At 42.1% G+C, this 72,089-nt stretch overlaps 1 pseudogene; it reads right to left on the reverse strand.

The window, feature by feature from the left end:
- Positions 1–16,344: 16,344 nt before the first annotated feature.
- LOC136571104 (SWI/SNF-related matrix-associated actin-dependent regulator of chromatin subfamily A member 5-like) lies at positions 16,345–31,279 on the reverse strand (annotated as a pseudogene).
- Between the last annotated feature and the right edge of the window lie 40,810 nt (positions 31,280–72,089).

The following is a 72,089-nucleotide window of genomic DNA, read 5'->3' on the forward strand; positions in this document are numbered from 1 at the left end:
GGAGGAGAAGTTGGGGAGAAATCGGGGTGTGCAGGACAGCAGGGGACGGGGCTGGGGGAAAGGAAGGGTGGAGGAAGGAGCAGGATTGAGGGCGGGTGGGGAGCGACTGGTGGGGGGGAAGGGGAGCAGGGAGAGGGGGCAGGGGGGAGTCCGGCTGGGGAGGGAGGCCGAGGATGGGAAAGCAGGGTAGGGTATGTAGGGTAGAGAACGAGAGAGGGGCGGCCGTAGGGGGGGAGGGAGGGGAGGGCTAGGGGGGAGAGGGAGGGGGGGGGTTTGGGGGGGGGAGGGTGTAGGGGGTGGGGGAGGGGTGGAAAGGAGAAGTACACAGAAATACAACACAACAGAAACGCAGAAGAAAAGAAACGCAGAGAAAAAGAGATATAGGGCCCCGGCCGGCAGCAACCTCCCTCACCCAACGCCCAGGAGCAAATGGCTCCGCCGTGCCCTCCCCGCGCCTTAAATCCCCCAAGGCCCCGCCCCGCGCAGCCGCACTGGGGTACCTCACACCTGTGCAGGCCCCGCCCCTCGCACCTGTGCCGGCCCCGCCCTCGGGGCCCCACCTTCCCCCCGCCCCCCGCCCGCCCATAAATCCCGGCCGATCGGCGCCTGTCCCGTTTTCTGCGGGGGATGCTCATCTTGGCTTGCGGCGGGAGCGGCGGTCGGAGCGCTGTGCGGAGATCCGGATCGGGGGCTGCTGCTGGTGCTGCGCGGGATCCAAGGCGCTCGGGTGGGACTGGGATCGGGATCTAGGCCTGGGGATTAGCATCCTAGTCCTGCTGGTATTTCCCATGGGAGCTGGGCCGAGCCGCTTCTTCCTCGGCGGGCAGGGTATGAGTGCCAGGGCCGGAGGATCGAGGTGGGATTGGGGCTGGGATCGGGACCACCACCGCCGCGCTGGGGAAAAGCCGCTCCGGGACAGGCGCTGCCGCTCCGGCTACGGCCAGCGCGGGGCTGGGTCCCGCCGGGGCTCCAGGCACGCTCCGGCTGCGGCAGCAGGGAGCCGGTGCTGTGCCGCTGCCGTGCTCGCCAGGAGGACGACGCTTCCCCGGAGCAGCCTCTGGATCGCGGCTGGCAGCGGGAAGGACACCGAGACCGCCCGTACCGGCCCCGGGACCCCATGGGCATCGCCGCTCGCTCAGCGCCGCCGCCCGCCCCGCGGGGCGCCCCCTGGCGGACACGGCGCCGCCCCGCAGCCCCCCGGCCCGGTAACGCCTCGAGCGCCGCGCTCCCCTACGAGCCACAGCGCCCGCAGCCCCTGCTCCGTGCCCGCAGCCCCTGCTGGGGGCTGCAGCTTCCCAGCCAGGAGCAGCCGCTCTGGGACGGCCGCTGGGGCCGAGGCGTTGATGCTCCCGCTCCCGTTGTGCCTGGGGTGCGACTGGAGCCCCAGGGAAACGCTAGGAAAAACCCCATGGGTTAAAAAACCAGTGGTAACTCTTTGTTCTTTATTTCCAGAGCCGTGAGAATCATCAAGTCAAATGCTGAGAAGTGACCGGCCCAGCTGTGCATCAAACCCAGAATTTTGGCCTTCTCAGCACCCTGCTCCAAACACCTGAGCCAATCCCAGGGCTGTTCCAAAGGCCCTGTGTGGGATGGGAATGACTGCTGCCACTAAGAGAACTCCTCTACAAATGCAGCTCCTTCCCTTCTGCTACTGCTGCTTTACACAGCAGCCCCTGCAATAGCTGTGGGGCAGAACTGGCTGGCACTCAACATGTCAGCACCAAACTCTTCCCCATAGCCCTGATTGTTCTGCCCTTGCCAGGATTTCCCCAGCAGCTGTAAATGTGCTCCCACAATGTCCCTTTGTTTTGCCAGGAAGAAGCGAACAAGACAAGCCCTGAGGGTTACCTTGCTCCGTGGCCAAAGCTCTTCTGGAGAGTGCTGGGGGGCGTTGCCTGCAGGTGAGTGCTGCCAGCTCCAAACGATGCTGGCTGCTGAGGCCAGGGCTGTTTTTCTGGCCCAGGGGCCTCGGTGTCTCCTGCTGGCTGCCAGCCATGCTCCTTGGTGTTCCCTGGCTGTGTCCCAGCTGGCTGGGAGCGCAGGGCAGGAGGAGGCCAGGAGCTCCTGAAAGGCAGCAGCCCCTCGTGTCTTTGGCATCTGCAGGGGAGGAACTGTGCCTGCACCGTGGCTCCTGGGCCAGGGGCTGCTCTGAGCAGGCCCCTGGAAATGCTTCAGCCTGGACAAAGCCACACCAGCAGCCCAGCAGGACCCCAAGGAGCAGCTGGCATTGCTGGGAATGGAGGCACGGGCCCTTTGCAGAGGGGCTCATGCAGCAACTCTGGGGTCAGAGCTCCCACACAGCTGCCAGCTGTGGCCCAGCCACCCCAAATCCCTTCCCTCCTCCCCAGCCTGAGGCCATCGGCCATCAGCAGCATCAAAGCCAAGGCCATCTTCCCCCACAGATGTTCAATCCCAGGCAGCAGCCCTCAGAGGTACCTGAAAATCAGTGGGATGGAGTTTGGAGTTTTCCAGGGATCCAGCTGGAAGTGCAGAAGTGATGGAAAGCTTTCCCAGGTAGGTGCCACTGGAGGTGTGCTGAAGACAAAGCTGTGCATCCCTTTCCTGAGAGAAAAGAATTTGTAGAGGCCCCTGCTGAGGCTCTGAAAGGAGCTGAACTTCTGCAGGGAGAGATGTCCCCCCCTGGGCACAGGGGCTGCCTCAGCTCAGGCTGGGAGCACATCTGGCCACTGCCTTCTCCTGCTCTAAACCATCCACTGGATGTTCTCCGTCCTGGAGCTCAGGGGGGTGAAATGGGCTCCATTCCAGGCAGCTCTGGCCAGTGAGCCCAGGGACACCATTGGGCTGAGGGTTCCCAACAGCCACTTCTATGGAATAGAACCCTGGCCTTGTCCCTGTGCTGCTGAGCTTCCTTGGAAGCTCTGCTGGCTCCTGACACAGCTGCTGTCCAAGGCAGCAGCTCTGCATGGGAATGCCCACACTCCATGGGGCACTGGGAGGTTACTGCAGCGGGAATGGAGCAGGGAATTTGGGGCTATGGGTATAACTCATCAGAACTGGCACAGCTGACAGGGAACCCCAAATCTGGGCACCACACAGAGAACAATCTTTGTCCTGCCCTGTCAGCTCCAACTCCTGGGCTGAGAAGTTTTGGAAATTAAATGGATGGAATGATACAAACCACAGCAAGTGGCATCACCCAGAGGGACAATCCAGGTCCCAGACAATTGCTCCACAATCCACTATGGGGGAAAACACCCTGTGCCTGCCAGGAGCTCTGACTCTGCTTCTCTACCAGCTCCTGAGCAGTGTCAGAGCCACCATGAGGGCTTTAAAATCCAAACAAACCCCATATCCCACACAGTGAATAATCCAAATAAAGAAATGCATTCTTGTCATCAAAGCTCAAAACTGTGTCAGGAGCTCTGCCAACAAGTTAATGGGATTCCCAGGAATCTCATTAATGCTCTTGGTTTCATTTTCATGTATTTTTAATCCCTCAGTGGGCAGCCTGTACAACTTATCCTGGGATTTAGAGGCTGAGCAGGGCTGGCTTTGGATTGACCTCCACCTCTGGCCCCAGCCTGTGCAAACACACCTTGTGCCAGGCTGGGTGAACTCATCACCTCAGCGTTTCCCTCCTAAATATCCCCTCCTTATCTCTCTGGAGATTGACTGACATTTTGCCCAAACCATGCACTCCTCACCTCCATGTGGCCTCCAAGTGTCCATTCTGTTCCTCACAGGTGCCCTGGTGCCACCGTGTTGGTCCCTTTGCCTTTCTCCAGCCCGAGGCTGCTCCTCTGCTTGCTCTCTGCAGTCTCATCCCACAGGGATCCTCTTCTCCCTTCCCTGCTGGCTGCTGCCAAGGAAGGAGGACACAGGGACTCTCCAGTGCTGCCCCCTCAGCCCTGGAGAGTCCTGGCTGTGGGCCCGAGGGGCCTGGGATTTCCCAGGGAAATTGTCTGCTGGTCTCCCTTCAATGACCTCAGCAATTCCCTCCAAAATGCCACCTCACTGCCCCTGACATCCCCTCACATTCCATTGCCCTACACAAACAGTTCTTGGATCCCCTCTAGATCACACCAGGTTTTCAGCCACATGAATGGCATCACCTGTGCCCACTGCTTGTTATTGACCCAACCAAAATCAAGAGCAAATGTTGGTTGGGCTTTAATAACAACTTGAAATAACTTTACAGCAAAATAACTCACCTTTTTCTTCTGTGGGTTTTTTTCCCTTCAGCTGCTGGGCTTCCCTGTGAGGATGTGTGCTGAGCTCTGGGTGGAGGGGACTGTCAGGCTGAATGGCTGTGGGTTTGTGCTCTTCTCCCTGGGCATCAGCCATTGCCCCAATCCCTTTGTCCAGGCTGTTCCCTGTGCCTGTGCTCAGGCTGGGGCAGCACAGGCAGACGCAGCTCTCAGCACTCCCTACTCCAAACACAGCTCTGGTCTCCACTGCAATCTGGCTCTGCTGGGAGGTTTGCTCCTAGAGAAATCCAAGAATTGCTCATGGCAATGTGGAGAATCAATCTCCATAAAGGGAGGCAAGGAATAAAATCCTGCTCTGGGAGCCCTTGGGATCTGCAGGGCTGCTGAGGGAAGGGGACATTCCCTGCCTGCAGGGCACACAGCCCCACCTGCAGCAGCCAGCCCAGCCTGCCAGCTGGGCTCTGCCAGCCCCTCTCTGAGCCCCCTCCCTGTGCTGCTCCCTCTCGGTGCCTTTGGCAATCCCAGCCTGAGCCTGAGCAGCCCAAAGCTCTGGCTGGCAGCCTAGGGACAAAGGGACGCTCCCAGGGATGGGGCACATTCCCAGCAAACGCTCCCAGCAGGGCACAGAGGCACCCCTGGAGCTCCTGGCTGGGGCTGGCAGGAGGGCACAGCCCCCAGCTGGGCTGGCAGTGGCAGTGACAGCAGCAAAGTGCCACGCTCTGGTGGCACAGCACAGACACCCAGGCCAGCACTGCCCGTGGCAGGGGCACAATGAATTCTGCTCCCTGTGCTGCCCCATGCCAGCAGGAAAGCTCCAGGGGCATCGAAACTCCTGCCCCTTCCCCCCAGCCCAGATGAGCACTCCTCAGTTCCCAACACCCAGTTCTCACCTCCAGCCTGCTCCCGGGGCTGCTGCCACGTTCCTGACAAGGTGCCAAAGGCCCCTGGGCACAGGGCTCCCTCTGTGTCTCAGGGCTTGGGCACGGCAGGGACCAGGCTGCTCCAGCAAGGACAGCCTGGAACCAGAGCAGATGTCCCGGGGCTGGCAACGGGCTGGGGACAGCAGCTCTGAAACCCAGAGTGCTGAAAACAGCCCCCAAAGTGTTCTATGGTCACACCTTTAACATGGCTCCAAAGGGCAGCAGCTCTGGTGCCAGAGCAGCACCTGCACCATTCCCTGTGCCAGCCCCAGCTCACTGAAAAACAAAACAAATCAACCACACCCAGGCCTTGTTTGCACAATTCCTGATCCAAACCCTCACCTTTCCTGCCCAGCACTGAGGCAAATCTGACACAGCATTGAGAAGTGACCTTTGCTGAGAGCAGCCATCATCCCAGTCCTCCAGCCTTGGCAAGATTGTGCAGTGAATGGACCTCAGTTCTAATCCTAAACCTCAATTTCTGTCAGTTTTTGTTAGAAAGATACTGGACAGTAACTCATGCAGCAGAATTTGCAAATTGCACAAGGAATAACAAGGCCCAGAGCAAACGCAACCACCCCCATCACTGCTGCACCCCAATTCTGGGAGAAATGCTGATCTCATTTCTAAACACTGCACTTCCTCCCACTCAGTCCTTCCCTGCACATCCCTGCAGAGCATTGACTCCATCTTTTGCTGCCAACAGCACCTCTCCAGCCCAGAGCCCACTGCTCACAGACACAAACTGAGCAAGCCTAAGGCAATGTTCCCAGCAGCAGATGCAATTCCTGAACTCCCTTTTCCCTGGATTCTGAGCCCTTGCAGGAAACTCAGCTCAGCCCAGAGTCTGTTCTGCTTTCCCAGAGGGAAATACAGCCTGCTGGGCCCCAGCTCTGGCACCACATTGCCCTTGTTCCTGCTGCCCTGGAAAGGCACAGGCAAACCCAGTCCCTCAGAGCCCATCCCTGGGCCCCAGGAGAGCTGGAGCTGCTCCCAGATGCCAGGGCCCTGCAGGGCTGTGCTGACACCAGCACAGGCTGACCCCTGTGCCCAGCACCACCCCTCACTCTGCTCCCATGGCTCCCAAATGCTGCCAGCCCTGCCCCTGCCCCTGTGCCAGGGCCGTGCCTGCCCCCAGCCCCAGCAGAGGCTGTCACCCAGCCCTGCAGCGGCTGCCAGCCCTGGCAGAGCTGGGCATGCACTGAGAGCTCCCGAAGGAGGGCCCAGAGCAGCCCTGGGCTGCACAGACAGTGCCCAAGCTGCCCTCAGGGCATAGCCAGCACCACAGCTCCAGCATCCCCAGGGAACTCTGGCACTGCCTCTGCACCTCTGCCCTTCTCCAGCAGGCACAGCTGGGGCTGGGCTGGCAGCAATGGCATTGCCATGGCAGCTCATGCCAGCAGAGAGGAAAAGGGGAGCCCTGTGTCCCTCTGACTCACCCCACAGCGTGGGCAGGACCAGAGCCCTCCAGCGCAGAGCCCTGCTCCTGAGGCCTCTTGCCTTTGGCTGCTCCCACACCAAAGCTTCGGGCAAAGATGGGAGGAGTTGGATGATTTTTCCTGCCCTGAAAGAGAGGAGAAAAGAAAATTAAGTCCACTGTGGAAGTCCAAGGATCCCAGCTCTCATAGCTCTGCTCTGCTGGCTCACTATGGGGTTTTACCCATGAGAGGTGACACCAATTCAAACACAAACGTGTCCTTTGCCAGCACTTTTATTCCTGACTATTTCAGACAATGAAAGGATGCTCATTTTTCATCTTGCATTCTCTGCCTCATTTGAACAGAACCATTTTTATCCCAGAGCCCACGTGGCAGCCATTCCATCCTTTCCCATTGGACTTTGCACAAAGGAAGGGACACCCGGGATGCTGCACCACAAGAAATCCCAAAGAGAATCCCCTCCAAAACCTCCCAGGGAAAGGTTCTTTGCTTTTGGGACACAAGAAAGGCCTTGGGCCATTTGCACCCACATGGAAAGCCCACACTGAGCACTTGCTTTTAAAGATGTTGCACTTGAAGTTACAGACATGGAATTGCTTTGGGATTTGGCATTTCCTGCACCCACACAAACACATTCAAGGAATTAAGCGCAGAGTCCTGAAGTTTGGTTATTCCAATGCTGTTTTGGTAGTGCCACTTGACACACCAAAATCCACAGCAACACTTCAAAAAATGCCAAGCAACTTTCACCCCCACAGCCCCCTTCCTTTCCATTTTGCAGTTTTGGGCTCCTCTTAAGAACAGGTTAAAGAAAAGAAGAGAAAAGGCCAGGACCTGCTCCCAGCCAGTGCCCCAGCCACCTGTTTGCCAGAGATTCTCCTTACAGCTGATGGCTTTTCTAAGAAAGCTCCAGCTCAGCCTTATCACAATCCCCTGGCAGCCCTCACCATGAGCCCCAAAGGCCAGGGCACATCTGTGTGCTGCCTCAGGAAGCTCAGTGGCTCTCTGGGGGACAAAACCTAGTTTGGGCCCAGAGCTGACTCTGCTCCCTGCTGGCTGAACTGTGCAGCTGTGGGATGCAGCTGGGTGCTGCAGGGCAGAGTGTATCACCCTCTGTGCCAGCCAGGCTCCAAAGGCAGCCCTTGGTGCCCCAGCAGCACTGCTGGAAGCGCTGGCAGCGCTTGGCACAGATGGGATGGAGCCTTCCCACAGCTCTGTGCCCTGGCACCGAGGCTGGCACAGCAGAGAGGCTGATGGCAGCAGAACAAACGCTGGGTTTCCATGGGCACTGATGGGACTGAGAGCCCCAGGCCAGAGCTGCTCCCTGCCCAGCCCAGGAGCTCCCAGTGCTGCTGCAGGGCACGGGCTCTGAGGGAACCCTGCAGCTGGGCCAGGAACGCAGCAGCGACAATTCCCAGGCACAAAGAGATCCCCACCTGCTCCAGCAACTGAACCTCTGGGGCTCAGCCCCGCGGGCTGTCCCTGCTCCAGGCAGGAGGAGCCACACAGCCCCCGAGGCTGGGCTCACACCCTGCCCTGCCAGCAGGAAACAAGGGCTTCATGAAGCTTTGGGGACACCTTCTGTCCCCAGAGGGCTCTGACACAACATCCAGCAGTGTGGATCTTTAATAAAGACAGCTCGGACCTATCCTTGCCACAGACTCGCCTTTGTTATTGCCTCACAGTCTCTGCTTTAAAATATTTTGCTATTACAAGTGTTTAAACAAGACTGACCGTGAGCCCTGCACCCTTGCCGTGCTCCAAGCCCTAAGGCAGAGCTGGATATCCTCACACTCATCCAGCCTGAGGGAGCTGCTGCAGCATTTAAAACATTTACAAACCACCCCTGCCCTGAGGGTGTGCAGCCTTGCAGGTGCCTGGGTGCCAGCCCAGCATGAGAGATGGGACATCAGGAGAGCGAGCAGACAACGCCCACTGCAGCCTCTGCACTCTCGGCACTGCAGCTTCACGATCCTCACTGCTCAGCGACTCTCAGCTCTGATTCCAGGACTCCCGCCAGGAAACTGAGGGCCCTTTCCAGATGCAAATCCCCACAGAGCCACTGCTCTCCTCTCCACCCACCCTCCTGCTCCAGCTTTTACCCCTTTGGTAGCCACCACCCCGCCCAGGACACAGAGGAGGCTCTCGGGTGCCAACTGAGACCCAAATCGATCCAGGTGCCTCAGGAAATAAATACAAACAAACTCGTCCCTTCTAGGCTAACAAAATGTCCTGGTGCCCAGTTCCTGCTTCCTAAGGCAAAACCCACGGATCAGGGGAAAATGGCAAGTCCCAAACCCAACCAAACCCGGTTTGGCATCGGTTTCCATCAGGACTGTTCAGGTTTCCCAGTGCCCCTCAGCTGCAGCCACAGGAGCGGCTTCTCTCTGGGACCCAGGGGGGTGGGCACAGGGACAGCCATCCCGCTGCTTCCCGGCAAACAGAGCTCAGCCCAGCCCAGAATGAAACATAACAAATGCAGTTCTTGCCCTTGCCATTCATGTCTGAGCTCTGGCACGGTGTTATTGACCACAAAACTCCTGAGAGGGGACAGTCTGTAACTACTGCTCTGGATCAAGGATAATCTGTCAGTTCGTGTATGCACTGCACAGCTTTCATAAACAGCACTGTAACAGACACTAGTTTAGACTGCAGCATCATAGAGACTGTGAAATGTTCAAATGCTGTTACATGTAAGGAACTCAGAAAATGGTGTCAGATAATGAGGTGATTTCCCACAGTTGGGGACAATCTTATCTGAAACACAAGATAACAGAAACAGAAACCAGAGCACTGAAAAAAAAAGGAAAAATTTACTGACCCTCGTTATCAAATAACGAGGGAGTGAAAATAAAACAGGATGGCACCACAGGAAGAAATAAAGTATATTGGTGTAATCCACAAGATGGCACGAAGGTTCAAACCAAGCAAAAGAACATCTAAACTGAAAAGGACTCTTTGAATATGTATAAACTCTAATGAATATGCACACACCACTGCAATGGAACAGAATCTAGAGAACACGGTTTAAGGGAACCGGGTGCTCCTGGCAAACCGCCAAGCACCCCAGCGCTGCCTTTTATCCCTTAACAAACGTGTAAAAATTCTAGAGAGTGAACTCTGTTTCTCACCCAATAAAACGCTGTTCCCGCAGCTGGGACGAGCCCCAGCTTTATTCCACGGCACACGATCCCAGAGAGCCGCAAGGCCCGGGACAGAGCCGTGCCACCCGCAGCGGGTCCCACGCAGCAGCGCCCAAAGCAGCCCCGGCCCCCTGTGGGTGCCCCCGGCCCCGGTGCCCCCGGCCCAGCTCCCTCCCCTCCGGCCGCTCACCTGAGGGCACCGCCCGCTGCCTCCCGGCGCTGCTGCCGAGCCGAGGGCATTGTCCCCGCTCCTGGCCCAAAGGCCACGTTCTGCGCTGCAGGGCGCGCTCCGGGGGACGCGGGGGCGGGCAGGGACAGGGTGACCCGGGCTGAGGCGGCTGTCCCGGCGCTCTGTCCCCTCCCGGGGCTCAGGCCGGGGAGCGGAGCCCTGCCAGCGGCCGCCATTGCAGCGCGGAGCAGAGTCAGGCAGGGCCGAAGAGCCGAGTGTGGCCGAGTGGAGCCGACAACAGCCGAGTGTGGCCGAGTGTGGCCGACAACAGCCGAGTGTGGCCGAGTGGAGCCGACAACAGCCGAGTGTGGCCGACAACAGCCGAGTGTGGCCGAGTGGAGCCGACAACAGCCGAGTGGAGCCGATAACAGCCGAGCCTACCCGAACGGCCGACTCTGGCCGCGATTTGCCGAATCCATCCGACCTTAGCTGAGGTGAACTGAACGGAACGCGACGGAACCGCGTTCAGCCCAACCGAACTAGATAAGCCCGACCGAACTAGATAAGCCCGACCGAACTAGATAAGCCGAACCAACGCGAGATCAGCCGAACCCACCTGAACATTACAGGGTCGCTCACTCACCCATCTCTCAGTGTCGGCAGGCACCCTCAGCTCCAAGGAGCTGTGCAGAGCGAGCGCTTGGTCCCTTGGGAAGCACGGAGTGATCAGCCCCAGGGACAGGAAAGTACAGACAAATGCCATGGTCAGCCCTGAGGATTCAGGAGGATTCAGAGCCAGTGGCCCAGAACCTGACACAATTCTATCTACAATTGCAATGTAATTACGGTGGGACAGTGCAAGGCTGGAGTTCAGAGAGCTCAGCCGTTCCACCGGGGCTGGGGACATGACTGAGGGGGTTTTGTGTCAGTCTGATGGCCCTGAGCAGCATCAAGAACCAAAAGGAAATTTTACAGAAATGTTTTGAGACGAATTGCCCCAAACACTTGGGCTGCTTCTTTCAAAAGATTGAAAAAGATTTCTCTTGAATTCCTGTCAGAAAGTCCAGACCCACAGCTATGGAAGGGATGGATATGATGCACCACAGAAAGAGACAAAAGCAGAAAGGTTAAAAGGTCTATCTCCCATCCTTCCCCAAACACGCTCCAAGGAAAAAGTTTCAGACAATGAAATAACAAAGAACTGGTTCCTACCTCTGGAGTTCAGTCCTACATTTTGTCCAAGTGCTGAGTGGGATGAGTGGCAGTGCTGTGCAGCCCTCATCAGTGGAGACTCGCCCTTAAAAGCTGCCACACATCAGGTGCCAGCGGGCACATCTGCAGGAGCAAGGTCTGGCACAGAGCTGGTCTGGAAAAGGAATCACCCTGAGCAGAGGAGACAGGAGCTGCCTGAGCAGTCTGGCCGTGCCTGGGCTCCTGCCTCTGTGGGCACATCCATGGCCTTGTGCTGCAGAGGACTTGGATGGGTGCCATTGCAGACACTGGCTTAAATGGTGTCATGTGCTTATCCATATGGGGAACGGCATCTACATCCCTGGAATAAAAGCATTGGCATATAAATTCTGTTTTGTAGGAGGGTAACTATATACTGAAGTCATACAAACACGTAAAACTTACACTGCCCACAGAAAAAAAAGGAAGCACTGCCATTACTGTCAATAATACAGAACATGAGAATATGCACCTCACCTGTCAACATCTAAAGGTCAGAGCATTTCCATCCTGGAAGTGCTTCCCAGATGGATCCTTGGAAGATTTATAGAAGCATGCTGAAGCAAAATACAAGCTAAACATATTTGGGGTGAGAGGACAAAAGAAGGAACTAAGACAATTATTCCAGCTGAGCCTCATCTAGTGTCACTTCTGGGTCTTAGGTAGATCTGGAGGAGCCCCATTTCTGCTGCAATCCTCTTCCTGCACGGCCTGACGTGGTGTTCTGTGGCTGCCTGGAAACTCTGCTCCTTCTGGGCTTTGACTGAAACACTGCACAGTGTGCAAGGCAGCAGAGACTCATCCCGAGACGTCTGAGTTATTCCTGTTCAGCTGGAAGCTGACATTCCTCTGACAGGCAGCTCCTACCTGCTCTATGCTCACAGCTTTTCAGTTTCCCATCTTAGGGACACAGAGCAGAGCAATGCTCTTTTCTTTTTCCTGGCCTTTGCTCTTTGTTGATTTGTGAAAACATCTCTCGGGATAGTTGATAACTTCTGGCTTTGTATTGCAGGCACAGTTTTTCTCCTGGTATCAGCTCCTTCAAAGCCTGAAAGATTAACTTTTTTTTCCCTCACTTGATAACTTCATGGAGGTCACCCTTCCTGCTACTCAATTAGATTGCATTTCTGCCATGTTGGATAGACAGGAATAGAAAGGAAAGAAAGCAGAAAGAGCCCCCAAACATGCCACTGTTTCCCATTTTTGGCACTTCACATTGCAAAGAAATCAATCAATTCCCGTAACTCTCATCGTGGCAACACCAAAAATCTGAGGCTCATCTAAGCTCCACTGAATGAGAATTAGAAACAGGGAGTTTAATTTTAATGCAATTTTAGGATTGAGACATAGGTTGAACTTAGATGAATCTGATTGTTTTCAAGTTCCCTGATGCATGAGCCTTGACTTTTCACGTGACACGAAAAGCTGTGATTGATCTTTGCTTCTTTATTTTGCCCTTCAGCCAATTAGGTACTATGAGCTCCAAATTCCAGAACTGCAGCTTTTTGCCTTAATTTAGGGTCAACAAAATTATGCTGCAGCCTCTGACTGTTTAGTAGAGGTTACTACATGAAATGAATGACACAAGTGCACAGGCAGAGTGAGATAAAGGCAAATCAAAACATTTTATCTACAACTTCTCCCCTTTTACAAATCACCTTGGAAGAATGCAAATCACCCTGCACTGCAGCTCACTTGTCTCTCAGCTTCTGCCCCATTAAACAGCGTTGTGTCCCTTGAAGTCTCTTCCAGTTCCTTCCTTCCAGTTCCTTCCTTCCTTCCTTCCAGTTCCTTCCTTCCAGTTCCTTCCTTCCTTCCTTCCTTCCTTCCTTCCTTCCTTCCTTCCTTCCTTCCTTCCTTCCTTCCTTCCTTCCTTCCTTCCTTCCTTCCTTCCTTCCTTCCTTCCTTCCTTCCTTCCTTCCTTCCTTCCTTCCTTCCTTCCTTCCTTCCTTCCTTCCTTCCTTCCTTCCTTCCTTCCTTCCTTCCTTCCTTCCTTCCTTCCTTCCTTCCTTCCTTCCCCCTGTGTCTGCTAGAACACCACTCTCCTGCTCCATCACTCTCCCTGCCAGACTCCTGCCTGCAGCTTTGGCAGAGCTCTGCTTTTTGCTGTAGCTCCTGTGATCTGTTTTGGTGCCCAGGGTGTCAGCTTGTTCTTGACAGGACAGATCTGATGGAAGTGAAGATCTCTGCTCCCTGAATTCCTCATGTAAACAACTCAAACTCTGCCTGTGGAGGGACTGGGAACCAGACCTTTCTTTCCTTTTTCCTTCACTGTGCACGAAGGAATGTGGGTGCTGACTCCCAGAGATGGGGAGAGAGGGACAGGTTTATATCTGAGCAAAGAAAAGTAAGGTGGGAGGAGGAGACTTTTCCTGTCTGACCGTGGCTGGACCCTGTGAGAGTGCTTGCTATCAAAACATTTCCATCTCCGATGAGTCTGAAATTATTCAGCCCCTGTGAGTGGCACAGGAAAAGGTCACGGGGATTATGCAGAGTAAGAGATTTTCTGGGCCCAGGATCATCAGATGGTTCAGGCTCAGCCCCTGTACAACACATGGGCAGTGACCCCACCCTGTGGCCCTGGAGTCCCTCAGAAATGGGCAATCAGACACTGCCTTTAGAGTGGTGTTTTGGGGATAAAATGTGCATTGTTACCTCATGCTGAACCAATTCAGAAAGTTTTGAAGATCCCTTCGTCTGTCTTGAGACAGTGAAATACTCCAGGGAATATGCAGGAACAACTTGAGGTGTTTAGGCCTTACTGAAAAGGAAGAGCCCTGGGAACCAGGAATGCTGATTGTTAAAAGGAGCACCAGGACTCACTGCAGAATTGATTTGTCCTTCCTGAGATCAGTCTTCAAGTGGTGACCCATCATCCTCAGGAGGACATCCTGCCCAAAGAGAGGGAAAAGGAAAAGGGATTTTTCTGAATGGCTACTCTAAGTTTTAACAAAAGCATGATCATATAAAAGGAGAAATACCAAGAGAGTAGGGAACTTTCTGGGGGGAAAAGAGATTGAGCATTCCAGGCCAGACACTGTCAGAACAGACTTGGCCACCAAGTTCAGCTGCAACTGCAGCAGTTGAATTTGCTGGATAGAACACTTGTACACCGAGGCTCCTTGACTTGGATTATTCTCAGTTGCAGACTGGATGCAGAATAACTCACCTAAAAATGAAAATAGTTCTTGATCTCGGTTTGATTCTGGCCCAGGGCAGGTGCTCACAGCCACTGAACTCACTCACTGATGGGAACTGTAATCAGGGAAACTTCTGGTAATGGCAGTATTGGACCAGAAATAATTTGGTTTTAATTAGTCCCTCATTTATCAGTCTAAAACTCAGTTGTCCTGTCAAGAACTTTATTTTACTTGCTGTAATGTTAGCAGATTGGTAGTTGCATATGTATGGTTGTGGGGTGCCCTCTAGTGAAGAGGAGAACTTTGCTTAAAAAGAACTGCACTATAAGGGCAATAATTTAGGATGAATTGTAACAGAAAATGAGACTAAAACTGAGCCTAAAACCCATGATAAACCAGTAGTGATAGTCATGGAACACACTGTTTTCACATACAAAAATAAATACACCTAAAGTTAGGCAATTCCTCTCCTGAGAGTTTTTGATAACAGCTTGGTAACAACTTGATTTAGTAATTTTAGATTGACTGGCATAAGGTGAAGGGTGTTAATCTGCTTTACCAGGATCTGAGATCTGTGGGTGGATCCAGTTCAGAATCTCTGTGACTCCTTCAGCTGCAACACGGAGGTGTTCCTCTGCCCTGGGCAGTGCCTAAGTACAGTCAGACCACCAGGAATAGGGATGGATGTCTGTTTGTTTGCTTGACAATAACATCAAAATACAGGCAAATACTTATGAAAAGGCAGGTTTTTTTTTCCAGATGACACTCGGAAAACACTTAAATAACCTACAAGCCAAATATTTTCATTGTTTTCCTTACTTATTGAAAGCAAACACATTTTCTCTAACTTGTAGAACACCACTTGGGAGAGTAAAGTTTAGTTCCTTTCACTTCCTGCATGTGGAACTTGACAATCATTACAAATGAAGTGCTGCTTAACTACATAATAAATCTTTCCCTTCTGTTTGCTCCTAAAGTTTTTATTTAGACTAATTTAAAACAAATGCTCATGGTTTCTTTTGGAGTTTTTTTGATAGTATTTGGTTGGCGTTTTTTTGGTGAAAATGGATGCTTTTAAAGGAAGGCTTCAGCATTAAAGCATTTTTCTTTAGGGTATGCTAAGTGCAAGCAGGTAAACTGATTTCTTCAAGGGCTGCCAGGACAATTCAATGTGTGAGATGCTGTGGCCTGGCTGTTAACACTGCTACACGTTATCATGTTGTTGGACTATTTGAAGAGCAAGTGTGATTACTCATCCTGTTTGCAGCAGGTTTGCAAACCAGTCACAGACAAACAGAAACTCATGTCTCGTGCCAGTAAGAACTGTGCTGCATCTGGGACTCCTCAGCAAAACAGACTTTTCATAATTTCTGTTTACACAAAGCTGCTGCCTTTTAGATTTGGGTTCTTACCAGGCCAAAACTGAGCAGAGCTTATGAGCATTCGCTCCATTTTGGTTTGTTTGTTTTCTTAGTAGATTCCAAAATTATGCTACGTTAGATGATGGCATCTCAGTCAGCAGATGCCAGATACAGCATCAGGAAGGGACAATGTAGGGATCACTCATGCATGGCACTGTTTGACTGGCTCAGGGCAGAATGAGAGTTGCAAACTACAACTGTGCACAGCTGGAGTCAGCACCAGTTCCTTTCACTCCAGTCACAACCGTCACTGCACTTACCACAGCTGAGTGTGTGAGAGAAGGGGTTGTTTCCCACATTTTCCTTGTTCTGTCCTGGTGGTTGTTTGCCAACAGACCCAATTCTGCCATGCTTAGGCCATTCTAATGAAATGCAGACCTCAGCCTGACTCACCTACCTTTCTTCTGGCTCAGATGTTAAGCAAAAAGTGTTAACAGTTTTGTTCCAATCATTATTCTAAAAGTAAATAACCAGCCTTTCCACAAATTTCAAGGAACTGAATATATTGGTACCATAAGTTCAGTAAAGGTAAAGTCAGAGCCACAAAATTTCCAGAAATAGAGTTTGAGTGGCGGCTGGTACCAAGAAAACACCACTAAACAGTTCTGTTTATCATCATGTTCACAGCAACCCAAGATGAAACAAACTGGGGGATGACTAAATAACTATGCATTGAAGTGGAAACAGTAGTGAAAAAAAGGCCACAAGAAGCCTTATTAATAAATGAAGACAATTTATTACTTCAAGTGTTAATGGTAAAAAAAATTCAGCACAGCTGTTGCATTTAAAAAAGTGAAACTACAATTAAGTACTATGTTCTAGTTCAATAAACAGATGAACCCAATGTTCTTCAAAACAGTTAAGCATTATACAGTACATCTTATGAAGACCCGTAAATTAAAGAACTACTTCTTAAATTTAGAGATTAAAAAAATTCTGCATTCACAACTTTAGCTTCTTTTTTCTCCCACGCCCATCAGGAGTGCCATCCATTTTGCGCTTCTGTGCCTGCAAGGTAAGATTTTATACTAAGTTGTTGTCATACAGAAAGGCTGTGAGCAAGCAATGTGTTTCAAAACAAAGCAGATGGAGAAGATCAACACCCTGGCAGCTTTAAAATATGATCAATTGCAAATGTGGCATTTAGCAAATATGCACATCTTTTCTGTTGTTTTTCATGCTCCAAATCTGGAAGAAAGTGTATAAAAAACAAGTAAGGATGGTATAAAGCTTCCTATTATGAAAAGGTATTTCTAAATACCCATTTAAATATTCTGTGAACACGTCTAAGAAACTTAATATTCCATCACTATTAACCTTACTGATTTCTGCACATCTGTCAACTAAGTTGTGCTTCTAAGTTTTTGCTTCAACAGCTCTAGGCAACAACCTGAACAAATGGAGGTAGGAAAATACATAAAGGTGATATTTTATTTACAAAATAGGCCTATTTGCATATTAGGAATACTTTGAATTTAGTCAGCAAAGAGCGCTGTCAAGCATTTGTGCTATTTTCCCAAATCTAGCTCTACAGGCCCATTTGTAAATAGATCTGTGGATGATTTAGCAGATTCTATAAATCAAAATGCCAAATACATCCCTGATGTACTTACCAGGGTAAATCTATACAGTGTACCAACCCAGTGATCCAAAACCTAACAAGTTTATCTGCTCCAAAGCATGTGAGCTACACTTAAGAACCTTTTTTCTTCTATTTGACATCCTCAACTGGACTAGATGAACACTGACATGAACTTTAGGCAGCTTTTAACATTGCTCTCTAAGTTGCTGGTTTCAAATAACTTTAGATATCACTTGTCCTAGACACTTGGAAAAACGCTGTTTTCAAGTGAGCTTTTTCACAGAAATGCCTTTTTAAATCTTACTGAAGATGGTTTTGGTCCACGTTTCTTCTTTTCTGCCTTTTCCTTTTCTTCCAGTTCCATGTTTTCTCTTTCAATGAGTGTGATTAAAGTATTACACCTCCTTTGTAGCTCCTGCATTACACAACATATTCAATCAGTACCTTAGGCAGCCACTTAATGTAAAAATCCTCTTAGAATATTAAAAATGCTGGTGAGTAGGTAAGTAGTTTGCTGGATCTTGTCAGAATAACAAAGAAACAATTAAATGTTTCATGCTACTTACTTCCTGGCTGGCTTCACAGGGATGGATTTGATTGCAGATGTTTGCTTTGTAAAAGACATTTATATTTAACTCAAATTGGAAAAGCATACCTTAGAATTTTGAACTTCTCCTCCCATTTGCCACGGCTACATTTGACACCCGTACAGTTGTCAGAAAGTTATTAAGAGGTAAAACCTTGTTCCCATGCACCTACCTCAGTATTTCAGCAGCAATTTAATTAACTTAATTTAATATTGTGATAGGCATTCATGAACAAAAAGGAGCTATATATATATATATATATATATATGTAGATATATATATATATATATACACCATTGCAGTTCTGGACTTGAGAAACCAGTCAAATCTGAATTGCGGCGAGTTTCGGATACATTGTCTTAATTCATCATAGACATTTTCAAATCCTAGTTTGTGAAGCATACAGATTAGGAAGCGATCCTCCTCTTCGGTGTAATTCTTCCCTTTATTAGTACCATAGGATATTCTTAGTTGGTGGAAAGGGGCTTTATATCTCCCAATCTGAACAAAACAAGTAAGACCACATAAAGCTAAGAAATAGGTCAGAATTAGCATGGAAGTCTTTTGTATAAAAGCATTAAATCACATGAAGACAGAAAACTATAACTTTAAGCATCTCCCATGCTAAGTCTTCACAAGAAAATGACTTTAGGTTCAGAACAGTGCATTTATCAAAGCTATCTAAACAGGCAAATTCTGGTTTCGACAATAGACAGCTTTGTCATCTTCTGACTAATGGCAGGCTTTCACTACACTTAAAAACAGGCAAGACTGGTCAGGATTCAAGTGGCAACGATCCTTTTGGACAAAAATCTTCAGGAACCGGTAAAGTCAGAGTAAGAGTAAAAAGGTACATGACAGCTGGCACGTGGTTTGGCTGCCTTCTGGTTTATTGACTCTGACACTTCTTCCCTAGAAGACAACTAACTCAGCAAACCTGAAGTGGGGAGAAAATTGCGACAAAGTGTCTTAATTAACTATAAATCTCTTCACTACCAACTACTTGGTGAAACACAAAGAACAAAAGCTTCCTCTGTTGGATTAGTCTTTTTTAAGTGCTCTCTAATCTCATGTTTCTAACTCCCTCTGTCTTCTGCCATCTCTACCTGTTTCTACTTTACTCCAATTCTCTCCACCTGTTTTCCTATGTTTCTCTCTCCCCCACTGCTCTACCCACCTACCTCTCTCCCTTCTCTTCCTCCATTTCTCTCTCTCCATCCCTCTCCATTTTTCTCTCCATCCCTCTATCTCCCCCATTTCTCCCTCTCTCCATCCCCCTCTCTCCATTTCTCTCTCTCTCTCTTAATTTCAGTTCCATGTGTCCAGAAGGAACTGTGCTCCTCCCAAAGCCTGTACTATGTGGAGTTACACAGCACTCTGAACTGTGTGCTGTAATACAGAAGACTGTTACAAACACCAGGGTAGACCATAGCTAAGGGTGTCATCACAGCACTTCCGTGGGATGGAAAAGCCATAGGAAGAAATTGCTGAGTGTTAAGCAAAGAGGCCACTGTCATGCCCAAGATGTCTTCATACATCAGCAGCACTGGCCAGACAGGGGTCATGCATCTCCCCTCACTGGCACCAGGAAAAAAAAAAAGAAACTGAGCAAACCCACCTTTGTATCGAGAGCCTTTTTTATGCTGATTCGTCTCTGAATTCTAGCTTCTCCTCTTTCAATCTGAGCCATGATCTTCTCTATGTCTTGGAGTTCATTGCATCTTTCCCAGAACACAGCTAAGAAAAGAACAACTTCTTAGTATCTTATCATGCATTGTAAAAGTCAGAGGTTTAACCTTAAAAAAAGGATGTTAGCTGTTCCTTCCTTTTACCAGAGCTTACTGCTGTGTGACAACAGACACGCCTTGAGCTGGTAAGAAACCTTCCCTTCCAGCTACCATGTGCTGCAGTAGTAAAAATGCTGTTTTGAAGAGGGTAGATATAGGAATCTTCAGTTTAAGTGAGGTACAATACAGGCCAGTAAGACTTTTGTGTTTCAGTCTCCTCAAAGAAAACAAAGCTTCTTCAAATGAAAACGGATGTAACAGAATACAGTTTTATCAAGAGAAGCAAGAGGGCAACTGAGTGCCCAAAGACAAGCAAGTGCCTGAAAGACCATTAGGTGTTTAAATAAGGGGTTTTTGTACAAGATTTTTTCACATTTTCAACTTGCTCTATACCTCTAGAAATGTAGTGCCAGGACTTTGCAGCTGCACTACAGTGGAAAAAAAATCTCTTCTAATGCGAGGTTAAGACTCAGGTTACCAGTGGTGGCTGTAGGTTCAATCGTGATGTATCTACTGTGTTCTGCTCTCGAGGAGCAGGTAAAGGTTAACTTCTCATTAATGAATACAAGGAAAAGGGAAATCTCTTCAGCTAAGCAGTGTTTCTCAGCATTTCCCTTTGCAAAAATTAACAAGAACTGAAGACAGTGCTACCCAGTTAGATTCAGGATATAGTGAAATGGCTCAGCAGGAGTTTATGTGTGCATTTTAGTACAGCCTTAGTTGTGCAGGGGGTAATGATGGTAAAAAACAGAGCAGCAGATCCAAAATACATCAATATAATTCTACCCCAAAAATCTTAAAACAGCAGTGTAAGAAATTGTCAGCTGTAGGATGTTACCATGTTCTCAGGCAGTTCAAATGAGCCAAGCAGAGTTAGATACTCTCAGAGCTGAGTACAGAATTAAGTTACCTGAATACTCAATGACTTCCTCTGGGGTTTTTCCTTCGACTTCTCGTGCTATATTTTCAATGTCATCACAGCCCCATTTCTCATTGGCTTTGATGAACTGGTTGAAATCTCTCTTATTCCAGTTAGTGAAGCCCTATACAGCAATCAAGAGGAAACATTGCACAGAGGTTCAGGATTTGTCCATCTCCGAATTTGATTCAACTGGTTTCTTGAAATTGCCTGTAACACTTCCATCATTCCACAGTGTTAAACCTTTTCTTTCTCTGCAGTTTAATTTAGTAGAACTCTTTTTATGCTGCAGTCACTGTAGTCTCCCTATTTAAATACTGCAAAATGACTAGCACTACTTCTTTATTTACCTAGTAATTTCTGGTAAGTTTTCAGCTGAAAAATTAATCCCTCCTCCTAATAGTCTCTCTGTGGGATTACTTTCTAAGAAAAAAAAATTGCTCAAGTGAAAGTAGTGTAATGGCTTTTGTTTTGTCAAAAAGGCCCCCCAAGTGCCTCACAGACACCCTCAGCCATTGCATCATTGCAGTGACCACTGCATGGTCACTCTCCCTCAGAAGGACTAAAGCCATCTCGTGATGCTGATTTTCAGCAGAGACACAAGTAGCACTGCTGAAGTCATGAGCCAAAGTAGGTTCATTTCATATTACCAGTAGCTTTTACAAGTAGTGGGAAGTAGCAAGTTCTGCCAGCCATGTTGTGATTTAGCCACAGCTTACTGGACTGTATTGATTCCTGACCTCTGTGATTCTGGTGTCTCCACAGTGAGCTGTTCCAGCTCATTACTACGCAAGCAAGAAATCCTGTCCTGTAATTCCGATCCCCTGCCAAAATACAATGTGTAAATAAAATATCCAAATAAGGCATATCAAGCATTCACCTGGTTTTAAATTATTTAAATATACAGGCTTCCTAATTATATACCTATTCAGCTCACACCCTCTTTCAGTGAGGGGAACTATCCACTACCAGATGTGGTTTAGGAAAATTGACTGTTCAGACTCCAAGATTCACTTCCATATGGGTGTGAAAGTGAGGCAGAATATGTGCATTAAATAATGTGGAATGCAGCACACCCAGCTCTGCAGCCATTCTGCAAGGTCTCATGGAAAGACATCACAGTCTATAGTGAATGCCAGACTAGGATTCAGGAGAATCCTTGGTGCACATTCCTCAAAGATATCCTATGACATAGGCCTATGACAAACCTAATGCTAGAAACTCTTTTCAGTCAGAACCAAACTTTGCAGATGTGGTAACTACGGCACAGTGACCAAGAAATGTTCCCATAATGCTGTGAAACACAAAACAAGCTTTGGCTGATTTCAGTCTCACTGAAGACCCAACAATACCTGGGTTAGAAGTTTCTCTTTTTCTTCCAGTTCTTCATCATTAAGAGGTTCAGCCTCATCAATCTTAAGCTGCTCTTCCTTTTGTGCTTGGGCTGCATTTGGGAGATCAGGATTACGAGGTACCTGAAAGGTTTTGCACTTCGTAAAACTGAATTAATTTTTCACAGATAATTACTAATTGTCACCTTTCTGTTAATATAACCTAATAGCTTCTACAGCTGAACATGATTTTATTTCATTTAAATTACTGTGAAAGGCTGGAAAAGTACATATTCTCCTACTGTTGCATTAAACTGCTCCATTGCAAGAATTTAGGGAATAACACAGAAGGAACTGGACCTTAAAGATCACCTCTTTTCCAAGCCCCTGCTATGGGCAGGGCCACCTTCTGCTTAGACAAGGATGCTCAAAGGCTCATCCAACGTGGCCTTGAACACTTCCAAGCAAGTGGAATGTGGGTCATCCACAGCTTCTCTGGGCAAATTGTGCCAGTGCCTCACCACACTCACAGTGAAGAATTTCCTTCCAATATCCAACCTAAACTTGCCCTCTGTCAGTTTAAAGCTGCTCCCTTGTAAAAAGTCCCTTTTCAGCTTCCCTGCAAGCCCCCTCTAGGTACTGAAAGGCTGCAATCAGGTTGCTCCAGAGCCTTTGCTTCTCCAGACTGAACAATCCCAACTCTCAGCCTTTGCTCTTAAGAGAGGTGCTCCATCCCTCTGGTCAAGGAAATTCTTCAGTTACCTTGCAATTGTTTTCCTGTAGTAGAGAATCTCTTTTTCCAATAGTTCAACAGGCGAGGAGGAAAGAACTGGAAGTCCTGTACATTTGGCTGTTTTGGAGGCCGTGGAGCCTGAAACACAAAGTTTGCATTTGCTCCCTTTCACATACAGAATCTGCTTGCTTGTAAGAAGTAATTTAAGTTTATGAGCAAACAAAAAGCATTATTGTTACAAAAATGCACTGTCTTAACTTGGGGGGAAAAAAGTCACACCATGCAAGACACACCAACCACCACAAAGAATTCTAAAAGTAAAAGAGCAGTGAGAGAAGGGGAAGAGAGGTCTTTTGGGAGGAGGTGGCTGGTGAAAAAGTCACACGTGTTTAAAGCATTAATCTTGCACAGGAAAATTTACAGCTGCTTAAATAAGAACTAGAAAAAACTTGATCTTAGCCTCCCTAACGTCTTACAAGTTTCATACTGTTCTTATTTTTTCTCACAGAAGTTTGTCTCAAGTCTTTTGGAAATTTTTTCTAAATTTAGATAGTCCCTCCACTTTATAAAAGTGAACAGAGCAGTTTTTATGACTCAAGACCTATTTGTTGCTTAGAGCTTTAGCCATTTACCATACATATTGAAAAAATTTACTTCTTTTGATTAGTCAACTCACCTTGGGTGCTTTTGGTTCACTGACTCGAAGAGCCTCTCTGAAGTAAGCATCCACAGCATAATTGGCTTTTCTTTCTCTTTTAGGTGGTTCAATCCACTCTGTAAATGCCAACTATAAAAACAAAACCCATCACCCCCAAAACCAAAAATTAAGTCTTGCAAGATCATGAGACCAGCTACAAGTTTTATGTAAAATTAGATCTACATCTACTTCATTATAAGTGTTATAAGTGTTATTTAAACTATTTTCATAGATGACACTGTATTTTACCCAATACCTCTTAAATAAGTATGACTAAAACATGCAATTCAGTGCATTCCTCCAAAAGAAACTTAAAACATTACCTTCTGTTTTTCTCTGTAGTCTTCACCTTCAAAATTATACACGCTAGATTCAGTATCCATAGTAAAATTCCTAAGGGAGCTTTCACCCATCTTTGAAAGTTTTTCGTTCATTTCCGCAGTCTTGGACAGGGGATACAGAAAAGAATAGCAGCCATTTGGATGGTACTTCATTATTTAACATCTCATTCCCAGATAGAACGGGAGCCATTTTGGAAGGCACGTCATTATTAAACACCTCATTCCAGAAAGGAGCCACTCTGAAAGGTACTTCATTTTAAAACATCCCATTGCCAGAAAGAAGAGGAGCCATTCTAGAAGGTACTTGACTATAAAACATCTTATTGACAACATAGAAAAAACAGACACGATTGAGTAACACAAAAACCCTCTACAGCAAAAACCCCTTTTCTCTCCAGCTTGGAACCAAGTTATCATCCAGAGACTCACTATCTTGCCATCACATTTAAATCTACAGGTGAGCTTCCCCTTTTCAAACTTTCTCACCTTCTTTGCCCCTCTTTCCAAAATGTGATCAATATCTTCATCTGTAATCTCACTATCCTTTGAAGCAAACACGTGTGTTGCTCCATGTCTGATCATTTACAGCATTTCATCCTTTCCAAGTTTATTCAGGTTTTGATCCACCAATCTTCCTAAAGATAAAAATGCTTGAGGATAGCAACTCACTAAAGAGTTTATGTTATGGAAGGAGCAATACAGGATTTTCTCCCACTTATATTTCCACATACAAACTACATATTACTGATTCCAAGCAAGTCAACTAAGGTTACCTTACTTTTCTCTGTCTATTAGAAAAAGGAAAGGCATTCATTTAAATTTAAAGTGAAAGAAGAAACTGAGTGCTTTAAAAAGTCAAATCTGACTATATCCCACTAGGCAGGTAAGCAAAAAGTTAGTGAGGAAATGCCTACTCCTACAGTAAAACAAATTTCCAAGTGGATGAGGCCTTTGCACATGAACTCCCTTCAGAGCTCAGATGAGGCAAAAGCAACACTCCCACTGGTTCTTACTGGCTGATTGCACCATGATTTACAATGGGAGAAGAAGGGAATTTCATCCTAGATCCGAAGTGCCTTCCTATACTTGCCTTGCTGGATGACTATGGAATCCAGGCGCAGTTTCATTTCTGCACGCTCCACTATCCTTTCCTCCACGGTATTGTCTGTAATAAACCTGAACACACGGACAGTCTTGGTCTGCCCAATTCTGTGCGCTCGATCCTGCCCAAAACAGTAACAAAAAATTCAGCACTTGCCTTCCAGCATGACTACATAATGAGGTTTAAGATTTTCATTATTTACAGCACACAAATTTACAAAACACAACAGCACAGGTTACTTAAATGTTTACAGCCATCCATGGCTACCCAAGATATTACATTTTTATCTACATTGCAGGTTTGGGGTTTTTTTTTCAATAACACTGACAGTGAGTGTGTCTCTATGTGTCATAGCTAAAAACCAGCAGGATTTGGGGTTTTTCATTAAATCGCACAGAGGAGAAGATTTGGATGCTTCTGACCTTAAGCAACCTTCTGTAGAATCAAAGCATGAAGAAATCATCTCTCTGCTGACCAAAAGCTGCCTTTCTCAAAATCCTTCAGTAGTGCCATGAATAGTTCAAGAAAAATACAATACCCTGCCTCTCCTGACTAGTGAAACATGAACCACTGTGAGAATCAGTATTCTCAACACACACCTGTAGTGGTAGCTGGTACTGCCTCATTTGAGCTATTAGACACCAGTTCCATCATTCTTTTGAAGTGATTTTTGCTAGAGTCCTTGAGACCCACAGGTTAACTGAAATAATTTAAGACATTTCCAAGACTTGTCTCTGAAAGGCCTCATTTGTCAAAAAAAAAAAAAACCAACAAAAAAAACCCAACCAAAAATCCAAAAATCCACTGGCAGTTTTTAGACAGCTTTGCTTTCTTAGGTGGTCACTAATGTCCTTGACATGTATCCAGGATGGAGATGCATCCACATGTACTTAAAAAAACCCCTAAGGATAGTCGCTAAAATGAGATCCTTTCATTACCATCACCATAAAAGCAGTTTTTGAAAACTTTAATTCAACTTTTCTTTATCTCATTTTCAAGATCGCAGGAAAAACAGTGAAAACACATTCACCTCCACTCCCCACAACAGCTTTATAGTTTTGGGATTAACAACCTAGATTTAATTCATTTCTGCTTACTCAAGTAGGCTATTTGCATTAAACAATACTATGAGGTGTAGCACACACCCAGCATTTCCCACTACATAAAACACTGTATAACCCAAATGTGACTGAGGACTACTGGTTCCACACAGTGGAAGCTGCACTTGAACTGAAAATTAGTCTTACAAATCCTGCTCCTGTGCTAAAATGGGAAAATACCAATTTATTTTGGAAGTACACATTTCTAGCAAAGTACTGTGAGAAAAAGAAAAACAAAACCCCATAATTTCCATCTGGAATCTTACCATAGCCTGGAGATCTACTTGTGGATTCCAGTCTGAATCATAGAGAATTACAACATCAGCAGTAGCCAGATTGATTCCAAGACCTCCTGCTCGTGTACTCAACATGAACACAAATTTTGAGCTGTCAGGATCGTTGAATGCATTAATGGAAGCCTAAATAAATGAAAAGAATGTATCAGTTAAACAAAATGTTTTACAAGTAGTATTTTTACATAAATACAATCCCTGAATTTGTAAATACCTGTCGCTCATTGTGAGGAGTTTGTCCATCCAGTCTGCAATATTCGTAATTTCTCCACATACAGTAATCTTCCAAAATATCTAGAACTCTTGTCATCTGACTGAAGATTAGAACCCTTGAGCCTGTTTGGGTAAAAAGGTTTCTTATGCTTTCACCAAAATACAAGATTAAACAAACTCTCCAAGTCTGCACTACCAGAAAAGGAAGGAGGGCAATTCCATGTACTAAGAAGAAAAGTCGTTTGAATTTCAGACCCAAACTACAATGCAGGGCTGCAGCTGCTGCTGCCACAGCACATCCATGCCATAGGACACCTTTGTCTTACCCTGATATGTCACTGTCTAATTAATGGCTGGCTTCTCCTTTTCATTTTGTGTTGTACTCCTCAAGAAAAAGTTCCCAGACATGGCAGAGTAAGATGGTAACACAAACATAAAAACATCATCAAGTATAAATAATAAAATTTTGAAGTATTTGATTGTTTTGGATTTAAGATCTCTAGAAATAAAGTGAATTCTTCTTAAGTACTTGTCAGTTTACTTACCTGCCAAGAACAACTTAAATTTAAAAAAAAAGGTTCAGTACTTTATGCATATACACTCAACCATTTCCAGTCTACTGGAGAAATTTAAGTAAAACACAGGATATAACAAAGTTTCTACTTCCTTTTGTCCTTTGGACTCAAGGGTTAATACTGAACTCTCTTGTTTAAGATGCTAATTTGATTTGAGACCAGTCCAGTATTAATTACAACACCTCATCAATAAACCTGATATCAGGAAGAAACCAAGATCAAAAAAGCACAGTAACCACTGAATTGCTTGGGTTTTAGTCTTGAGTTATACAGTCACAGCTGCCTGGATGATACCTAGATAGAAAGTACAGTTTACTTCTATACTACAGAAGGTTGAGGTTTGGACGTGGTTTTGTTTTTCTGCAAAGTGTCCCCACTCACAAACCTGCATCCAACTTCTTCAGCAAAGTTACTACTGTAAGCATACTCAAAAAATAGTGAGCTAAAAATTTATTCCAGTGTCAAAAACTCTGTTGCAAGTGACCTTTACAGTAACCCATTTCAAAGCTCAAATAACTTTAAAACAACTCATGAGTTCCCCCATGTCTGAGTGTTTATAGAATACACAGAAAAACCTCAGGTACTGTTCAAAATCACATCCAGCAAGAAAGACCAACGTTTCACACAGGATTTGACTTGAACTATGTATGAGGACTCTGAATCTGAAATGGTCCTTCATGGCAAATCAAAGGTGTAGCTAAAATACTACATAATTATATTTCAGATAGCTAAGAAAACTATGAAAGAAAATCTAAAGCCCCAATCAAATGATGTTTTTATGGTGTGAACTTAGCTGGGATGAAAAAATGGGAAAAAAAAAGAAATCAAAACACTTCAGCACAAAAAGCCATAATGGACTATTGATCCAAGCTGGTATCATACTAGAAACCAACAGTAATCCTGGCTAAAGTCTGCTGGGTTTTGCTCAGAATACACAAAAACGTTACTGAACCAAAAAACTCTCAAAACCCCAGAAAGGAGATGCATACCTTGTTCTTTCAACTTAGGTAGCAATTTGTCTAGAACTACCATTTTGCCACTGTTAGTGACCAAATGCATGTCTGTTGTGTAAGGTGGGCCAGGCTCTGCTCCATCAAAGAGGTACGGGTGATTGCAGCATTTCCGCAGCTGCATCAGGATGTTCAGCAGTCTCATCTTGTCCAGCTTCCCAGCTGAGTTCAGGATATCTATATCCTTCATCAGGATTCGGGTATACCTACAGCAGGGAAAGAACAAAACCCTTCTGTTCACTCTCAAATGAAGTCTAAAAAGAAGCTGGGGGATGATTTACAAGCTGCATCTTTCGCTGGTGCAGGGGGAGGAGGAGGAAAGGTTTGAATACATGTAAGCCAGGAAAAGCCTGTGGGAGACAGAACCTGCCCTCAGCATCATGGCAGCCATGGGACATGGTTTGGGTGTCATTCTTCTGCCTCTGGGCAAGTCAGAAATGTAGCACAGACTCACAGAATTGATTGGGTTGGAAGAGAACTCTGAGATCATCAGTTCCAACCTTAGGCTAAACACCACCATCCACTGGGTGCCACGTCCAGCTGTTTCCTAAATACCTCCAGAGATGGTGAATCCACCACCTGTCTGAGCAGCCTATTCCAATGCTTGACAACCCTTTCCATTAAGAGATTCCTCCTGATGTTTGACCTGAACCTCCCTTGGTGTAGTTTGAGGCCATTTCTTCTTGTTCTGTTGCCTGGGAGAAGAGGCTGATGACCCCCTCGGCTGCACCCTCCCATCCAGGAGTTGTGCAGAGCAAAAAGGTTCCTCCTGAACCTCCTCTCCTTTGAGCAAGAAGTTAAGCAAGCTTTCCTAAGTCTTTAGGCTACAAATACTGTCTAAAGCTCACCCTACCCTTCATTTAATCAGGTAAATCTCCCTGACATGCATGGTTCTGTCATAGCAGTGTCAGAAAGAAACAGGTATAAACTGGGAGTATACCAGAGAGAATAAATTGAGTTCTACACAACCTCCAAGTCACAGACAGCACATTCCTTCTGAGCCTGAACCACAGCCCAGTCAAGCACATGCATTAATTACCATTCTCGCTGCATTTTGCTGAGGCCCACATAAATTTTAACTTCCTTCTTTGGAGGCAAGCTTTTCTCCACATCAGCCTTGATACGACGGAGAAGGAATGGTCGTAGCACCTGAAAGAGGTTCATCATTAAATGCATTTTGGAAACTGAAACACTGATCAGGTCAATAGATGAATCAAAGAGCAGATATTCTCTATCACAGATACATGATCTAGTGTTAGACAATCTGAAAAAAAAAAGCGCAACCTATATGGAGAAATTATTTGCTATACATAGGATATACATGTGCTTTATTTGAAAGACTCAAAGATTAGGTCAAAATGATCTTTGACATGGTTCTGTGTCCTTGGACTTAATTTTGCTTGACTGAAAAGTTGTGGAATAATCTCTCTCATCCTAATAGTCTATCATAGGAAGCATGAGAAGAACTGTTTGGGATTTAACTTAGGTAAATGTAACCCTTGTATTAAAGGCAAAAGGACTCACCATATGAAGGCGCTCCACCAGTTTTTGATCCCCTAGACAGTTGTTGGTATCAAACCACGAATCAAAAGCCTGTATCAACAAAATCATTGGTTTATAAGAGGCTTCCTTTCAAGGTACAATAGCATCACAATGGTGAACAAATACAACTCTCATATGGTCAGGAAGTAAAAGAACAAATTACCTTATTTGGCCTATTTTATGAAAAGCTTTATAACAAACATTTCCAACTCAATCTATCACTTATCAGTAACTGACACCACTAACTATACATATCCAGGTCTACTTTCAAATTGGGAAAACCAGCAAAATTAATTTGATTCAGAAACAAAAGACTTACTTCAGCTGAGTTAAAGACATCTGGCAAAAGGAAGTTGAGAAGTGCCCAGAGTTCATGTAAATTGTTCTGAAGTGGAGTTCCAGTTAATAGCAGTCGGTTGGTAGTCTTGAATTCCCTTACAATTTCTGATAACTGAAGGACAGTGAGACATGACCAAATATCACACACATATATATAAACATTACTAGTCCCTACACCACCACCTAAATAACCCACACAGATCTCTTGCTTAGTGTAAAATAAATTACCTTTGATTTTTCATTTTTAATCCTGTGGGCCTCATCTATAACAAGGTATCTCCAGTTGAACTTTTTGAATACTGACTTCTCTTTGATAAGCATTTCATATGATGTTACACAGACATCCCATTCTCCAGGCAGCAACACATCTCTCACAAAGGCAGCCTAGGTAACAAGGTGACAGCTGGTTACTGAGGCTTTGTCAAATTTAAAGGGAGTTAAGTTCCACTTTTTCCACAGGGAGAAGTCTAAGTACATGATATGATGTCCTCTGCCCTATGCAGGTCCATGATGCTCAATAAATAAGGGGAATTTCCTCAGTCAGAGACATAAAATCAGAGTGTTGCACCTATGCAAGGAGCAAATGATGTTTTGAAAAATGGGGCTCTTATACTGTATTATGTATAACACTTCTCCCCATCGCCGTTCATCCATCCAGATAAAATGGAACCTCTTTCCTCTTCAAATGTCAAATATGTAATAGATATTTGGAAATGGAAAGGATACCTTAGGGTACATGCTAATGTACTTCCTTCAATTAGGTTTTATGATTATGACCTTTATTCCAACAATAATTTAATATTTTAATTAAATTTGCAACCATTTTCATTGCTGCAAGATGTCCTTCATCTCCCTCTACTGTAATTTAATGGAGTGGTTTTCAATCACAATCAGCAATATCTAACAAGAAATTTTAATACCTCTTTTCAGGGATCTAAAATGGATCTTTCATGTTTTAAAACAAACTTCATACCAGTGCTATGGCAAGGAATAATTCCCACCTCTACTGTAAGCAAATAATACACATTTTCCATTTTGGCAACCAGATGTGAAATATTAAATGTTAGTTACAAAAAGAAAATGAAAAGACTTAAACTCCTTTAAGTAAGAATGAGGAAAGTTGAAAAAATTAAAAATTAAACTAATAATCGCACCTTGGTAAAGAATATCCATTGGTAATTACAATGTCTCTTGACTTATGACATGTTTCTGACTAAACATCAAAATCTGGATGCAGGTTACTGGGTTCAGGCTTCATATATCTTTAATATCTCTGATTTTCAAGAATCCACTTGCTCAGAAAATATCCATTACATTTGAAATAATAATCATATTTGAACACCTTTTGACAATATTGTGATCTGCCCAGCCACAGACATTCAAAGGAGTGACTTACACAAAGCAAAAGATTTCTGGAAATAGGTTACAGCAGAATATTACTTGTGCACTTACCAAAAATGCCAAAAATGTTGAAAATAGCATTTATTCTTTTGAAAACATCAGTCTAGCATTTATTCTTTGCAGCAATTTCTGCCCAAATCCAGTCTTCTTGTTTCTGTACAGATGATTTCTTTTCAACCAGGGTTATGTTGCCTACAATAACAGCAACAAGGATGTTCAGGAAAGGGGAAAAAACACCAGAAAAAATGTACAGAATATTTAATTTGCAAGAAGAAAATAAACTACTGCTTTGCATTCTTTATGTAACAGCAGCAACTCTGCACACATTTGCACAGAAGGGGGAAGCACAGCAGCAGAAACAGGAAAACAGTTAATATTAACACATCACCTTAGAAAAATAAAAAAATAGACAGTATTTTCCTCTTTCTTGCACATAGATTTAAAATTTCCTGGAAGGACATCCTAGACTTGCACCTCTTCTTTGGGTATTTTAACACAAATCAGGGAAATCTGAACTAGTTTCTAACTAGAAAAATGTATCACCTTGGAAACAAAAGGTAGCTGAAAGGGGAAAGCAGAACACCTAGATCTGAGGAAATTTTGACAGTGTCTGCTAACATGGATTACATGGATTTTAAATTCCAGTCACAATGCCAGACCTGAAGCCAAACCTGACAGCAGCTGCTTTCAGTTCCTGTCTCTATATCGGGCACAAGAAGAGATCTATCTAGTCTGGGGCTGTAGATGTGTGGAGGCTTGATGGTGGTCAAAACCACCTGAAAGTAGCTCAAGTACAGAACTGTAGCATTTTGCAGAAGTAGGATGAAAGAGGAAGGTTTTCTGAAGCAGGGCAGGGAACAGAAATGCCAAATGGAAATGAGAAGTTTCCACGGGAGGGAAGGTGTAAAGCAGGAAAGCAATGGTACATGTGGTGACAGGAGAAAATCTGGGCTGCAGTGAAAAGGAACAGAACAGAGTCAGAATCTCTATTCGGAAAAAGTCTGAGGAGATGCCAAGAAATATAACCTGGATTTTGAGAAAGCAGAATGAGCCCTGTAATGCTGTGAGCCCTATATAATGTCAGGTAATTTTTTCCCCTGCATTCTTCTAAACCTTCTGTAGAAGGAAGGAACCTTCTACCATGGATCTCTCATGTCTTTCTTTCTTGGAAGGTGGTGAGTAAATTTTATCAGTTGCATCAATGCAGCCTGAGTTTGCACAACAGTGATGTGGGATGTGAACCTCTGGTGGGATTTGATAAAAATTGCCCTGGCTGGGTAATGAGAAAGAGGGCTGGAAATGACTGAGTTTAGTTTTATCCTGACCAAAAGCACTCAGGAATTTACTGAAGCAGTCATTACTTGTGGAACGTTCTCTATTCACTGTGTGGTCACTGCTTTCAGTGCAATTATTATTTCCAGCCATTACCTGGGAATGAATGAAGAGGATTAATTGCTGTTGTCCTTTAAAAGTTTCAACTGTGCTCAAAATTCTTTCGTGACTCTTGGCAGACAGGGAATGTTTGGCTTTTCAATGGGTTTGAGATGCATCCATATCTGTTAGCAAATGATCATCACCCCTACTGCTTCTTGATTTTAAAATGCATACAGCTCTCAGCCTGAGACTCCTTTGGTTAAGAACAGGAGTGATTTACCAAGTGTCTACGGCTTGGACTGCTCATCTTGCCCAATGACATGAGATACATGTGCTGCTTTTGACAGAACAGCGTGACATTTTTCTGAACAAACTCAACCACTGCTTTGCCTGGCCATGTGCATATTTGGATTATTTTTGTGCCAACAATGGAAAATATTTTTGCCTTAATGACAGATTTTATTTTTTATTTCTGCTGCCTCTAGTTATGAAATTCTCCAGAGAACCATTTACATGAGGCAAAACTGATTCTCAGAAAATATATCAGAAATACCAAAGTAAGGAGAATGCATAATCTAGTGTATGAAAAAGATAAAATACCTTATCTACTTTGTGTCATATTCTGGCAATCAAATTATTGCACTTGCAGCATCCATCTCTGTCAGTAGGATGGGTCACTGGCTTCTGCATTAAAAGCTCAGTTTAGCAAAATCATCACTATTTCTCAAAAAAAAAAGTTATGATCTCATTGAAGTCATGTAGGACAAATGAAATCACTGTTTTTTCAGGGAATTATTTGTCTCTCCCTCTTGGTGTGATGTTGCCCCTTTTGAAGAAATGTATCTTAAATACAGTTTATTTTCTTTCTCTTTAAACTTGCTGTTATGGCATATGCTTGCATCCCAGACACTCTTCATTAAACATTCCTGTGCTGATGCACAAGCATCATTACTCCCAGAAGAGTGGAGAAGTTTTAACTACCTCAAACATCACAGCAATTAAGGAGATCCAGAAAAGCTTTTCATTTTGAACATCAAGTCTCATTATTCATATGCAATCAGCAAACCAGGTCATTGTTGCATTTATCCAACCAAGTTCTTGTCAAAGGGTGGGAAGGAAACTTGGAAAGGCTGAACTTGGGGCTCAGGAATCTGCTCCCAGCCTGCCTTCTGCTCCAAGTCAAGCTTGAACACCAGACAGTCACTGGTTACCCTTCAAAAGGAAGGTCAAGCTAATTAGTTGAGAAGATCTATAGAAGCATTTTATAACAACCAAATTAATACGAAATGAGTTCACAATGATTCATATTATTACTGAACAATTAAAAATGACAGGGCCATTATTTTAAGTCTTGGTCCAGTTTACAGCTACCTATCCCACACCAGGAGATGTTCTGCTGAGCTAAAAATACATTTCATCATTGGGAGCAAGGAATCTTGGGAGGAGTGGTATTTAAACCATCAGATATTTATGTGCAGCAAAAAGTGAAGCTCAATAAGTTTTCTGCCCTTTGTAGTTTTCTGCCCTTTCTAACAGATAAACTTGAAAATCCTAACCCCAGTCTCTTCTGTATAAGTCTCTTACAACTGAAATTTATTTATTGATTTTTGTTGTTTCTCACCAAACTGGGAATAGTAAAAATTTCATGGTTTGCATTTAAAGTCTGAATACATTGGACTTCAGCTCCTAGCCACTGAATCTGGTTTGATAACCAGAGATAATTAGTAGCTTACATATTTAAAACAGATTTAGTGAAATCAGCAATGTAAAAAACATTCAATAGAAATTTATCTATTTTTCAGACAATTTTTTTGTTTTCTTGGGTCTGCTTGTTCATTTGTTTGTTTGTTCCATAAGGGATAACAGATTTTGTAAGAAATTGAGAACCATATCATATATTTCTCTTCAATGCAACATAACTCAGTAATTCTAAGTTATATTCTATTCCATTGCTGGTTCAGACTTTGACAATTTTTTGCAGCTCTGAATAATAATTTTAAATACAATTCTGGTGTCTCTTTCTAAAGAACACCTTTATTCTTTCAGGCAGGTGGAAGGTTAGTGCAGCCTGCCTGAACAGCAGATGGCCAGCAGCAAAGCTTTTCCCCGCTGACATGATTATAAAGGGAGCACACTGCTATGAAAGTGAGTTTGCTACTGCTCATAATCATAATCTACTGATTGATTTATAAAGCTCCACCTGAACATTTGCAGAATTTTACATCAAAGACATTTTTTCTTTCATATAAAAATACAGGAATTATTCTGAAAAAAGCATGATCCTGCAACACAGACCTTCCAAAGCATCCAAAGTCAAATCTCAAATGTTCCTGGTTTCCATCAGTAAAAATTTTTATTTTTCAGTAATACCTATCATGAAGCTGCCATTAGTTTTACCAGTTCTGATACTGATTTTCACGGCATTTTAAATAAAACTGAAACATTGTCCTCTAATTTTGCTTCTCTCAAGTAGTAGGACTAAAAACCATATGATTGTACATGTGAAAAAATTATGTTCAACTCTCAGTCACCCATTGTCCTTTCTCAGGTTGCTGTTATGTGACGTGGTATTTTGTTACCATGGAATATCTCACATTGGAAGGGACACAGAAGGATCAAGTCCAGTTCTGTGCTCCTCACAGGAGCACCTAAAGTTAAGCAGCATGACTGGAGCATTGTCTGGATGCCTCCTGAATTCTGACAGGCTTGATGCCTATTATATTATAGAATATATATTTTAATGTAATTTGCATCAATGTATACTACAGGCCGATCTCTAAGTCTGACCTAATTGTCAAATATGGTATTAAGAATCTTCTGACCTATTATAAGAAACACTTTGCAGATGTTTCCCACAAAAATGTAAAGGCAATGTTAGAGATTCCAATAAAGCTTATTCATAGCAGCTATGGCTCATATTTAATTTCATATTCTTCTAAAGCACCAAGTGCCCTGGCCTATTCTGTTTTCTTAGGAGTCTGTGGAACACTACATTATTTATAAAATGTAATTAATTTTCGTTCAATCTATCCATTCATGGTGGCTTAAAAGAAAAAGCTATAATCCACCTTACTGCTTTTGTTGCATGCTCACTATTTACATTTTTGTGTAAAATCTCATTATTCAGACTGCTGATTGAATAACTTTGAAGTGTTTTGTGTCTCATTAGCAATGCTGCTCATTATGCAGGGTATGATGACTAATGGAAAGCCTTTGCCTCACAGCTCTAGGTGATGGAGATTTTTTTTTATCATAAGCTACTGTTCAGACATGAAATGATTATAGAAGTAATAATAAATAATTAAAAACTTAATTACAATTTCCTTTCAAGGACTGTCACCACTTTGCTGGTGTTTAGGTTTTGTTGTGATGCTGAATGCAGGTGTTCCCTTCTAAATGCACATAGTCTGGTATGACAAATATCAACTCCAAAAACGATACATTTATATCAGTGACACAAAGTAAACAAGGGGGAGAAACCTCTGACAAAGGTTTTGAAAATGCTACAGTCCCTAATCCTTTAGATCAACACAGGCCAATTGCCTCAAAGTGGGAATCCTAACCCTAATAATGTTTCCTTTAAACCAAATAATGCTCCAGATCGCCTCAAGATATGGAAAACTTGCATTCCTTACATTAAAAAACATAATATTATATTTTTTCTTTTTCTGCATGGAAAAATACATCCCAACAAGGTGATCTATGCAATAGTACTAATAAAGGGAAAACCTCAGCCCAAGCAGAAATAGATACAGTTACACATGCTCTTCATCAGAAGTCATGTGTATGATTTCTTCACACCAGATAAATAAGGAATCCAGTGGGGACATAATAAATGCTCTGGAAAAAAACATCATGATTTGCTTTTCCCAAAAGGTCAACCATGACTTCCTTATCCATCAAGTTTGTAATAGATTATGAAAATAAGAATTTCCAGTTGGGTTTCACGGCGTTTAGTGCATTATCCAGGGTTTCATCTCTGTGATAGAGAGCATTTAATTTTGCTAAAGTATCTCTAATTTCCATCATTAGGAACAGCTCCTTTTTAAGAAAAGAGGTGAATTCAATTTTGTTTTGCTTGTTTGTTACATATTGTAGTTTTTGATTAACAGCTACTTTACGCACAAAACATTCAGTGCTGTCCCTCTACAAAAATTGCATCATTAAATGTTAAAAATCATGGTCCCTGGAAGAATTTGTCCACTTGGATTTTATGAACTATTTCCTGAGTTAAAATGACAAACAGGGTTAAGCTGTCAAAGAAAAATGAAAGACGTCTTGAAAAGACACAGAACTAAAAGGAGCCTATTTTTAGTTTAAAGGAAGTACAAATGTACCACACTTGAATCATTATCCTCATCAGGATGACAGGTGATGCCAGGATAATAAATAAAGTCTCTGATTAGAAATGAAATTGCTATGACAGAATCCAAAGGCCACAAAGCCTTCAGATTCCCCTCTCTGTCCTCTGCATACATTCTTCCTCTTCCTCCACAATAAACTGTCTATTGATTCTAATTCGAGGAATACACGGCAGGGAAGAATCAGCAAAGATCAACATGAGAAAACAAAGCAAACAAAAATAAGACATACAGCTGTCAGTATAAAATTTTCTAGCCACAAAGTGAGCCTAAGGAGGAGACACCAACTGTACCAGTGAGAACACAGGAAAGCCTTTTGGCAACAGTTGGTTCTGGTTTACCAAAAGACCAAAGTGAGAAGATTGCCACTCTGTGCTACAGATCTCCACTCTAAATCAGGAAATGCAATAATAACTTCAAACACACACTGCAGATTCCCTTCTCAGTAAAGGAGAGCAGCCCTGCTGCTATGCTGCTACTACAGCCACAAAAGGAGCTACCCATGTAGGTCCCATTTTCAGGAAGCAAAATGCAATTGCAGGGATATTCCAATAGCAGCAAGCCCAAGCAAACGTGTCTCAAATTATTCTTCCTTGGCTGTGTTGTTTATGACTAAACTGCATCACAAGTAGCAGTAAGTGCACTTCGAACAATCATGTGACATTTAATTAATTAACAATAACCATTGTTTACATGTAAATCAGGTACTCATTAGAGAATTAGAAAATCATTTATTTTGAAGTGGGATTATTTTTATCCATTTGACTGATAAACTTAACTCTTCCTTATATTACTCTTTGCCATCTAAATTAGTATCAGTAGGATTTGATATGACCACAAAACACAGATTGCTGCAGAAGCTAAGAACAGAGATCACCTTCTTATTTAAACTGAAGTAAGTGAAAATACTTCTTCTGTTTCTCAGATTTTGCCTTCAGGAAACACAAATCTGCAAGTTCCAATGGGTTAGATGAGATTGAAAGTATATTGAGCATCTTTGACCTAAGGTGTGGGCTTTTCCACCTATACTGCAGGGTGGCTTTGCTTATTAATTGCATTTACAGCCCTTTGTAAATGTGTTTGAGGATTGCTCATTTCCACAGTCTAGGGCTGGAGAAATGAAATCACAATAAACTGATCTTTTGTGCCTCACCAATCAATAATGACAAACCACAGAAGTCCTTGTACTACTGGAATGCACCAAGGACAGTCCTGAGCACTCAGCCAGGCTGCAGCATGGTTTAAATGGCTGCCGTGGTAAGATCTTTGTGCGTTCCTTTATTTTCCTAATAGAGACTCCTACAATATCTGAAGCTAATTTGTCATAAAATACTTGTCTTCTGTCTCAGTGTGTCTTACAGTACCCTCTTCTCTCCTAAGTATTTACACAAGTAATGATTTGAGGGGCAGAAGGAGGCAGAGATTTTCCAATGCCTTTCTTCTCTGCCTGGGTTACAGTTTCAGCCAGCAAAGCAAGGCTTGTAACAAAGAAAATTCATATGAATTCAGTTCCATTGTACTCCACCTATCAAAGCTCAGGTCCCAAAAAAATTCAACCTAATTTTTAAATATTCTCTTCAAAGCTCACAAAGCTCAGGGTGCAACTTTCTTCATTCCTCAGTTCTCAGAGTAATAAAATTCAGTGATATTTATTGGCTCGCCTGGAGCTGCTCAACTTTTTCTGCTTTGGTTGCTGTGGGACTTGATATTTAAAAAGTTTTCATTGACTTGAGTGCAGAGTTGTTACCTTTACTGGCAATAGCAATCTACAGCCAAATTTATATAGCTATGATGGTAATTTCAATAGCTAGCCTGTTTTCTCAGTTTCATAATATTACGCTGTTATTAAACTTTTATAGCAGAAACTCTTAAATAAGTATCTCCAGCATTTCTACACACCTTAGAAAAATGGCTCTCATAACAGGATACTCAATACTGTCACCTATCAGAATGTGGCATTATTATTTCTGCTTGGTTCTGTTCTATTTTGCTCTTTCTTTGTACATTTACTTATTCTACAGCTACACAAAATATTATTATTACCACCCCTCCCAATGTTGTGAATCTAGGCATTCAGTCCAACACCACATCATGTTGCTCCTTTCATGACCTGCCCATTAGAATGTAATTTGCTGTGCAATGCTGGTAAGAACATTAAGAGTTAATAATTTGTCCAGCCCTCTTTAACAGCCTAAAAATATGGATGGTACAGATATGACTTCTGTGCACTTGTTGACTGCTGAAAAAAAAAATGAATTATTGTCCTTAACGCATAGGACTTACAAAGGAATTGGAATTAAGGGAGGAATCTGACTTGGACCTGAGGCCACTGCCCTTTGTGTTCAATGATTTGGTTTGATTTTGCACTGGATGTCTAAGAGTCAGGAGCCCAATGGTGGCAGCTGAGCCAGCGGCTTTTTTTTCAGCTGACTGGGTTAACAGCATGTGTATTTTTTTTTTATTTCAAAAAATGAGGCTAAAGCACTTCTATTTTGTAGCCAACCTGCAGAAGAAGACCATGTCCAGGAGCAGCAGAGATTCCCAGGCAGCAAACTGAGAGCCAGTGCCTTCCCACAAAGGTGTACTTGGCACACATGTGTCATTCTGTGCACTGCTGGCTGCGTTAATTTGCTGTGACTTTGCAGCCCCCTATTACAAAGACATTTTACTTTTCACACGACATCCACTTTAAATTAGTGGAGAGCAGGTCTCTGAAACTTGGAACGTTTCCCAGACAAAACACAATGCACAAAGCTGTAACTTGTTCAAGAAATGATAGCAGAAGTTAGAATATGCTCCTGATGAAGCTGTAAACTTCAGCTGGTAGACTTCTCAAAATAAGGCTCAATGCTCCTGCTTAGTGATGAGTGGGGTGAAAAGCACTTGCAGCTGTTGTATTGTGCAGAAATAACATCAACTTCAGAGAGGAAGCTCTTAACCTGTTTGCTTTTGCTGGAATGAAAATACCAATTCAGCAATTGATATTTTGGAAACAAGTCTCCAGTAATCATAATATTTTATTGGATGCCAGATGGCCTGGCCTGCTCTCCTAGTCTGTGCATCAGAATAACTAAACGCTTGTATTTCTTTACGTGTCCTTTTAGGGGTGAAAATGAATACATGAACTCATGAAAATCAGAAGCTCTGAGATGAAACCTCAGTCCTGCTGAACTCATGGACAATTCTGCCATTGATTCAGCACTGTTACATTTTCATCACTGCTACATCCCAGAGTTGAAAATACATCTGGTTTATTTTGACAATGGCATTTCCAGACAGATAGATTGTTTCCTCATATTATTGCTTCAACAGACAATCTTTAGGAACAGAGAGTGCTCTAAAAATCATTTTACGACAGTAGGCAAAGGCATGTCCAAAGTGGCAAAATCAATCTTTTTTGGACTATTATTTTGAGTGACATATTTTATAATGCTTTCTTTGTTAACCTGTCAACATACATACTGCATTCCTCCTATTTACAGGTCACTACCTATGCAATATACAATTGATAACCTGTAAACAACCAGGTGCTTTAAAAGCTTCCTGAAACAAAAGTTTCATTTCAAATGTTTCTCTTGACAATTTCTTGCAAATGAGCATCATAATCCACTCATCTGAAAAAAATGTAGTGTTTTGGAGGTGTTTAGAAATGTACCCAGATTTCACCTAAATTTTATGTTCCCTAAAGACTGGGGCAATGAAAATAAATGTGAGCATTTCATAGGCAGTCAGCAGAGTAAGAAATGTCTTTGAAAACTCCTTGCTGTCTGTTTACTGTAGAATACTCTGGAAATTCCTAGACTTTAGGAAAGAGAAAGTCAGCTACCTACATTAGTTAAAAAGGTTCTTTCTTCAGTACCTTCAGTAAACCAGTACATCTTTCTTCTTCTTTGAATTAATGTAGTGACAGTAACCACTAAATGGGTACCAATTTCTAGTGGTAAATTGCTGTTGGGTTTAATTTCAGCCAAGCCCACCTTTCCTCAGTGTAATTTCATTGGCCTGAATAGATGCACCTTTCCCTCACCTTGTATATGGCACAAAGACTGTGTGGAATTATTTCTAGATCAGAATGGTCTTACCCGTGGTTCCTGTCTGCCAGGACATGTTTGGACTCACAGCGTGTGACACGTGCCAAAACACAAAGACCTCCACCAGACCAGTGCTCCCAGTACAGCGCTAACCATTATCCAGGGTGTGCCTGTGAAAAGCAAATGCTCCTGACACTGCGCTCTTTCCAAACAACAAACATTTTAATGCTGATTCCAAAGGGACTGGAAACTGGACGAAGGAATTATGCAATGAACTGCTGTCATTTTTGCCTATTCTTTCAGCTAACAAGACAGTGCTAGAGAAGGATTGTGCACATTTTCTTGTCGTGCTGCACTGTTACCATCTGGGTTGTGGTGCTGATGTAGCACTGAAGATGAGCTGAAGAGTGACTGCTGGATATTTATAAAGAATTCTGCGGCTAACTTTGCTCTAAATTGGGCATGTAATGAATGCATTACTGCAAAGCAGGGAAATAACACCTATTAGAGGCTAGACATGAATGATCACAATGGAAAATCATTTTTTAAGCTGCAGTATTTTCTCTGTTATTGCTTTGCTTTAAATTTTAGTGAAAAGCAATTACTTTATTCTTTCTCTTTACTTTTATTGCTGGTGATTCTTATGCTAATTTTTCCTTCTATGTTTGATTTGATTTTGAAAAGGCTTTTAGAATTGAAGATTAAATTGAATTGGTGATACTGCCCTACCATCTTCACCTCCTACCTTTCTTATCCTCTACCCTCACTCTGGGATATCAAGAATTCTTAAGAAATCAGACTGAGCAAACCAAAGCTATCACATTTTAAAATGTTTATTGTTCTAAATAAAGTAGACAAATCAGCATCCTCTAGTCATCAAAATAATAAAAGTTGGGGGGGGTTATATTTAGCTTATTAATTATTTAGTAGTTTCAAGAAACAAAAGTTCCCTGCATTTGAAGTGTTACCTATTTGAATTTTTCCCCTCAAAGAATCACACATCTCCTGCAATTAAGTGAAATATATGTTCACTTGTGGTACCTTGTTTGTTCTATGCCAGTGACTTAGGTCTGTATAAAACATGTAAATCTTCCCCTTACAGTGAATTTAGTCAACAGAATGTGCTGTTTTTCAGAGGCATCAATAATTGCTTCAAGTAAACAAAAGAACCTGAAAATTAACAACTTACCTTTGTATCCACAAACCTAGAGGTAATTGTTTGATCATCCTTTTTTTCTTAGGCTACAGTATTTTAGAAAAAAAAGGATGCTTATTTATTATCACAAGTCACTGTCAAGACACAGAACTAGTGAAGATTCACTTTGTTGAACACTTAGAGCAGAAATTAAGCAAAGAGCTGTCCAAGGTCCCCTGTGATCAAATGGGAGACAAACTCTAAGTGCAAATCTAGAAAATCATCTGTATTTGTGATCTTTGCATTAGTTAGAGTTAGGTGAGATTAAACTTCAGCTTCCTTTTAACCAAGTGAATTCATCAGTAGCATTCCTGGAAGAAATCTGCATAGTGTGCCTACAATGACTGCAAGGGTGCTTTCAATTTCCTTACCTCAGGAAGATCAAATGATGCAGAACCAGAAATGGAAATTATTCTTTCCCTAATGCTGGATCAAACATAAAGGCAATATTTTTTAGAAACCATAAAATGTTACAAGCAAGTAATGAAATTCCTTCCTGCAGGCTTGGGGGCAATCTTTGATGTAAGCAAACCTGAAAATGCATGAAAAAAAAAAAAACTTTGAAAAAGGCTCCTTGTTTTTCTCCCCTTTCCTGAACTCTGCCCTAAGACACCATGTTCTATTTACAGCTGTAATGTCAGCAAACACTGGGCTTTCATTCAATTTATTTTGGAAAATTTAGAACAAAAACATATTCAGACTCCTTGCATAGGCCTCAGGCAATTGTGTCTATTTCATTATTTCAGAGCAGACATTGCAGGTTAGCTGGAAAATTGCACTAAAAATGATTGTCCCAGTCACAAAGGTGGCAGTACCATATCTTTTCTTTCTTTCCAAACAAACCCAGGTGATTTAAAAACATTTAAAAAATCCTTTAAAATTATTTACCTAACAAAGTCCAGGGACATAGGTAAGGCTTTAATTTTTTATGCCTCTGAAAGCTCAGAAAATACAGCAATACCCACACAACAGCCATGGGGAAAAAGAGAAATATGCACTTAACATTTCAAGAGCTTCTGTCGAGTAAAAATCAGACAGTATTTTTTTCATTTCTATTAACAGAAATTGCTTTAAATGCTCACTGCTAGTTTTAAGATCAAATAAAAGACATTGTGACTGCCGATGAGCCAGGAGATGAATGATTTAAAATAACTTGCTATTCTTACTACTGATATAATGAATTTCAGCATGTTACATGGAATAACTAATTCCCAGCTTGTCTGGCCTAACAAATGAGTCACAGTTTTAGAAAACAGGAGAGTCATTTAAAGCTGTGATTCTGACTTAATGTTTCTTAAACTGATTAAACCCTGAGCATTGAGCAGTGGTGCTCAATGCATTGTCACATGTATTGAATCCACACAGACCTACTGAAATCCTATGTTTAAAGTCACACTAAAGCAGGCATTGCAGCAGGTAAGGAGTTAATGTGCAAAACATTAAGAGCCCTACAATTCCTTTCTGTCAACAACACACAGGCTGTCCTTCTGAAACCTTCCAGTTGTAAATAGCAGGTGTGACAGGAAGGGGAATGCAGCCCAGGCATCTCGCACTGCCTCTTCTGTGGGCTTGAAGTCTTTGAAGGCTGGAGGCTGTACAGAGAACTGGCAGAGATTACAGGACAATTTTTCAAAGGCATGAAGAGTTCTGAGGGACCCAGCTCCTCTTCCAAATCCATGAGTGCTGGACACCTAATTAGCAAGGGTACTTTGAACAACTCCCCCTCCTTCTCTTTTATGCAAGTTCCTTGCTATAGAAACTGTACCGAAATAGAAATCTAATTGGGAAACATTGTGACCAGGAAACAGAGGTGAGGAAGTGGATTAACTGCACATATCAGTACAAAAACTTTTTCTCAGGGACGTTTATTGCGCTTTCTGGTTGAAATCACAATCAGCATCTTCACCAGTGCGCAAATCCTTTTATTTTTCTCCTTGAATTTCAAGATTTGGACTCTGAAGATACCTTGTGTGTTATTTTTCAGCAATATTACTTTGCTTACTGTTATGTTGATATCAGTGTTGTTTTCACGAAATAATACAAAGGCCCAGATCTGTGATTAGAGGGCAGGACATGTTCAGCTTGTCTGTGCTAGGCCTGATGAAATCCTTCTTTGATGGGCACAAGTCCTGCCTGATTTGACATTACAAGGTAGCAGCTACAAGCAGGTGGATGATCACTGCATTCCCACCACCCTCCCTTCTCTCCCAGGTTTGTACTAAGGTCAAGGAATGATTGGCCAACCACAAAATTGCATCTCCATTACCTTTCAAAACGTAAACTCAAGCGCCAGCTAAAAGCAGTGTGAACTGGGAGCTGGAAGCTGGCAATAGGAGAATGGAGAACCCAAAGATGGTTTGGTGAGACCTGTTGTGTGTGTGTCTGCATTATTGTGTTACCTGCAGTAATAAACCGATCCTCTCCAGAGTTTTACATACTGCTGGCCTTGGAACAGTCATTTTTTCATTTCCATTATTATTTTCCTAACCATTCTCCTGGGCTATTTCCTACATGACATTGCAGGTGATTACTCCAAAGCAATGCATGTTGTGTGCCATCTAAGTCAGCTAGGACCACTACAATAAATCATTTGAGTCTAACTTCTCAAAGTTTTCCTCATTTTCAGGTCAGGTACTCCATTACTGAGGCTCTGATTTCTGAAGTGACCTATATCCTTGGTGACAGTACATCTTTGTATAACCACTTAAAATTGCTGAAAATATTTTATTTCTATTATTTTGTGCTCTCCTGATAAATGAGGATCAGCAGGTCACCTGACAGTAAGGAGGCTTGCAAAGCATTACATCCTTTTATTGTCATATGCTTTGAGAAAGGACTCTATTTTCTCCCTTGGGGAGTGGAAATTGAATAGAAGTGAAAACAGATCAGGCACATGGACTACAGAATGGTTATTAGGAGTTTAGAAATGGTTATGCACAAGTAGAATATTTCAGAAAAGAACCAGGAATGGTCATTCTCATGGAAACGATTAGAGGATTAAGGCTGTTTTGATGAGAAGGACAGAGGCCACAGCGGCACGTATGACTCCACAGCAGAAGAAGCTGTTACAGCCGCACCAGACGTGCTGGTAGCTGAGAGCAGAGATGGGCCTTCACATCTCCTTGGCAATAGGTATTTCTCTTGCCAGAAATCATTTTGATCCTTCATCCAAGAGAAACTTTACTTCTTTCCCTTAAACATAATTCTGCTTTTTGTCATTCTGCCAGCTGATTCAAAGTCTCTGGCTTAGTGCCTCAATATGACACATTTTCAACTTGCCAAAAAGAAAACTCCTCTATAGATCCATTTTGGCAAATAGTTACCGTCATGAAGCAGGAAAATCAAGATTTGACATATGTAACTGATTTTAATCAATGTATTAGACTCTAATATTGATAAATTGGCCAGGAATGGCTCCAACAGTGACTCCTGCCACACTGCCTGTGTAACAATTAGCTTAATGACACGAATTACTGTGATTCAGCATGCCAATTTCCCCTTTGTCTTGGCAAAAAGAAAACGAAGTAGGCAATATCTAAACCTTTGTTAAATAACTTTAAAACTTCTGAAATGCTTTAAAATACTTTTTGTTTACATTCCATACAATTCTTCCTCTCATCACTTAAATATTGTACAACAATTAATTAGGACATCTTTCATAAGGGGAGTCATCCTGAAATTATTCCTTTCATCCAGCTAAGTTTTCCTTGCTTTACATCATTGTTTTCTCACAGAAACATTTGAAGATATAGAAATGTCAGTAGCATAATCCAGCATGGATTTATTAATTTCTTTCACTTGGAATCTATTTTCACACCATGAGTTATGGTTCTGATGGCAATCTTGCATCTTTCAATGCATGCAACTAATTGTACCCTATGAAACAGGTAAGTATGTCAAAGTCATCTTACCTTTTAGATTATTTTTTAAAAGAATAATTGAAATTAAAAGGGTACTGGCTTGCCAAAAAGGCTTTTATCTTTAACAGAAGGATTGAATATGTGAAATCTGGAGGGAAATGCTTGCAGATGCCAGTATTTCCAACACAAGCATAATTCTGATATGTGTAACTCTCACACTTAGGAAGGTCCCTACTACTGAGTGTAATATCTCACCAATGCATTATCAGCACAAAGCCTTCAGGGCAGGCTTCAACAGCTCCTTTGCCTTACACAGGCAGCAGAATTTTGATCAGCGAATTCCATTAGGAATTACTTGTCATGGTGATATGCAGCTAGATTTCATTTACCATCATTTTATTACAGCCTCCTGCAGCTCAGATCCTTTTGTTTTAGTTCTGTATGCTGCTACATTTTGCCTTGTAAGCTGGAGGGTAGCCGAGTGTACTCCCCACAATCCATTAATGTAGTGAAACTTCTGTTTCTCCCACTCCACATTAGTGAGGGAAAAAACGCCTGGCACGTGCACTCTCCGCAATACAATAGATGTTAATGGGTCTAATTTAAGAATACTTCTTGCCAGGAGGAAGAAAAAGGAAAAAAACTGAACTGCTTTGTATAAGTTTGGTTTCTTACAAAAATTCTGTTCAAGAACTGAACCAGTAAAACAGCAAACACATGGAAAGTAGATCCAAAGGAACAGGGGCTCAGATCTGGATCCATTTTTACTTACACCAAGTGTTTATGCAGCCAAGGCACTTAAGCAGCTGCTGTTAGAGACAAACATCTATCAGACTAACACAGGCCAAGTTCTCTGTTTCTCACATAAGATGTTTAGCTTTAGACAGAGGGAAGAGGTGGTGTCTGTCACTTCTTTATGCTGAGAAGGTTTGAGGATCTGCACTATGCTGCTATACAGGCCAATTTTTCAGAACATGTCAGATGGCAAAACTCAATCTCCTAATATTAGTGACCAATTCTGAACTGTAAAAATGCTCAGACCATCAAGAACTAAGACCTTTCAGTTGAGGCAAGCAAAAAGAATTCAAATACTTTCCTTTTCTACACTTGCAATTGGATTTTGGTGTTCCAACTAAAAGAAAACACTGTTCTCTGATGTGCTATGCACAGAGACTACAATTTATAACTTCAATGCCTATAAACAGTTTGTCTTGTCATCCTTCCAGTTTCCCCTCGCCCTCCACTCTCAATGAAAACAGTACTTACAGGAGCTAAGCCAGGAGTCTTTCCAGGAGCCTTTTCAATCCATTAATTTACCTTTCTGATGTGAGGCTGTGGTCTAGGTCCAACATGGCAGGTCAGGGTGGTACTTGAGGAAATAGAAGAGAAATACACTGAGAAGAATGATACTCTGCAAATGGCAATCCTCAGAAGGAAGACAGTGTTTCATCTGTGAAATAATAAGCCAATTAACACATGGAGAACATGTGGAAATGTGTAGGAGTAATTTAAACAAACAAGGGAATGGTAGAGCAAACACACAGCCCCTAAGGTGAAGGCTTTAGCTGAGATAAACCACTTATGGCGTACTCTGCACTCCTTGCAACGAAACAAAGATAAACTCAGGCACCCTGCACTTTCCAGATCTTATTACTAAACTCAAAACCACTGAAATTCATCAGTCACTCACTTGAACCAGTTTTGAATGAGACCCTTAAGGAGAAAAAGTGTATCCATGAGGATATTCCCCACCTTCAAGCAGTTTGAACATTTGCCTTGACAGAGAGCGTAACCCATCCAATCACCCATGCAACGCTGTACATGAATAATTATCAGTTTATGCTGATAATTAGAGTCCCAGAGAGTCCCTGCTCTGGCCCCTGGTAATGACACTGTCAGCAAGCAGAGCTCATCTGTCACTCCCCAGCCCTGACTGCAGGTTGGGGAATAAGAGTTTTGCTTACCTCTCCTGGAGTTACTGGAGAAGTACAGAGCACATCTGCAGCATTATTTAAATTAAAACTGTTGGCTCCCAAACTCCACTTTTTAGGTAGTGAGAAAAGTTGAAGAGTTGAACAGGATGTATCTTTGGCACCCTGAATATTTCTCCTTCAAGTGTTTCTGTCATTCTCAATCATTAACACAGACCTACTTGAATACAGAGCTGTTTAAATACTTTTAAATGTTAGTTGCTGTCTTTTCTCTGTTAGCTTTTGGGAATGTAGGAAAGAACAGGAGAACAAAGATTTCATCCCCTCAAATACTACAGGCTTGAAACACTGCACGAACCTCCTGATACACTCACTTCAGCTAAGATGGTCTCCTCTGTTTACTTGCCAGAATATTGTGTTCAGCTTTACATTTTATATTTCACACTGTCATAACAGAGTGATATTTTTATTTGTGCTTGGCCTGTAAAAGTATATAGAGATCATACTCTGATATTATTTTCTCCTCATATTTCACTGAAATCTCAGCAGCCAGCTTCCTGGCACTGAGCACATTACCTATGAAGCTCAGTGTACCTTCTAACAATCTCTTACTCCAAAGCTTACACTTCCAGCCATAACTCAAACTTGCTTTTTTCCCTGCAGTGCTCTCCCTCTGCAGATTATGGAAGTCGAGTTCTATTAGAGGATTAAAGCATTGATAATACTTATTTACATCTGCATTGATATAATTTCTGGGCAGCTTTACTGAGAACACAGAAAAGTACCTTTTGATCAAAAGGAACACTCAGGAAATGAACTTTGAAGGGCTGTGGAGTTATTTGGTGCCATTATTCCTAATCTGTGAGATGCAGGAAGGTTTCTACTTTCAGATTTCTACAAGTAAAATCAGTTAAAAGTACTACTTGGCATTTTTGGGTTTTTAGGACCTAAGTTCATCCTGATCAGCATTTGCCAGTAACAAGAACCCATCTGAGAAAATATCAAGGTCAATCACAACACACAAAGGAGGGACTTCCCACAGACAAGAATTTAAAATCACACTTCTCCTGAGAATCCCAGAAATCGTGGGTCTCCTAGAAAATATTACTGACTACTTTCCCTTGATTTTACTTTTGCTTACCACACATTCCCTGGTCAATCACTCACTGACATGTCAGATTTGATACATCAAGTCTGTCAACACTGCTCACACGACACAGAAATCGGGAACAAGTATTCCCTTGGTAACCTCAGGAATAAAGGGAAAACTTGCAGTTTAACCATCTCAGCAATATCCCACGAGCTTTTCTGTCTTTGCTGTACTCAGTGAGCCTCAGACCACCATTGAAACAACACTGGGTATTTCTGGGAGGCCATAACACCTTCTTGTTTCTGCTAAGGATCTAATCATGTGTATAGAAAAGGTCATTAAAAATCCCTACTGTGGTAAATGAGAATCACTTTATTAGTTTGGTAAGGCTCCATTGCCTCAATTTGGTTTTCTTAACATTCAATACTACAACACTGAATTTTATTGTTTTCCCCTAGTTCGTTTCCAACTTAAGCTGTTTAAAAACTGGCATTAAAAAAATTAATAAATTTCCAGAAATTGCTCTCAGGGCTCAAAAAGGAAGCACAGACAGTATTTTCTCTCCATCACAAGCCATATTTGTCTTCCTGTCCAGGATGCTATCCAGAATAAAGGAGGGTGGTCAGAAAGGGAAGAAGGACAGCAACTCCATACTAAAGGAAAATTACAATGCAAAATGAGGGAAAGGCAACAGATGGAGACAACTGCTATTATAGATCTACACTGCTTCCTCTACTCTAAAAGAATATTTATTGACCATCTGCTGGCTAAAAAGGTGAGCATTTCCTTCAGAACCTAAAAGGAAGAGGAAAAAAATTAAATGGGTTTTTCCCAGTGCTCCAAAACCAACATGAAGCACACATTGAAGTTTATTTCTTTTGTTCCTTCCTTTTTTTCCTACTTTTTCAGTGAGGAGCAAAAATGGACCTACCTGGCTTTGCCCATTAGAGTTATCACACACCTATCATTTTAGGGCAAATAATGCATTTCAGCCGTTATAGGAGCAAAGGAATAAATGAAAGAATCCATCTTACTCAAAGCAACACCAACCAAGATAGTGTTGACTTAACCCTTGTTTTCAGTATGAAATTCAGCCTGAAGAAACTCGGTTTATAAAGACAAACACTAATGAAACACAAACCCATTATTTGAATCTTTCCTCCAGGAGGATGAAGCCTGGCTGAATTTGTACCTCCTTGGATACCAGCCCAGCCTCTGATTTTGTACTTCCAGAGCTGGGGAGGAGAAGCAAAGGTATGGAAGAAAATTGCTACCCAGTTTAATTGGGATTTCATCAACTGCAACTGCTTACCACCTATGCATGTTACCATTCTCCAATGTCTCACTGGCTGCTCTGGGGAGGATAAAGTATCACAGGCATTGGGAAAATGGTTTCCCTGGTCAAAACCTGGAAACATCCAAGAAAAGGTTTCACTAAAGTTCTCTGAATACTTTCGCCCACCTAAGTAACTTATGATTTGGAGGGAGTTCTACTCAGACTGAGCTACTGATACTCTGATAATGAGCTACAGAATACATACAGATACTGATACTCAGATAATGAGCTACAGAATACATACAGATACTGATACATACTGATACTCTGATAATGAGCTACAGAATACATACAGATACTGATACATACTGATACTCTGATAATGAGCTACAGAATAATACAGATCAGAGCTGCTCAATGGAACTGGAAGGAAAATCAAGAGCTTCAGCAACCTGAATCCCTGAAAGCCCTTTTTCTACTGAGAATACCACCTCAAGACTGAAAAACTGTCCAGAAGGAAATGAAGACCTAAAACCATCTGCAAATAATATTCTGATTTTTCAAGCCTCTGTGACATTTCTGCATGACTACATTTTAGGAATCTTTGTTGAAAGTCACTTTTTGGCTACAACATCTTGTAGTGGCCTCAGTCTCACACAATATTAATTATTTAAATAGAAGCTCAACAAAGTGATTTACCTGCCATTAAAAGTCAAGTCCATGCAAAATGAGCTTCTCAACTGCTCATCCTGGCCTTTCAGGTGTAAAACACAAGACAAATAGAGAATATAGAACCAATTCCAGCATAACATGAAAAAACAGATTTCTTAAAACATTTTTGTATGTATAAAATGCATGCACTTCTGCAAAGTGACACAATAACATCTACAGAAAAAAATAGACACCTGGTTATGTTAATTAGGTGAGAGTGACATAAAACCAAACAGGTTTGGGTTTTTCCTTTCAAATTCACCCATAGGTCTTCCACAGCTTGTGAGAAATTATTCAGGGAAATAGCAGATGTTTCAAATGGTTAGTCTGTTATTACAGTTCAAAGAGCAATAATCTTTATTAGATGATTTTCAAGACACCAGTAGAGCTGCATTAGGAATATTTCAAAATACAATATTGGTATACTGTCAGTGATTTTCATTTTATAGAGACCATTTTCAGTATTTGCATCATCTGCATCATTTGCAATGCTAACACTGCTTGTTCACAAATTAATACAAAATTGCCTATTTGCTTCCAGCTAACTACCCAGATAATGCGATGAACATGGATCATCACTGGATGTGAAAGATATTTAAAAATATTTTGATAATTTCTACTCATCCACAAAAACAGATTAACAACTCTAGAATATAATTCATTCTATCAACTTCAGAAATAATGGAAATATGTATAGCCTTACAAAATCATTCTCTGTAAATGGAATTAAAAGAATTTAATGGAATTAAAAGGATTGGAAAATTTCTCCGAACCTTTAGTAGCTTCTTCTGTCATTTCGAGAATACCTTGATACGGAAGTGAGTTCTGATTTTTGGAATTATATCAGAATAAGCAAGATAAAATTAAAACAGAATAAGCAAGATGAGATTAGAAAGATTTTTAGACTGAATATTACTTAGACTTTTTTCTATTATTGCAAAATGATGAAAAGAATAATGCATGTGCTTAGATTGATGACACAACACATTCTCTGGACAATAAACCTCAGTAAGGAATCAAAGAAAAGTTATCAAGATGAAAATTCAGATCTAAAAAGTTAACACACTGGAAAGCAGAAACAGATTCCATTAAGTGGCAAATACTGTTTTGCAACTCCCTGATTTCATATTCTGATTTCGAGAAATGAAATGATCCCATTCCAAATCCAGACACTTGTGCTGGAATAAGTACTGATTCCTGAGAAAACCCTAACTGTTCATGAGCACTGAACACTGGCAAGAGATTTATTTTTTAATGAGTAACATTGAAAATAAACTCAGGTGAGTGTGTGCATACTTAGATAAGGAAATATTTCAAAGTGCTTTTCTTAAAGCCAAGTGGTTGCAAAATACCAGCATTGTGAATTAATTTATTGATTCCTATCTCAGATGTGACATCTTGAGAAAGATTTAAGAGATAAATAAATTTTGATATCAAACTTAGTTTTCCATGACCTTAAATTAAGGTGAGGGTTAACTTCAATAATTCACTAAAGAATTGATTGAGTGATCATTATAACATAGCTTGAGAATATCTGTCTAGCTGAAAGTTGCCATGTTAGTACACTACATAACTTTTTAAACACTAACCTATGCCTTATTGTCTTTTGAGTTTTAGAACAAAAGGTGAATTCATTAATGTGTGACAGACAGCTGATCCTTCTCACAACTGATGGTCCTCTTGGCACGGGCTAATATCAGGGGAAGAGAACTGGAACATGCAGACCATGACACACAGCAGGAAACAGCACAAAGCAAGGCTCAATCACTCCAGCAATAGTTCCAGCACACTTTGTATAGTTTAGGTACCACAGAGGACAATTTCTTGTCTGTCAAGTCCTTATTGGAGAGAATAGAAAGGAAGAACAGGCTGCTCACTTATCCAAGTGATGGATTATCCGGTGCTGTCTACAGTACCTGCTACACCTTTCCTTCTATCTATCTTGAGGTGCTGTAAATGTCCCTGCTAAATCCTGTGATCCACTGTTAGGGCCTACATAGGGCACAAAGGAAGAAGGATGATGGTTTTCCGGATGGAAGCTCATCATCTACCTCCAAGCGGACTGTGATGTTAGTAGTGAACAAATTTCTTCCTGCTCCCATGCCTTTCATAAGCAATTAGCTTTTACTCTTGAAAATGAGAGCATGCTCCTCATTTCAGTTTACATAACTTCAAGTGTTGATTATCGGTTATAAAATTGCCCTTTTTAAATATTACACATAACTATTTCATACTATAAACTTCTGCAGCTCTGATTTCAACAGACAGATGTTGAGTTACGGAGCATCCTATTTATTTTTAGATGTTGTAGCTTTATTTTTGAAAATTTCAGTCTTGCATTTAAGGATCAAATAGGTCTATCTGTGTCTATGTCAGTATTAGTGGCATAAGAACAGCAGGTCAGCTCTTAGCTAACAGAGGGATAATTTCTATAGTCCTGCCACTGCAGAAATCTGGAAAACACAAGTGTACTGCTGCTCTGAATCGTCTCTGATTGTGTTCCCAAATCACAGAACCTTACCTGAGCACCATCAGACTGCTCTACAGCTCCTTTAAGCCCTGTCTGTACACAAATATTTTCAACTGGCTGCTACCATACAGGGCAGAGCACTGGGTTCCACCGTGTGAGCTAAGTTGATAGGGCTATTTGCACGCCAACGTGCATGGGCAAGGATGGCAGGAGCCTCCTCTCTCAAAGTCAGCAAATCCAGACTAATTTACAGCAGACAAGAGCTGCTTCTTAACATACTTAGCTGCTTATTTACCTAATTTATTTGTCAAAGACTCAATAACTCTATCTGCTGAAAATCAAAGTGCACATCTAAGCATAACAGAACAACTCATTGTTTTTACAGTCGAGATGCCAGATTCAGCAAGATCCAGAATAGGATGTTTGTTAATTAAATACCTGCGCATATGGCTAATTTATGCTTCTCAAGCAACTCCTGTAGCCCAGCTACTGTGACTGTCATGAAATATATAATTGTGCAATTTATCTGGCTAGATTAAAATCATGAGGTCATAGCACATCAAAGACAGCTTTATACTTACGCTGTGGGTCTGCACAGCAGAGACAGACAATAGAATTTCACTAACTCTTATTCAATTAAATAAAGGAGAAAGAAAAACAAGTGGAGCTGCTGTAAGGCTATTAATCCCACGTGACTTAGAGAACTGTCAAGTTGAGTCAGATTCAGTGCTAAGCACATCAGAACTTGCTGAGAATCAATTTGGCTCACTGGCATCCCAACGGGCAGAACAATCTGTGTGAACTCTCCTGTTGAGAAGACACTGCCCAACCCCCTGTAAAATACTATTTTTCATAGTATAAGACACCTAAGCAATTTATATAATTAGAAGTATTTTAATAATCTGTTCCTCAGCTAGAAGGACCTACAGTCAAAATGTCAACTTCAATCTTATTCCAGTAGTAGGCATCTTCTTAAAAAAGATTCTACCTACACTTCTACAGCAATCAATTTGTTTCTGAAGGGAAAGAAAGAGGTAGGGAGATTATTTTAATCACAAAAAGACTACATGAGATTTTGTTACAGGTCTTGAGCTTACCTCTGAAATCTAATTCAGCAGACAGATACATGCCAGTAATGACTATGAGCAATCACAATCTAGAGAGGACGAACATTTACAGCGAATGAAGAAAGCCAAGTAAACCTTAGCTCAGCCTCACAGGGTCACCGGTGAAATGGGACTGTCTCACCCCAGTAACTTGCAGAATATTTACCCTGGGTGTTCCCCCAGTGCAGCTGTGTTTGTGCCATTATTGCTATCCCTGCATCCCCTTGCAAAGGCTCCTTTCAGCTGCTCTCCACAGTTTATGAGAGTTACCAAGGAGTGTCCATGATCTGTCCTACAGGGAATGGCTCATCAGGCACAGGCAGCCCAGGAGAAAAACACAGCCAGGTGAGGTGGCCTCTGTAGGCTCAGGCAGAGCTGGAGCATGGCTAAGAGCAAATGACAGCAACAGGCTGCTGGCTATTTTCAGATGCCACTCTGTAACACCTTTGCCCTTTCTCTCGCTGGAGACAAAGGGTTCACTGCAGAGGGTGAAAATAAACGAAAATTTGCATGTTCTGATACAAAAATCTCCAGATTCTCTCAGCAGTGCTTGTATATTTTACATTATGATGACAGAAAATTTCTATCTCAGAGTTCAGAGGCCATGGCAGCCCTAGGCAGAGACAATTCATTCCATCACTGACACTAATAACATCTGCCCATGTCAGGAAGAGCTGTAAAAGACCTTGCTGAAACTCTGAGGGGCATTAACACTTGGTAATGGCAGAAATTTGAGCTCTGTGACAAGGGGACAGTATAATATATTCTATCCAGCCATACAATATATTCTATCCAGCCAATCCATCTGAATGCTGGTGTTTCTCAAAGCACAGTTCCCTTCCTCCAAAAAAGAAGTGAAAAGTTCATAGACCTTCGAGATTGTGGCTTCAAATAAAAGAGTGTGGATTAGATTGCGGTCATTTTGGGATAAACCGCCCAGAATCATACATTCTGGGGACAACCCACCTGCTCAGTGGTATCGGTGCTCTTGTCAGCTTCTCTGCTAATAGCAGCGGTACCTCTGACAAGAATGGCAACGAAACAGCAGGGGCTGCTTCATTATGTGTTTTTGTGTTTTGGTGGTTTGGAAACTCTACCTGCTCTCAGTTAATAGGGAAAATTGAAATGGCAACTTTGAGCAGATCTAGACCAAAACTGAAAGGAGTAGAAATCTAAAGTTGCTGTGAAACAGTAATCCTGTTCCTTCCATTGGCTTTATTTTTCAGATCAATAAGATCTGTGGAAACAGCAAGAACAAACTTCCACATCATCCTGTCATAGGGCTGGGTAGAGTTGCAAGTTTCCACATCATGTTCTTGTCCCCATGCTGAACAGAACAGAGTTTACCAGTGTCAACAGGAAATCACATTGAGAAGCCAAAGAAAATAACCCACTAAGCCATACCTACTCCTGAAATTTGAGATCTTTATATAAATGTTTCTGTAATATGTCATATTTACAGGGCAAACAAATTGTTTGCTTGTTTTCTATCATATTATGCTTGGCTTTTGCTATTAATTAGCACAAACAGTTGATAAATATAAAGATAACATTCACAAAGCCTCTAAGGGAAAGATTTCAGGAGAGACTCCTGCAATTATTACACACTAATATTACAGAGTACATCCCACACACCCCTGTACAGTAGATTGGGAAACTTAATTTGCCATTCCTCTGGACTAGTGGAACACTGCTCTCTGAATGAGTATTGGCATAAGGAGAATATTACCACTAAGTGCTACCATGCAGACACGATTTCGCCTGAGAGCCTTTGCAACTTACCCAACCTACACAGATTTTCCACCAGATCACCACAAGGTGTATGGCTTACTTCAGAAATGTCTCCTCAAAGAGACATTTCAAATTCTGCTCCCAGAACGCTGAAATGCTGAATAGCTTCAATTTAAATAATATTACCATAGCATTTTCATCCTGTGTTTCCAGGTGATGGAATGGTTGAAAATTCCTAGAGCACTGACACTTCTCCCAGGCTGGGGAGACAAGGCTTTGCCACTGGGGCAGCACAAAACCTGCACTAACACCTGGAGCAGCAGGGAAAAGCTCCTCACTCACAGCCCACCTAACCCCACATGGACATGTAGCCTCACTTCCAGCCAGGGCTTCAGCACAGCAAAGCACTTGAGGAAACATTAAAAAAATTGCTTTGAAAACCGTAATGTCAAAGGTTAAAAGAGTCTAAAATGTAGGATTTATAAACAAGTTAATTTTGTTGGGGTTCTTTTACTTATTGGAGAATAATATTGCTCCCAGAGACAGATGGGAGCATCCCAAAGGCAGATGAATGCCTTTCAAAGGAATTCTGATGTCCTATTTGTAGCAGGTAGATTTTAATCATAAAAATAGCAATTTTTTCATGTTGCCTCAAGCCTACATAGCCAATACCATCTCAAGGAGGTATTTAGAGATGGATAAACTCCATAACCACTGGCTTTTGTAAGATGCACAAATCTGAATCTCTAGAAATTTGTTAAGAGGCCGGTAGTGATGCAAGCACTTCAGGTTGGTGTGATCAAGAAAAAAAACTTAAAATCATGGTTTAGCATTATGTACAGGTTTGGATTTTTTTTAAATATATTACTATTTTGTTAACTATTTGGGTCTTTTATGGAATTATAATGCCACATAAGAATAAACATTTATGTGGCTGTCCTTAGCTAGGAGTTACTCTCCTACTGAATTACTCAAAAGCCACCTAGATGTGGCACTTGGGGACACGGTTTAGCGGTGGGCTTGGCAGTGCAGGGTCAGCACACTTGATCATTTTAAACTGATAATCTTAAAGCTCTTTTCAAAAGTAAATGATTCCATGGGCTGCAATGTGGCTGAAATATTAACTTACTCAGCACTGGAAATGCCCCCCTAAAGATTGTGCTCCTTGTGCTCCTGTACCACAGTAATGTCACTGTGAATATATAACCTACATAGAACATATGTTTGCACAACATATTTCAGAGATCAGTAGGGGATTTGACATGAAATAAGCCTTAAAATTTCCAAAAGAAAAGTTAATCATTAACTACTTGAAGGAAAAAAAGAAAACACATTGCTGGAGCAAATTTATCATATGTTCATTTTAGGTAGGTCTTACATCTTTTTTTAAGTACTTTGTCTTTATTCCAAGGAAAAGAAATTCAATATACAGTTTCAGTTTTATTACCTTTGTACTATTCCCATCAAATAAATCTAGCTGTGTGAAGGTCTTTCTCTGTTTTTCAGAAGATCGGTCTTGAAATGAAACTTCCTTTTCATTTCAGTGTAACATATCCTGTTTTAATAAAGAGTTTTGCTTCCTATTGAGAGGATTTTGACAAAATAATAAGGTTGCTTTTGTTTGCCATTTAATTTACCAGTGGATCAATAGAGTTAGACATAACTACTTCTGGTATTAAAACTCACAAATTTCAGGGGAGCTGGAGGTTAAATTGTAAACAAAATATTTCATTGGCATTGATCTGAAAAGCAGACTGACAGCATTGCTAAAATTCATCAGCTTACAATTATAAATCTCCCCAAACTGACAAGAGATGGATTTGATTATTTTGCTTTGAAAGGGTCATTCCTTTAAAGCTGCAAGAGTTTATCAATTTATAAAAGATTCAATGAACCGCATTTTCCTTTAGTTCCTGTCACAACTCTTCCTTGTGATTACCCAGGCTAGGTCAGCTCATGAGAATGACTGATCATTTTGCTCTCGATTTTAGGCAACCTCAAATTTACAGGATTTATGACCCATACTAGATCATGTGTGATATAAAGATTACAGGTAACCTGAACTTACTTTATGTACTGTGATACCCTGCCAGAAGTACAGCCACTCATTATGCCACAAGTGCATGAAAAAGTGCCTGAATTTCATCCTCCTTTTGGGCCCCATCCACCAAAGTTACAGTGACAGCTTATTTCTTTAAATAAACAACAGTTTTCACGTACACTGTAGATGACAGAAGTACTGCCTTCTTTACCCGATTCCCCTCCCACGCCTCTTTTCTCTCCAAGAAAAATCTGAGTAGGCCAGGTCTTTACACAACCTTAATTGTTCTATTTCCATCACTGACTGTGCACATTTTAATTGCCAGAGAAAATCCAAGACTAGCAAATTCCAAAACAAGCACCAGGCCTTATAAACCTCTGAATGGAAACTCTGGTAAAAGAGAATCCTGCTCTGAAAAGCACCTTTCAGATGTTCATTGCTGGGATTCCCACATTACCAAACAACACACCTGGGATTCTACTTTGACTGCTGGTATCCCTGTCCCTGGATCCCGCTGACCCCAGCCCCAGGAGATCAGTCCCTCTGCTCTGCTGATGGCCGAGCTCCCAGCAATGACAGAATTCTCTGCCTGGTGCAAAGAACCCAGGAAGCACAAACTTCCCTCGGGAACCAACGTTCCTCCTGCAGCTCTGACAGCCAGAACAAAGGCAAGGATCTGTGCCAAGCAGGAGACAGTAAGCATGGTGGGATAAGAGCTAAACCCCAGTTCCCTGTGCAGGTGTGTGCAGCCTTCAGACAGCTGCTCATTCCATTGATGAATTCCTGCAGCGCTTTCCTGGGAGCTCACAGGGCTAGGGAATGTGTGGGGGATTTTTGGTGGTGGTGTGCGGGTAAGCATGAGTAGGAACCAAGTCGGAATACCAGTAAGTAAGAGAAAGCTAATGAAGTAAAACACAAATATTGCTTTTAAAATCATTTTCACCTGTTCCTGCACAAGACAAGTTGGCATGCCTCCAACTCCTGTAGTCTAAGTACATCTTAAAAAACTAAGCGGACAAAAATTTTTTTAAATGGTACCACTTTCACAACAATTGTAAGGTTGTAAAGGTAACTTGTTTCTTAACCTTGTACCAATCTGCATTACCTACCAAAACCAGAGCTGTGCTCTTTTGACTCAGATTGTATGCACAGTGTTAATTAATTTATTTTTTTGGCCAGGTTACTATATCATTTAGAATAAGGTACTGCACAACTTTCCCGGGTGTCTGTTACAGCAATAAATAAAGAAGCATAGCTATGGTGCCATATATACAGCGATAAACAGGAATATGGAAAAGAAATTATTATTATTGAAGTTATTATTATTGCAAAAAGGAACAAGAGCAATGGTAGGTTGAAAGTGAATACCTCTAAACTTGGTTTAAAGTACTAGTGGTCTTTTAAACATATTTTTGTGAATTGAGATTGTTAGTGACTCTTTTTCCTGATTTGGACAAAGTCTGCTAAAGAAATATTTTTTAGAAAGACTAGGACAACTTACAGCCATTTCTACCATGAACATCATCTTGCAAATGAAAATTTCAAATTATTTCTCTCACCCACTTCCTAAAAGGAAAGCACTTTTGCTACACAGACAGTTACCAACATGTGCAGTTCAAATCTTGCTAGAGCACTTCAAAGGAACCTTTAGTGACTTATTCTGGTTATTTTCTTCTTTACAAAAAATCCTAAGAGATAGCTTCAAATCAAAGATGTTCACTTTTCTCAAACTGTTCACCACTGACATTCTAGTCTTGAAACTTGCATTAAAGCAAAACCCTTCCTCTAAAAACTCCACTTCTACTGTTCAAACTGTCCTTAACTTATATTGAAATAAAAGATGTTGTGCTACAAAAAATAGTTTCAGTTACAATTTTGCTTTATTTTTATGCACTAGATGGTTTACAGGAATTCAGTCTACTAAAAGTTAGCTCAGTTAAAATGATAACTTTACCAGCACTTTAATCTGCCTCTTATTTTAAGCTTTATAGCTCCCCTTTTTTCAATCAAATGCCTTCCAGCCATTCTAAGCATTTTTGGGTCAAAGTTTCCTGTATTCTAAAAAGCTACAGATGAAGCTGGTGCTTTATAGCATTATGTTATCAACTCATCCATTTTTTATAATTACTTCCAGTAGTCTGCTCCCATCACTCCACGTGGAACTATTTGCCTGAGGCCACCACTCAGAACACTGTTATTTTAAAGCATATGTGGGCAAGACTTGGCTCTTGCTTGGCCAAATTTTTTTTCACTTACATTTCAATTTTTTTGCTTAGTCATCCATAAACAGGACTCTATTAACAGTAGTTTTGAATAACAAGTAAAAATGTACAATATTGCAATACTGCTAGCCATTCAGCTTCACATTTACAAACATGGCTCAGTGCAATAGGTGCAAGTCAGAAACGAGTAGATTCCCAAAAACAATCCATACTTTTTTACTGCAAATTACCCCATACAGGTCTTGTTAAAAGGATCAAGCTTCAGTGGGAAGGCAGAAATCATTAAAAACAGAACAGTGAGGGCATACATACTTCAAGCAGTGAAAGCGAAGGAGACTCATGCTTGGCATCAGGAAAGAGCAAATAAAAATCAGCATTGATCCGGAAGTCGTTACTCACCAGCTCAGCCCTTGCTCACAGAGAAACAGGACAGCAATTGTTCTTTGTTGACTCCTAAACAGCTAAGTTGTAATTTTTATTTCTAATGCACAGGTTTCTAGGGACCTGAACAAAAATATTGCTACTCTGCACAGCCCATTACAGAAGCAAACTTTGACTTCTGCTCTCCAGCCTGAAAGTTAGTCATCTCTGCTTTTGAAAAAGTGTGGGAACTGGCATCCACCTTCCTACACACACCGTACTGGGATGTATAACGCCACACGCTAAAATCCAAGAGTTTTTGCACTTCTACCCCTGATTCCTGGCACAGGAATTGCAGATATCACCTACATTTTATTCAACAGTTAAATTAGCCAATATAAACCATATTTGATAACCTATGGCTCCTGAACTTCCTAAAAGAGCTGTTGCTCTTGCTCATGTAAACACATCCCCAGCCACAGCAATCAGTGAGCCAGCACAAAGGACACGTGGCTGTGCAGCCACCCCTCGTGGTGCCAGCAGCACTAAGGGAATGCTGCCACCATCTCATGGCCCTGTGCCACTGGGAGATCTCCCAAGATCACTGAAGTTGTGATGGCCCCAGGAAGTGAAATTATTTGCTTTCATTCATTAATTCTGATGCTGGCTGAGAATACCTTGGTGCATTTTTGTGCAAAATTACAGTAATAACATGCTTGAGTTCCATCAATCTGGAAACCATATACATTTTCATTCACATAAAATCACACGTTAACAACAACAATTAAAGGTATCAATGTGAGATTGCTTAAGGATGGCATTTTGCAGAGTCACCTTCCTGAAGATGATTTGTTGTCATTATATCACAAAAGTTCCATATTGCTAGAGTTTTGTACCTCCTTGCTGTTTCTTGTAGGCAGCTCCTCTAAGTACTGACTCTTCCTTCTTCTCACAGCAGCCAACTGACTCCAGTTCCCCTCAACCAACCAATCCACTCTTTTATAGCACTCTGCTTATTATTGGCTACAGCTGTGGCCTGTTCAAGTCAGGACTGTTGCCAATCTCTAATAATTGGCTCAGCTGCAACTCCTTAAGGGCTAAGATTACTTTCTATACTACCTTTATTTTCTTATATTGTATCTCCCTACAATGTATTTTCTGGTTAAATTAATTCATTTATATCAAGCCCTCCGAGCTTACTGTGACCTCACTTCCAGCCAGTCAGCAAAAGCAATAAATAAAGAAGTTTTGCACAGCACATCTCCCTTTTCACTTAACTGCTAACAGAGCCCTCATCCATTGATTGTTTTGGAAACACTTGTCTGACTCACTGAAATAGAAAGGAAGTTCTCTCAGGAACAGGAGGGAGAAGGAGCACCACAACACGCAGTTGCAGCTGGGAAGAGATGGAGTAGCTTCTGAGACACGTCAATGCCTATGGTGGTGTCTGCAGACTGACGGACAACTGACCTTAATGAAAGAATTAAACCCCAATTTTAAAATTACTGGTGCTATGATTGGAATTTTGATTAATATAAGTAGGTTTGCAGACAGCAATACAAACTAATCCTCTGACAGAAACCATAGATCTGAAAGCCTTTTACAAAGTAAGCAGCATCTTTATCAGTACTCTATAAATGGGGTAATTCTGGCATAAGATAATGAAATACTTAGGTTATTCAACAGGCAAATCACAGACTTCAAAATAAAAGCTCAAGTCTGTACATCCTCTATCAGCAATGACTTTATGGACTTCCTCTGTTCAAGACATTAATATGATAAAATTTAGATATATTCAATTAATCTCTCTGTGGTTGGGGTTTGTTTGTTTATTGTTTCTTGAGGTACATGTTCAAGCAGATATTTAGAAAGGAATCCTGAGTTTTCTCCCTGGAACAGGCCAAGGTTTAGGAATAAAAGGCAGCTGAAAGCAGCCTGTGTGTGTCTGGGACAGAATTAGAACGCCCTGTTCTTTAACAGGCAGGTTTCCAGAACAACACTGGGTTTGTGTGTGAGGGAATGGGATCCAGGTAGGCTCTCTTTGAAGCAGAAGCTGGTGAGAATTTCTGTTCTGCAAAGCTGCTGCGAGAACAGCCCCATCTTTCTGCCCCATGGGCCTGAGTTACACCTCCAAGCCAGAATTGGATTTATGTCCACACAGCAGAACACGCTTAGACTGTCATTTAAATACTTCTTATCAATGTTAATTATTTCTAAAACCTCCCAAACTCTTGACCTATATCTAATGTAACAGCATATCCTCTTCAGTTCTGGATAATTCTTTAAACCAGTTGTTCTTGCAGAAAAGACTCTTTCTTTGACAATAACATCAAAGCAACTCTCCTTTTTCACCCATTCCCCAAGCTCATTTGTCACTGGGAGCGCTGCAGATCAGGCTGTATCAATCACATTACACTACAATGCATCATGCCATGCACTGAGGCATGAGTGACGTAGCTAAGAGGAGACGTCACAAACACTCAGATTACTGAGATGCTTGAGAAGTCAGAAGATGAAATTCTTGTCTGATATGAAGTGGCTAAACTTGATTGGGAGAGTCTGGGAGATTTTCTCTTTGGGGTGAAACTCTAAGACAGGATTTGCTTTATCTGCCAGCATTACACTATTCCTTTTGATTCCGTGTCATTTGCTGTACCACTTTATTGGCCATGTAACAGGAGCATATTCAGCCTGTGTTCCTCCATGGGTATTTGACTAGCATGGAAAATCCCCTCCTGGAAGAGCAGCTGGTGGAAGCTGATCTAAGCAAAAGTGAAATGGTGGTGTTTGGAAAAGAAAATGTTTCAGAAGTTTTCCCAAAGCTTACCATTTCTATTTGTTAATCCAGTGCATATGCCTGGGTCTTGTTGGGTCCCTCCCAAACTTGGACATTTAAGAATCATCCGTCTCCAAAAGGAGCCTTTGCCCTTCCATTTTATGAGTTTAATTTGGCCTGAGGACAGTTTCCCACAGCAGGGTCTGTATTTGCCATCACATCTTTGTGTCCAAATCAAGAAGACACAGCATGACTTCCCCACTCACTGCAGGCCCATGCCTGTGCTTCTTATATAAATCAGCTGAAGGCATTCCATACAGCATGGCAGTACAATCTAACAGCTTAATGAGAAGAAAAAAATCCCAGAATTCAATATTCCTGTTAGGAAAGTCTAGAAATGCATAAATAAACTGGACATAACTTTATCCCTCCGTGAGGAATGAAATATATGTCATTTGTACTGTCAGATAAGTGAGAATACAAAAAACCCAAGAATATAAGACTATCAAAAATATAACAAAAGATAGTTAAATATTATCAGTACAGAAATGTAAACAAATAGATAGGAACAGTCTAACCTTTTCCCTTTTTTTTCACTTTAGAGCTAAGTTTATTCCCCACTGGAAAAATGTTCATTACAATGGATTATAATACTATAAATACACATCCAAGTCATACTCTTTGATGTCTTCTATAGATCCATGTCTAAATAAACCCATCAAGATTAGGTGTAATGGCTTTATTTCTTTGTGTAAAAGCATCTCTCATGATAATGCCTTATCACAAACCCTGCAGAACTTCAGCCCAACACACCCAATAAATTATCACACCTTCAAGCTCCTGGATTCTCTCTCCAAATGATTCTGCATTTTTGTCATCTGATTCAAAGACCAATAGCATCAGGTTAGTCAAAAGAGTCTAGGACATGAACAAATACTGCAATGGATAAAGATACCTTACCTGGGCTACTTCTCACATGAAAATTAATGAAAACCTTGAGAGCTGGGAACGGCAGTTGCTAAGGCACCGTGCCTGTCTGGACATCCTGGAGTCACTCCTGCACTGGGACTGAGGCCCCTTCTCACCTGTGCCCTCCACACTCACAGCCAGACCAGGTCTCCTCATCGGCTCCATCCCGGGATCCCCACAGGAGAGTCTCAGACATCACGACCCTTAAAATACTTTATTCATGGTGCAACAAGAGAAAGAGCGGCTCCAGTCTGGTGCCTGGAATGAGGATCCCCAAACAAAGGAACCCCTGGGTTTTTATACCCCCACAGTGCGAGTGCTTGACAGTCTGGAGTCCTCATCTCCTGCTGGGTCTGCGCTGGTCACCCGCACTGCTTGCATTACTCGACACTAGGAAGTCACCACTGCGTGTCACGTTCTCCAAGCAGCTCTAACAAAGTCGTTTGCCAAACAGATCTGGGATTTCTGTGCCTTAAAAGGGTCTCATTTTCCCTTGTGATGAGTTGTTTCTTACACACATTGCTAGTGACTCTCATAATGTTGCTGCTCAGGCTCCAGACCAGCTATGGAGAATGAGTGCTGTCCACCTCCACTAGGGTTGTTATTGTGTAGAGAAGGCTCCGAAAAAAGAAAACATGGGCCCCATTATACTTACCAAGGAAGAAAGGAAAACATATCTTTTCCAAAAGATATGGTTCAATAAAAACCAAATAAAGACAGAACTTCTGTGCAAAAAGCAAATAGGAAAGACAACACCACCATGACACCTGGACTGTGTGTCAGAGCACACATTCAAGAATGTGTTCACCTACCTTATGCTGTGTCTCCACTAATAACTACGTGCATGAATAAGACACATACAAAATGTGCCAAAACAGTGGCAAAAGAGGCAGCACCTCAAATTAATCCTCTAAAATTTTACCCTCTGAAATGCAGTCATTTGGTGAAATTCACCTATTAATTCTAGTGTTTAAATATGGAGTTAGAGTAAGGATGCTCTTGTGTAATACTGTAAATTAGGAATCTTTATAAATAGCTTCTCTTTCATTACTCTGTGGCTTCCAGTGAGGCGCCAAGGATCAGCAAATAAGTAAAGTAGTTGCAGATCATAAAAAAAGAAATAATTAGCTTTGTAATAGAAAAAAAGTCTGTAGTTAGTGTAGGATGCTAAAGCCAATTTCAGCTTCATTAATCGAAGTAGTTATTCAGCACCCATTAATTCAGTACCCAGAATTTACAAGTGCCAACTAATCAATAAAAACAAATGACTATTGATATGGCAGGACTTGTGCAATGTTGTATTCATAGTGCCCCTGAGGCAAGCTAGATCCTACGTGGACAGATCCATAAACTGATGCAAAGGCTAAGGCCCTGCATGCAGAGAGCCTCGGTGGTGGGGGATCAGGGAAGGAAGGTGAATATTGGTCCCCGTGCTCCTGAGGGGGTTGCACAGCTCTGCTGGGACTGAGCCCGGACGTGGATTACCTTTCCGGCAGAGCCCGGGGCTGCTCCACAGCGCTCGGCCAACGTCCGTGTGTCAGGGAAGGGCTTCCTCCTGCCAAGGGTTCCAGCGCTCCCCTCTGGTGCACTGAAAGAGAAAGAGAAAACCTCCCCTTTTTATCAGCAACAACACAGCTCTGTAAGCTTTGAGTACTGCCCGACTCACTGCTCTGCTCTCAAAATGATAGGAGAATTAGAATAAAAGCAGATTTTTTTTTTACTACATTTAAAAAACAAAAAGAACCCCCAAAATCTAATCAAAATGAATCAATGAAAATTCCAGGCCAAATAAAGTCATACAGAAATTTTATGACAGCTATCAAATCAAAAAATCACAGTCAGCACCTTGATCAAATGCTAGATTTTCTCTGATACATCTAACACAATCTAAGGACGTAATCAGACATTCCAAAAAACCTGTATTACTGCAAAACTGCAGGAAACGCTCAGGGTCTCAGAATTTAAAGCAGGAGTGTTTGTACTGAGAGACTTGGGCTGGATTTATTTAAGGATATATGAGAAATAATTAATGGTTTTGGTCCCAAAATATGTGACCAGATAATGGAATGTCAAAATAAGCATTATTTGATGAAAACCACATCATTTAAAAAACCTGCTTCACTTTGCTATTACTTTTTTCCCCACATTTTTAGTTGGATTAAATTTGGCTTCAAACAGTGAAATCTGATCATTTACTACTGTAATACATGTATTTTACTGTTGTTCATGAAAAGAGAAGGAAAACAATACAGAAAAAAAAACATTTTCTTTAAGATGGATATCCTTCACGAGTTGTTTTTCAAAATGATTGTTTCAATGAATTTACCCTCAAGAAAACATTCTCTCTAGAGTTTAAATCAGATTACTTAAACAAAATTATTTTCAAGCTTTTCTAGTAAAAAACATTTCAGCCCTGCCTACTCTACCGTTTGTCTTCACCCGGGCTTTTATTTTCTGTTTTCCTTGTTTTGGCTCAGAACCTGGATTTCCAGGCTGATTTGTCAGCAGTGAGGGTGACTCAGTGAGGTGACATTGTTCAGTTTCCTGGGCTGCCTTCCAGTCCACACTATGAAGAGATTTTAAACTGTCTCACTCCCCTTAATTGCTGATTTAAAGGGATACACCAAGCAGAACTTCTGATAAAAATATATTCCTGCAGAGTCTTGTATTTCTCAGATTTTATAGTACCTAAAACAGAACTACCTAAGCACAGTAATTTGGCCTTGGTCAAAACGATTGAGCTAACACAAAAGCATTAATATTAGTGAAACAAACAGAAATAAGCAAATAAGAGATTTCCTGATGCTTCAAGCTATTTTTCCTTGGGATCCTATACCCTCTCTCTATTGCTGTTATAATTGGCCCTTCCCTCAAATCACAATTTATTTTCATTTTCAAAGCAATTGACCTGTCTGAAGATTTCACTGCACACCCGATGTACACACCCAACAGCTTTGATTTTCTGCACCACTGTGCTGGTTTTTAACTGGGGTACAGTTTGCATGACCTCTTGTTCATTCAGGATTTTACAGCCTAAGTTAGTTTTGGCACAAACTATTCTTCAATGGCTATTGTTAGGTAATTAACTGTGATAATGATAAAGACAGTTATGTACATATGAACTTCTCAGGCAGCCTGGTCAGCAAATCTTACTTATTTAGTACTAGCTATGTATGGATTTGCCAGCACCACGGAGTTTAATCAGGATTTTTAGGTAGCTGTGATTGGAGACCAGTTCCCATAACTGGGTTCATTGGGGTTTTTTAAACAACAAGAATTGACACCTCTGACCTCAACCTCCTTAATTTGATGAGCATTGTAATCTGTCTTTAAAAGACCACTTTTGTTTAAATAAAGACTTTCAATTTGTGCCTGGAAATAATGCAATCAAAGGAAAAAGAACACAACCTTCACTTGAAATTCCAATGATTTGAGATGATATAAGAGCTGATTCTGTTGCTAAACGCTGGTATTCAAATTAAGATTGATGAGTAAGTATTAGAAGAAAATAACTTTGAGTTACATGCAATAGCATTTAATTGCATCATTTAAATTCTTAAGCATTTCAATTTTATATTCATTCAGGGTTTTTCATAATTCATTCGCAGATTTCCAGAATGCATTAGGATGAAACTTGTAAATGGCTGGATGGTTATTAATGGATGACATAAATATATTATTCATTGTTTGGGGTTGTCATGGTAAATGGCACCGAGTACTTCTGACTGAATATTAAATTAAACATCATCCCGTGAATTCAAAAGCAAAATGCATCCCAAGTAATAATTGGTTGAAATATAGAATACTCGAGGTGTCATCTTTTATGGAAAAGCCTTTCTTTAGGATTTTTCCTCCTGAGAAGCTGAGAGGCCTCAGGAACAAAATGTAAACAATGGTTATCTGCTGCTGTGGAATGCAACAAGTAAATCTGTGGTTGGTCTCATAGAGTTGTTTCTAATTAATGGCCAATCACAGTCAGCTGGCTTAGACTCTCTGTCCAAGACAGAAGCTTTTGTTATCATTCCTTTCTATTCTTAGCTGGCCTTCTGATGAAACCTTGTCTTCTATTCTTTAAGTACAGTTTTAATGTAATATCTATCATAAAACAATAAATCAAGCCTTCTGAAACATGGAGTCAGATCCTGGTCTCTTCCCTCATCCAAGAACCCCTGTGAACACGGTCACAATTTCATAATAAATACTCTGTAACGAAATGTTAAAAATGGCTAATGTCACACTTTGCTTTTCCCTAGAAAATGGCAGGATCACCCAGGCAAAACTGAATTTCAAGCAGCCAACCTTTTCAAAGATGGCAATGCCAGCAGATCTACTCCAGTCCAGAAATACATTCTCAAAGCTCAGATTACCTAAGCAACACTAAAACCTGCAGCCCAACTGAATGCTGTGTTGGAGAATAATTGCATTTATACCAAAAAGCACCAGAGAACATGCATGAGAAGATTGACTCAGAGAAGCTCCACTGACCCAGGAACAAGCCCTTTTTAAACCTCTTACATCACACAGTCTCTAATGCACAGACAATCACCCTCTCAGCGCCAGTTTTATGCCCTCACTTTTCTCCTTTAGAGGATGGCCAAATATTTCCCAAGCTGCCACTTCTGGCCCATCAATCGATCCAGCAGCTTGGCATTGACACAACCGAGTTAAGCAGTGCTTAGAAGTTTCCTGTGTGAGGATGGCCTGGGTGCTGTGGCTGCAGGGAAAGCCTTTCCCTCACGTGTGGCTGCACTGCTCGAGCAGCCTTCAGGGACACCCACAGCTGAAGCCAGAGAGCTGCTCCTTACATTTCTAATTTCTCTTCTTCTCCTCCTTTTGGCACCACCCCCTGCACTTCTCATGTCCACACTCCTGACCTGCTCTACCTACAAGGGACTGTTGTGGTTTCTATGCACAGGAAACGGATTCAGCAGACCTAGAGTGCGATGCCACTGCTGATCTGCACAGGTAACACTGGAGGGATGAAATGGTGACACGTTAAGCTTTCACAGGAAATTGTCTCACCAAGACTCTCCAAAAAGGCTTTCCTGAACCAGGGGATTCCAACATGGAATTCATGGACAGGGTTTCAAAAGGACATTACATATCTGTTAGTACATGATAAGGTTTTCGACACAACCAGTAAACAGAGGTAGACCTACTTTGCAACACATTAATTTTAACCCAAGTTTTTGTATTTGTGCATGAAAAGCAGAGTATTAAACCCAGTTATCAATATAAAGTTGATCTAAAGGTCTTTCAGAACCTGAGAGAGTATTACACATTTCCTAAGATCTTTCCTCTACTGTTAGATGAAACTCATACTCTAGACCAGACAATTTCTTCTCTGGAAACTTTTCAAATCTAGCAAGAACCTTTGAAAACACACTGGAGTTATGTAGAATGTTAGGTCAGCAACATGCAAGCAAATAAAAACAAACAAACAAAAACCCCAAACAACCCAAACCTTTTTTCTACACACACTCATAGACCACAGCAGACTTCTTTAAGAGTGAGGAATTACCACAGACTTTTAAAAATAAGCTTTTTGCTTTAAACTAGCAGCCTTCCCCTCTGTTCCATGCTCATTAGGAATGCAAAGAGAACACATCTCACAGTTCCATCAGCACACAGCTAAACTGCACTGGTTAAATGGCTGGGTAGAAGCTTCCCATGTTCCTACACTGGTATTTCCAGCTGTGTTTCCCATGTTTGGGACACATACAAGGAAAAACGATGCCTTGAACGACAGGGAAGCTTTAGAGTTACTAAAAGCTTCTTTGCATCTGCTCTTAGACACAGCGATCTGTCACTATAGCACTGCAACTCATTCTCCTGAACCTGGACCAGGAGCTCAGGGCAAAAGTGAAGAGACAGCACAAAAAAGAACAATGTACCTTTATTTGGAATTAGAGCAACGCCTTGGGGTAAAACAACCTACTCCATCTGTCATTAATACCTCAGCTGCTAGAAACGAGTGCTAATTTCATACACTGAGATAGTACTTTCATTAATATCTGGGAAATCTAAGAGATGCTGGGGAATGCTTAGGTCAGGAAATGACATCTGGCTGGGAACAATCATGAATAAAACTACCCCTTTAAAAAGTAAAGTTAGTTGCGTCTGAGTCGGGAAAAACCACAAATGCAGAATATAATGGGTAAGACACTAACAGAGATGTTTGAGAAGCAATCAAAAGCAAGAGCAGATTTTTAAATATGTGAAAAGCAGCCAGACTGAAGTAAAAAGGATTTGCTTGCAACACTATCAGAGAAAAATGGGACATGCAAAACAATGCCTTGTCTTTTAGTAAAGATGAGACCCTGTGAGACTGCAACAAAGCAACTCTGCCAGGAGACTTCCACAGAGTGCTGCAGGTTCAGACTGAAAATGGGAACAATTGGGGTTTAAGTAGGATGATTTGGAAACCATGTAGAAGAAATCTCCTAGAATCCTCCAGACTACTAACTATATAGCAGTCATCAAACACGCAGGAGATAGATAATAGACACCACATGTCAACATGTATTGGTTAAATTACTTAGGAAAGCAAACATTGCATAAGACAGCATTTGGTGTTGGAGATGCTATGTTAGATTTAAAGCGGATTGTCAGTTTCTGCTTTTCCCCATTTCTTCAGGTTTTTAAAATAAAATTCATGCTTTATAAATATAATTTGCTTTAGAAAAAAACCCTCAGAATAAACACCTGCACACATTCTATAAATCAATTCATTTCTTTTGTAAGTTTAACACCAATGCTGCCATGGTATTTCTCTGTTCCATTTCAACTATTTTCTATAACAAAGAAACGCATTCACAGTTTCTCTAGGGGACTTTGCACAAGCAATGCAAATGATTGTTATCACTCTCGTTCTATTTTCTCAGAACTTATTTAGACTGAGAATCTAGTGATGCCAGGTTGGTTTTAAACCACTTTTTGTGCTGACCAGCCTTCTACCACTTGAGGAACAGTTCTAGTACTTGAGGAACAGGGAAAAAATTCTCCTGAAATATTCTAGGAACACTGAAAAGCCTGTGCTGTTTGTTGTGTTTAACGGGGCGTTCTGAAGGTGTTTTATTGTGGTTTGGGGTCTGAGGGAGGCACCCCACGGAAGGGCTGGTTCACCCTCACAGCCCCGTCAGGGGACGGACCCGGCTCCCCCCACGGGGCTCTAAAAGGGTTTTGGGGGCCGAACTTAAAAACAAAACAAAACAAAAATCCAAACACGCAGAAAGAAAAGACACAAAAAGACGGCAAAAAATTAACTTGCCAAGCGCAGACACCGGGAGGGCTCCGCCGGTCCGTGTCCATCTGTCCGCCGACCCTGAGGCGAGGCTAAAGACGGAAACGCCGCCCCCTCACGGCTTCCCGCCCTTTTTCCGGCCTCTGAGGGCGGGAAGAG

This window comes from Molothrus aeneus, unplaced genomic scaffold (assembly GCF_037042795.1).
Source record: "Molothrus aeneus isolate 106 unplaced genomic scaffold, BPBGC_Maene_1.0 scaffold_63, whole genome shotgun sequence".
Taxonomy (NCBI): Eukaryota; Metazoa; Chordata; class Aves; order Passeriformes; family Icteridae; genus Molothrus; species Molothrus aeneus.